The following is a 72,089-nucleotide window of genomic DNA, read 5'->3' as shown; positions in this document are numbered from 1 at the left end:
GTTAGCCAGCTGCCATTTTAAATTCAAATTCCATTCATAGGCTACACAAATAAAATGTCACTTGAAATTTGAAGAGCAGCAGGTATTTATGTAGACAATTGAAATACAATGAATTCTGTTATGTACTATGAAATTTTGAATGAATAAAATAATCTTCAAGAATTTGACAATTTACTATGTTATGTTTTTAATTTCCTTTCTTGTGTTGGTACATTATTAATTGCAGAAATACTCAGACAAAATCAAAATGAATATTTTGTAGTATATGTCATTCAGGACCATGGACCAATCTTTCAAATATTACTTGATTAGCATTGATATACTTTAAGATTAATCTTTACTGTATAATTTAATGGGTTCAGACTCTGTCTGGTCATTTTCAGAGAGATTTAACCAAAGAAGGAATACTCAAAATGAATGGGTTCAGCTCCATTTTCTGGCCTGTGGTTTTAAAAAGAAAAAAAAGGGCAAACCAGAAATCCAGATGCATACTAGCATTCATCTCTGCTTCTCGACAAGAGACACAATGTGATCAGTTGCCTCTTGCTTCTGTGGCCATGCCAGGAGGCCATTATATAATGTATCAAATCTGACATTATAAGACATTATAAAATACACCCTCCTTTAAGTTACTTCTGTCATTTATTTTGTTACAGCATTGAGAAAATTAATTAATAAAATTTACCTTGTTTAAAAGGTTTTAATGTTCTTCACTATACTTGCTTTTTAAAAAATGTCTGGGAATTTTATTATTCAATCTAATTTCTTATATTTTATTTCTACCCAAATGCTTTTTGATCTGCTGTTATTAACTTTATGATTACTTTTGATTTTATATAAAATACTTTTTTTGTATCTAGTTGGAAGCTTTTTGTGTGTCCTGCCTGGCCTGTGGTCAGGACAAATCTCTCTCACCTGCCAATCTCACAGCCGCTCAGACCCAATTGAACACATAGAGCCTTATATTATTTATGAACTGTTTGGCCATTAGCTCAAGCTTATTACTGACTAGCTCTTACACTTAAATTAACCCATAATTCTTATCTATGTTTAGCCATGTGGCTTGGTACCTTTTTTCAGTTCTGCCTTGTCATTTTGCTTCCCCTGAGCCTGGCTGGTGACTCCTGGCTCAGCCCTTCCTCATCCCAGAATTTTACTCATCTGCTTACCCCACTTATCCTTCCTGCCTGGCTACTGGCCAATCAGCATTTTATTTATCAACCAACAGAGCAACACATGTACAGCATACAGAAAGACATCCCACAGCATTTCCCTTTTTCTGCCTAATCAAAAAGGAAAGTTTTAACTTTTACATAGTAAAGTTTAACTTTAACATAGTAAAATTACGTGAAACAAAACAGTTATCAAGCAAGAATTACAGTTATAATATCTAGTCTATTTGTATTTGGCAAAATTAAAGAAAATATTCCATCTCTCCTATATTTGTGAGTCTAAAGTTTCATATCTAATTTATCTTTTATCATAACCAAGGAAAATTATAACTATCTAGTCTTCAAATACATCAAAGACCCCAGACATATATAATATTACCTAGTAAAACAGGAAGTGCAAACAAGCAACTTCCAAAAAATGTGAGTTATGACAGTGATAGCTGGCTGTGTGGACAGTCACCCAATGTTTTTCTGCAACACTGGGGCATCCATCTTCAGCCTATAGGCCTAGAGCCTCTCAGTTGCTTCTCTCTGTGTCCTGTAGAATGTCTGGGAGTTTCTTCTGTGAAGCAGGAACTTGAAGGACTATCTATCCTTGCAAGGTTTAATGGCACCTTCATATGGGTCCTCCATGTCCAGTTTATACAATATACTGTCATTCAGTTGTCACAGGGCACTGTTTTTACCCAGTGACTAACTTTAGCCCCAAAGAAAGTAAACTACAAATTGAGTTTCTTCAATGTCCATCATCCTCCTTGAAGTAATTGGTGCTTCCAAGAGCAGACATGTCTCATTGTCCAAAAATGTCTAAGTTTTTAAAACATTTCATATGCCATATTCTGTAGGTCTTTGACATGTTTGAAGTTTACAGATCTAATTGAAATATATCTATGTATAGCTAGAAAACCTGAATAATGTGACTATAAGTTTGATTATCATGGATGACTAATTATTAATCTGTACTTCTTAATTATATGTTACAATTTAAAAATAGCTGTACAAACATCATAAATTAAACAAGAGTAGAAATATACATACTGTATAACAAAATTAACTTTAAATTTGTATCTATAAACTAAAACCCATACTAATGTAAAATATTTTAAGCAAGTTGTTGCTATTTAAAGGTAGTTTCAATAATCTACCCTTTAATCCTATCATATCTATATCCTATATTTCTATACCATATTTCCCTTTCTTCTTTTAGAAAGAGATTGACTGTGACCAATAACAGTTTGTAACCAACAACCTAAACAAAGATAAATATCCATAATCCATGTTTTGGGAATGTGGGAATAGTTTTCTAGGCTACTTTCTGCTGATAAAGGGTGCTGTATTCTTAAGAGGATCCTGAAAAAAATTAAGAATTATGGTCAACTCCTGACTGGAATAGTCTGTGATACTGTATTTCTGAACCAGTTGCCTTGAAGCTGTTTGGATGTTGGATTATCTAGGCCTCTCAGGGAGTCTTCCTTGATAACCATATTAGCCTCGGTGCAATCCACAGGTTCTCATCTTCTGTGGAAACAAAAGCAGAACCCCTTTTCAAAAGCAACATTCTTGTAGACATAAATTTTGAAGTCAAGGTATCTTTAAAATATACATATTTGTTTAACTCAGCAGCCTATATGATTGAATGTCTTTCTGCAGTTAAAAATTCCAAAAACAACACAATCCTGATTCTCTGTGTAATATCCATTTTTATGTGGCTTAATTTTTATATTGCTTTTATTTTTTTCTTTGAAGACTTTATTTTTGTAACTTTCTATTTTATTTTTTGATATAACTGTCTATACTTTTTTTCCTCTCTCTTCCAAGCCTTGGTATATTTTTACACACATTGTAGACCATTTAGAGGTTTATTTATTTTTTTATTTTTATTTTTTTTTCGAGACAGGGTTTCTTTGTGTAGCTTTGCACCTTTCCTGGAGCTCACTTGGTAGCCCAGGCTGGACTCGAACTTACAGAGATCCGCCTGGCTCTGCCTTCTGAGTGCTGGGATTAAAGGTGTGTGCTACCACCACCCGGATAAGATAGAGGTTTATTTTATCTGACTCTGTTTTATTGTGAATCTGTTGCTTTAAACTGCACCATTAATAGGACTGAAATGACAGCTTTGGCTGCTGGCTCTGCCCGCCTTAGCTTTTTTACATGGCAGAACTATGTTTACCGCCTGCTCTGGCTTTGGGAATCATTTGTACCACCAATTCTCAGAAGCAGTGGGTCTATGCCTCCATTAAAAAAGCAGCATGTAGCCCAGAAACCTTTTTTTTTTTTTCGGTCTCTACTAGCAAAGGCTAAATCCAACATGCACCATACTGTGTGAATTGGAGAAGCCTCTGTGTACTGTGGCAGGAATCTACAGCCATGCCTCTTAGCTCATGGCTGCTGGCGGTCAGTTCCATCTCACAGGCAGCTCTCAGGAGAAAAGTTTGTGCTGTTGCTGGCATGAGACTGTGAGACTAGGAAGCACACTGTGGCTCCATTTCTGTACATTCAGAATCTTTAAACTTTCTTAGATCTACATGGCTCATTGCCCCACACTGGGCACCAGTTGTAGTCGGAAGTTTTTCTGTGTCCTGCCTTGGTCAGGACAAATCTCTCTCACCCACCAGTCCCACAGCTGCTCAGACCAAAGCAAACACACAGAAACTTATATTATTTGCGAACTGCATGACTATTAGCTCAAGCTTATTACTGACTAGCTCTTACACTTAAATTAATCCATAATTTCTTATGGATTTCATCTTCTTACCTCAGTTATAATTCCTGCCTGGCTACTGGGCAATCAGCGTGTTATTTATCAACCAATCAGAGCAACACACAATCACAGCATATAGAATGACATCCCATAGCATTTGTATTTTCATTCTATGACAATCAGCTCCATGTATGAGTTTAATAATTTTCAGATGATTCTATTTTTATTGGATTTTCTTTGCATGGAGTGACAGTATAACTACTTTTGAAATTATTTTGTAGAATTTTTTCATGTTCTAGTGTTTGCCTACATGTATACATATTATTATGTGGTATTTATAGTTTATTGTGAGCTTCCTTGTTGGTTCTGGGAACCAAGCCTGGGTCTTCTGTTAGAACAGTCAGTGCTTTTAACTGCTGAATCTTCTCTCTAATCCCTAGGTTAACTATTAATTTAAATAACTTATAATGTATTTTAAATAATTCTTAGATGATTATGAAATCATCAAGACATGAAAACAATTACTTGAAGATATGGAAATGCTTACTAGTATTATTTGATTACTGAAACATCATAATGATCATGTCCCAAAATTGCCCTCACTATAGTCATTAAAGCCATACACCAGCCCTGTGGTCCCTTATGACCTAACTTCTTTATTGGCTCTGCTAAACATAGTCCTGTCTGTTCTGGTGTTCTGAGACTCCAAGACTCATTGACCATATCCAGTCTTTCACTATTTTTACCACATTTTCTTCACCAAGCAGAAAACCAGCCTAAGTTACCATAACTCATTTATTTCTCTAAAAAATAAGTTCTACTTTCAGGAAATGTGATCTATTTTGTGCTTCTTCAGCTGTTTATGGGATATCCCTGTGTACCCTTGGAGGACTTAATTCATTAAGGAAGCACTCCAATCCATAATATGTAAGTTTCATATTCTATCCATCACTGGGGTCATGCAAATCTGTTTGACTTCTGCTTAACTCTAGTGTTTCCTTTGCAGGTTTCAGTTGTATTGCATGACTTTTCCGAGAAAGATGGACAAATATTTCTATACCCCAAACAAATCACTATGGACATACTAAAGAAATGAATCAATGTAAATCTACCTTCATAAATCCTTGAGTATACTGCCACTACTTAGAGAAGTAGCAATGATCCAGGCAGCTGCATTTTCCAAAGCCCTACCTGACAACTGATTACAATGAACAAAATCATCTCATTAGAAAACCTACAGATGAGCATATCGCCAAGGAATCTCTTCACTCCAGCAATTATTTACAGTTTATAGAACCGTGGAGATGGATCTCATACTCTTCTTTCTTATGATTTGTATAATATTCTTGTGAGCTCTGTAGTTGCAGTGAGTCTCTCTTTTCCCTTCAGGGAGAATATCTTATTCCAGAGGAAACAGCTTTGCATCATGTCAGCAAAATGTCTTAGAATCTCTAAGTATATAGATAATTTTCTCTGCAGATAGTGATACATTTTATTCATTATACTAGCATATGCTTCATGAAAAGAAACAAATCCGTGCCTTGGGTTGGCGGCGTTGTACTTGCCAGTGACTGACCTGATTAGCAGCTCCTTGCCAGTGGATGGTGGAGCAAGGAAGAAAGGAAGGTGAGAGAGCACAAAGGAGATCAGAGGGTATTGTTGAACATAATTCTAAATCCCTCTCTTTAGTACCTTTTCCATTCCAGATTTCCATAGCCCCATATCAGCACTCCACAACAGATCATTGCCCTATGTCTTCACTTAACTTCTCTTACTATAATGCTGCCATAAACCTCTCCCAAAGGCAAAGACATTTTCCAGCGACATGACAAAAATTGGCTGGAGCTAACCAAAAGGAAATGGTATTGGCTCAGGAGCCCCAGGAACAAGTTGTCAGCACAAAGGAGATTTATTTGCTTCAAAGAGACAAAGGGTAGGAAACAATAGACAAAGACAGGAGATAAAGAATGAGGGGGAAGGGGAAAGGGACAAAGAGGGGGACAAAGGAGTGCCACTGACAGAGAGGAGATAGATGTGGCTCATAGGAACATGGCAGTTTATAAAGGTAAAGGGGGAAACCTTAGGTAAGCAAAAGGGGGCTTTTGGATACTGGACTTCAATACTTTAATAACTAGACCTTGATAGTCAGCCTCAGGAGGAGGAAGTATCCAATAAGGGTAAACACTTTTGAGGCTACATTTAGGAATACAATCTAATGGTTTTCAGTAAGGCAGAGGGAATGGGGGAGAAGGAAAAGGCCTATGAGAGCCATGTTTGCCATGCTCAGGCTGTCTAATGTAATGTCCCATATTTTTCCCTTTATTTTTGTGTGGCTAGGTGTGGGGTAAGTAGGTGACATTATCTCTGGCTGCTTTCTGCTGGCATTGCAGTGTCATTCATAGTGGACACAAGATTGTTGATCAAGATCGGGAAGAGCAGGGTATTTTGTTTGTACCATATGGATGTGTAGTCTATGAGGCTTGACCACGATGCAGATTCTGAGAAAACAGGTGGGGCTGTGCTATGGGATGTCTTTCTGTATGCTGTGAATATATGTGTCTTCCATTAGTTAATAAATAAAGCTGCATTGCCCTATGGCAGGGCAGGATGAAGCCAGGTGGGAAAATCCAAGAGAGATAATGAGAGAAGAGGGAGGCTGAGAAGAGTCCAGCCTGATGGCCAAGGAGCAACAAGATACCAGCAGACCAGTGACGCCATGGCTATATGGCCGCATGTAGATTAATAGAAATGGGTTAAGTTATAAGAGCTAGCTAACAAGAAGCCTGACCCACAGGCCATATAGTTGGTAAAGAATATAAACCTCTGTGTTTACTTGGGACCAAGAGGCTACAGAATGCATGTGGGAGAGATTCGTCCTGACCATGGGGCTGGGCAGAACTGGAGAAACTTCCAGCTACAGGGCTGGGGATGGAGTTGTTGAAATAGTCTGTGGTTGGTTTGAAATCTATTGGGACACATAAGCTAGAGAGAGAGGTAAAGTTGCAGAGCTTAGAATACATTCCTTAATTCTCACCCTTAGCAAGAGGCAGTAGGCAGAAACACTTAGGCTGTTGGTTGACAGGAGTAACTTACCTGGAGTCTGTTTAAGCATTTGTACAGCAACTGTTATCTGAAAGCAGGGTCTAGTTAGTTGTGTTTAGGAGAATTAAATTTGAGAGGCTTTTCTTACATCAGAATAGTCTTTCCTGGGGTATTTAGGTGGGTTCTGAAATTGAAATATTTTAGGAAAGTGGATGATTAGGGAGGATGTTGGAAAAAAGTGATAGGGATGGTCTCTAACAGTTTTTGGAGTTGGTGTAGAAGAATAGAGAGAACATGGCTTTGGTTCTCATAGGAGGAATTGGACTGCTAAGGTGATAAGTGGTCTGTAGTGTGACAGGGCATTGGCAATTGGAGTATCAGCAGTGAGAGAGAGAGAGAGAGTAACTAACACAGGCCATTAAAGAGAAGTGCAAAGAAAGCAGGAGAAGGCATTGAAGGAAGTATCAGTAAAGTTGAGAACACAGTGTGTTGGATGACCTTGACATAAGCTAGGCTTTGGCCATGAGAGTGTACATGGCTTAGGTTTAGTTATGTCTTCTAATTGGGAGTATGGGATTCATTTAGAGTGTTTAATGTCTGAGGACGGTTAATAAATTTAGGGAGTCAATTGGCAGTAGATGTTTGGCAATTTTCTGGGCAGAGGAAAAGTAGACATATGAGAAGATAGATGGGACTTATGGGAGAGAGGGGATCTTGGGAGAACAGTCACCAGAGGGTCAGGAAAAATATGCAGTTTGGGGTTGGAGAGTATCCGGTGTTGAGGAAGGATTAGGTATATTATTATCTAGGTTATGTAGCAGCGGTAGCCTGGGGAGAAAAATCACCAAGGAGGTTAAAGGCCAGCTTGATGGTCTGTGATGTCAGCATGATTATTGCATTTACTGATAATAGAGAGGTCAATGTAATGTAGCCATTGGACAGACAGGAGCTGCCAGTCATATAAAAAGTACAGGCAAAAGTAGCTTGAGGATCCTGCTGTGTATGAGAAGGAATAAGAGACAAAGATGAGAGATAGAAGAAGAGGGAGAAGGGGCAGGGAACAAGTGAGAGGGGAAAGGAATATTTGTCCCAGAGGTGCATAAAGGATAGAGAGGAGACAGATGTAGCTCATGGGAAATTGGAAGTGTATAAAGGTACAAGGGAAAACTTCATGTTAGGAAGAGGTGTTTAGTTTTAATTTAGCATGTTAATTAGGTGAGCAAAGGAGGTTTTTGATTGCTGGGCTTCAATACTTTGATAGCTGGAACTTGATAGCCTCAGAAGAAGGAAGTGGCCAAGCCAGGGACTAGATCTTGGCTGCTGGCTTTAGGGATGTAATCTAACAATTTTTAGCAAGGTGTAGGGAATAGGGGATGAAGAAAAGTCCTGACCGAGCTATGTTTGCCATGCTTGAGCTGGCTAGAGTCCCTTCACTAATGAATTAAAGTCTAATTCTAATACAATTTTCAAAATACTCTAGAATATTCTAAGAAGGAAGATGTCATCACTTGATATTTACTGGATTATTTTCAGAACCATAAATTTAGTACAACTTTTGATTTCCTTGAATTTTCTTCCCAACATTCCTACAATTCATAATAATCAGTTCTGTTTTCTTCCTGTCTGTATCACATTTCAAAGAAGAAGTTGCTTCATATTTTGCCTGATACTTTCTTAAAATGCTCAATTAAATACATGTGCTCCCTGCACCAGTTAGTTACTTTACCCCTTTGTCCACATAGCTACTGTACAGCAACCAATGTTGCTTTTGTCCATTACTGTTATCTTTATCACAGACTCTCACAATATCAATAAAGTCTCCAATTTAGGCATAATGCAAACAGTGTGGGAGTAGGCAGTGACAACATTGACACAACATTGTGAAAGGGCTTAAAGTCTCTGTGTTGCATACTTAAAAAGGGTTTTTTTAAAAATGCGGGTTTTGTAAGGGGTTGACTGTTGTATTCAAACACATGATGCATTGTTGAAGTAACTGCTGAGCTAAAGCCAGTCAGGACTGAACTAGACCCTCTGTATATGGGAGAAAGATATATAGCTGGGTCTGTTTGAGGGGTCCCTGGCAGTATTATCAGTATCTATCCCTGGTGCATGAGCTAGCTTTCTGGATCCCACTACCTATGATCGTTCGCTTTACTCACTCTTGATACAGTGGGAAGGGGCTTGGTCCTACCTCAACTGAATGTACCAGGCTTAGCTGTCCACCCATGGGAGAACTTACCCTTCTGGAGGAGCAGGGGAAAAGGAGTGGAGGGGAGGGGAGGAGTGGGAGAAGGGATGAGAGGGCGATCAGTGGCTGGTATGTAAAATGAATGTGTAAAATGTAAAAAAAAAAAACACATTTTTTTAAAAAGTGACTATGCAAAAAATGAGGGTGTAAATTTTATATTTTATCACAATGAAGATGATTTAAAGTTTATATATGAATAAAAATATTATTAATGACATAATATTCCCCGCATATTAATTAGGAATAACAGAAGACTATGCCTGTCTTCAAGGAGTAACAATGCTACACTAGAGGACTAGGCAGGATAAGGAATTTTAAAAAAGTAAGTATCAAACAGGTAGTAGTAAAACCAATAGACAAGAGGAAAACAAAAGGCAAGACAAAAGAGAGGTTGAGAGAGGGCTGGGCTCTTAAGATGACTTACTGCTTCTGCTAAGGGTTAAGTTCCCAGCACTGATGTGATGGCTCACAATTGTGTAACTCTAGCTCCAGGGTATTTGGTGACTTTGAAGGTCTGACTTTCTCAGGCACACATGTGATACACATACAAACAAGCAGCCAAAATACACACACACACACACACACACACACACACACACACACACACACACGAGAGAGACCTAACATGTTACATATATATGTGTATCCCTTATATGTTATGTATGTGTGTGAGTGTGCCTGTGTGCATGTGTTTTTGTGTATTCCTAACTACAAAAATACAACCTGCTCTGTCCATATAACTGTAACCTTATGTACAGTCTTTCAGAATTGATCACTTAGAATTGGAATTTAAAGTATGAAAACACTTTAAGAAGCAATTATAAATTCTCTCAAAACATACACAAACCAATGGGAAATTTTAAAGAAAGAAATCATTATAAAAAAGCAGGAAAGTTGAAATTTTAGAATTAAAAACTAGAATTAATAAGTAAAACCTCACTGGATGCTAAGAATTATACAAGAGACTATTACAAACATGAGAAAAGATCAAGTTTATTTCACCTGAACAAGTTATACATAATTATTACCACTAATTACATATAATTTGTCATTAGCTTACCCCACCCTCAAAGAACTCTTAATGGTTTAACAATATTCATTGGAAAATTTAAGAAATTAACATGAATTTGTTGAGTCTTTTCCAGCACACATAAAATGATGGAAATGCTGATATCATGGAATATTATTTCGCTTGTGTTCTTTGATTCATGTTTTCATGTCTATAAATATAGCTGTCACCATGGTTTATTACACTTAAACAAATCCTAGGTTGTAGCCTTCAACTTCTCACTTGAAAGGGAAAGTGATTATAATTCAAATGACCTTTAATATTCACTACCTCACATTCACTGGAAGGTATAAGTAGTGAGAGCAGCTGGAGAAGATAGAGTGGAAGGCCGCACATTCAGGGGGAGAAATGAATAGTTTGAAGTACTTGATTTCTACAAAAGCAGCCTACATCATCAAAGGGTCCATTTTGAAAATGAACACATTACTCTTACCCTGAAACAGGAGTAGAAGAGCAATCTAAAAACAAAATAGTAAGTTTGCTCCAATCTGCTAGAGAACTCTGAGTGCCACAGAACCGAGGAAGCAGAACAGCTGGTGGTCAATGCCAGACTTGTCAGCAAACTGTCTCTCACTTGGTTGGCAAGTCTGAAACTGGAAATATTCTGAATGTCAGTGACTATTATTTTTATTTTTTGTTTTGTTTCTTATACTACAACTTTATAGCATTCCCAGAGAAAAGTACTTGGGATTTCTCTTTTTATTCTTAATACTGTTTTTATATAATATCATACTTCAAATGTGGTAATTACTATATGCAGTTTACATCTGTGAGATTTCTTTGTATAAGAGGGTCCATGTGTCACATTAGGTACTATCTAACACCTATTTGTCTACTTTAGGCTTAAAGTTGAGATAGAATATTACATTACAAACTCGGAAAATAGAATGATGTTCAAATGGTATTCCTATCTCTAGGCATATCCTCTATAGCAAAAAAAAAAAAGTTCCTATAATGTTCATGTATGATTTTAGATGAATGAAACATTCATTCTATCCACTAAGGTAAAGGGTTTAAGTATAAGGGCCAGTGTGTGAGAATCTCATTTTAAGTGATGTTAGATTTTTGTAAATAGTGGAGGGCTTAGCTTAACATATCACATGTAAAAGAGATAGTGACACCTTGAAATACATCTAGGAAAGCATCCCACAATCTAATGATGGTGGAAAACAGAGTTTCATAAAATAACAAAAACAAACTCAAATTTTCTGAAAGTAAAATAGTTTAAAGGTTTCTTAAGAAGAATAAGAAGACTAGTGCATAGCACTAATGACTAATTGATCAGTTATTACAAAAAAATTCACTTAAATGATAAACAATGACATTAGTTAGCTCCACGGAAGCCACAAAAAAAAAAAAAAAAGGAAGAAAAATAAGACTATTGAAGTCTATATTTCTATATCCTGGGAACAAGGTTTCCACTGTACAGACATTGATCCACATAAAATGAGAAACAAAAGAGCAAAAATATATCAAAATACTAATATAAACTCAGACTGTTTCAGACCATTCAATTGAGAAGAGAGTTGAAATAGCACATGCATTGAGAAGTCATATTGGAGAATATTCCTTTACACTGTATGAAGATGCGTCATTGTGGTTGGTAAAGAGCTGAATATCTCTAATAGCTAGGCAGGAAGAGGTTAAGTGGGACTTCTTGGGAAAGAGAGGACTCGGAAGAAGAAAGTTGGAGTCACCAGCCAAATGTGGAGGAAGCAGGATGGGCAATACAAAGTAAAGATAACTGAGATACATAAAGAACATAGATTAAAATATATGGATTAATTTGAGTTGTAAGAATGAGTTAGGAACAAGGGTAAGCTGAGGCTGAGCTTTCATAATTAATAATAAGTCTCCAAGTTGTTTTTTGTGAGCTGGAGACCCAAAGAAAATTATATTTACAAAGTCAGATGCGAGGAATAGATCCATGGCCTGTGTCATTGTCCTGAGCTTCGAAATATTTCCTCTGCTGAAGCCCTTGATGATGGTGGTTGATAAATTTGCTATCAAGTGGCTATCAAGTGGTCTTTTATTAGGGAATAAGAGAAGAAGGCATCTTTGTCTGGGGACTGTAGCTCTCTTTAAAAGGTTTTGTGATTACATGCAGTGTAGTAGACATTGTTAAAGTTGAAGTTTTAAAGGTCCTACACTGATAAGTAATTACACTATAAACAAGGACTGCCTACCATTCACAGCTTTGTGCTAAAATTCTCCAACTACTGTATATTTAAAACATGAAAATAAATGTAAAATGGAGGTTCAACTTTCTTAGTAACTAACTGGGTGTTGGTAGTGACACTAATAAAAACCTATCATGGCACCCTGTGATTTTTGTTTTCTTTGCAGTGTTAGAAAAATCTGCAGCCAGGCAAGTTTTACAATTCATGTATCTGAAAAGGGATTCAAATGTATAAATATCTGAAAACTCTAACTTAATTGTAAGAGACAAATAACCCAGTTGAAAAACAATACCTAAAGAGGTATTTCTCTAAGGAAACTATGCCAATTTACAGTTTTCGATTAGCATATAGGAAGATGCTCAACAATGTTACTCAGAAAAATATATATTGAAGCTCACTGAGATTTTATTTTAGTTTCACTATAGTAATTAAAATCCAAAAACTAGAGTAAGAATTGTTAACAAATTGGAGAAATCAGAATCCATGTCCACTGTTTATGGGACAGTAAAACGCTGTGGAAGACAATATTTCCTCAAAACAGTAATTAATATCTGACCCAGGAATTTTACTCCTAGATACATATCCCCAAGAAAAAACTACCAATGTACTGGCTCATTTTATGTCAACTTGAAACAAGACAGAGTCATCAGAGAGGAGGGAGCCTCAACTGAGAAACTGTTTTCATAAGATCAGGCTGCAGGCAAGCCTGGATTGCATTTTCTTAATCAGTGATTTATGTGATAGGGCCCAGTCCATTGTTTGTGGGACCATCCCTGGGTTGGCATTGTGTTCCTCCAAAATATTGTGCACCCTAATAAACTTATTTGGGGTCAGAGAGAGAACAGCCACAATATTAAACACAGAGGTTATGCAGTGGTAGCACATGCCTTTAATCCTAGGATTCTAAAGGCAGAAATCCCTCTGGATCTCTGTGAGTTCAAGGCCATATTGGAAACAGCCAGGCTTGGTGACACACTCCTTTAATCCCAAGAAGTGAGCCTTTAATCTCAGGGAGTGATGGCAGAAAGCAGAAAGATATATAAGGAGTGAAGGCCAGAAACTAGAGGCATTTGGCTGGTTAAGCATTCAGGCTTTTGAGCAGCAGTTTAGCTGCTTCCAGTCTGAGGAAACAAGATCAGCTGAGGAACTGGCGAGGTGAGGTAGCTGTGGCTTTTTCTGCTTCTCTGATCTTCCAGCATTCAACCCAATACCTGGCTCTAGGTTTGTTTTATTAATAAGACCATTTAAGATTCGTGCTACACATCCCAGGGCTCGTGGTCCTGAGTTCTACATGAAAGCAGGCCAAGCAAGCCATGAGAAGAAAGCCAATAAGCAGCATTCCTCCATGATCTCTGCATCCTCTGTGTTAACTCCTGTCTCCAGGTTCTTCTCTGTTTCAGTTTTTGCCCTCACTGATTTTAATGTTGAACTATGAGTCAAATAAATCCTTTCCTCAACTTGCTTTTGGTCATGGTGCTTCATCATAACAATAATAAGTATAACCAAACCAATCCCTTTCTACAAAAACAAAATGTGCAGAGTTGTCTAGAAAGCAGCATTCATAATATTCAAATGTTAGAAATTAAGAAAATATGGGTAAGCTGACAAATAGATGATAAAATAATGCTGAATCCACACAGTGGAATCCTATTAAAAAAAAGTTCATAGATTGTATAGGGAAATATGGAAGAAGTTATTAAGGGAAAATGTGTTTCTATTTTAGGTGACAGATAAACTTAATGGTTATCTACAGTCCAGCATACCTGTGGACAGCCTAGAATCATTTGTTATGGTTAATATTGACTGACAATTCAAATGGGTAGAGAAGCCCTCACAGAGTTGTAAGCATACCTCTGTGTATTGTGAGGATAAGAGGCTCATTCTAAATGTGAGCAGCACTGTCTCATCTATTTAGAATTATGTAGAATACAAGGGGAAAAAAAGAAAAACCCTTAGCATAGACATTCTCAGTCTCTGATTCCAGCTGCCATGACAGGAGCTGTGTTGATTTTCCATATCTTCTGTTGTGGAAGATTTGAACAGGAAAGCCAGCAGACAACATAAAAACTTTTCTAATTTGTTTTATTGAGCATTAGCTACAGTGATTCAAATATCTGATTAAGAAACCACTGAATCATATACTTTAAAAGGGTGAATTATCAGGGGTGAGAGTTCTACCTCAAAAAGCTATATAAAACAAAAAGGAGAAAGAAAAAAAATGAAAGGAAGAAGGTAAGGTGAGATGACCTGAGTCTATAGTCTATAATCTATAGTCACTTAGTTAATTCTCAACATTGTGCATACTGGAAAATAGAGCAAGTAACCCTTAAGACACAAAAAGATGAGGAGATAAAAAATATACCATCCTTTAGAAATTAAAAATGACTCTCTGACAGGAGATAATGTGACAAGGCTTTATACCAGACAATAAAGGACAGAAGAGGGATAGAGTATAAGTATTTGATAAAGCATTGAAGTCTAGAATACAGAAAGACATTTAATATTAAGGGCATGCTATGAAGAAAACCGTTGGATGCCACCGAAACACGATTCTGTAAACAATTACAGTCAATTATAATTTACTTTCACTGCTACACTAATTTTTTTGTTTTGATTCATTAAAAGATATGTTCCCTACACTCTCAATTAGGTTTGCAATGGCTATGTAACACAGTAATAATTCCAAGACCAGAAATTGTTTTTAAAACATTAGATGAGTTAATTCCTAGTTAATTACAATAGAGTTACAGCAATTTATTGGGAGAGTAGATAATATAAATGTACTGAAACATAATGAATACTTCTCTGAACTTCATTAGGTTTTTGTACACTCATTTCTATTTAATTATAACTAAATCACCACTATTTATTGCCAAGCTGGAAACACTTTAAAATAATAGCCTGGTTAATACTGAATTAAAGTATAATCCTATGGAAGTCCCTACATAAAAATAAATGAATTAACTACAAATAAATTTGTCACTATAAGTACTAACAGGGTTATTATAATTATATCACTATTTCAGTATAAAATGCAGAAATATTTAGGAACTGTGCACTAAAAATGTGGGGAAAGCCAATTCATTTAAAAATTTAATCTTGCTGCCCCAGTAATTCTTCATATCAGTATTTTGCTCCATACCATTTTTCATTTAAGCCATTTTATGTTATATTCTACCAGCCCCTACCTGAAGGTTATTTTAAGTAAAAATGATGCATGACCAATTTAAAGTAGCTGGGTTAAAATATTCTTCACTATAAGGAAAAAAAAACATAGCATTTTGTACTAGGTAGAATAGAGTTTTTAATTCCATTTATAGGTTCTGCTTTAAGAAAAAGTAACTTTCTGAGAAGCATGTGACTAAGAATGTGATAAATTTATCAATTCTGAATTACTCTTTTGTAGACATGATGTTATTTCTCATCTGATAAATGAACCGTAGTATAAAAAGCTCACCACTTGAGCTCTAATACTTATATTTATATGATAGTTTCTATTCTTTGGTTCTTTTAAAGTTCACCTTAATTAACAACTAATCCATACACTTGAATTCAGCAAAATAGTGAGTTTTGAGTCTTTTAACTTTTTCCACAAATTCTTCATTTTTAGTTTTTCTCCTACGATGTACAGATGATTTACCTTCTTCCAACTGCTCCCAGGTCCTCTCCACCACCCTACCCTCTGAATTTTATGTTCTCTCTCTCTCTCTCTCTCTCTCTCTCTCTCTCTCTCTCTCTCTCTCTCTCTCTCTCTCTCTCACACACACACACACACACACACACACACACACACATACACACACACACTCTGTGTATGTATAGATATATAGACATATGTTATGTATCTTTCAAGGATATATATATATATGTGTATATATATACATATATGCATATCTTTCAAAACAAAATAAAAGTTCACATGAACAAAAGTCAAAACAAACTACCAACAAAACAAAAACATGCCAAAACAAAACAAAATGAAAAGAAAAAGAAAAAGCCTCCAAAAAACAAGACAAAACCAAAACCAAAACAAACAAACAAACAAAGAAAATACACTATGGAGTTAATTTGTTTAAATGAACATACATACTCAAGGGTTTGTGGTTAATATACCCAGTGACAATCCACTGGAGAAAATGTATCTTCCTTTTGTCAATGAGTAAAGTTGAAAATAGCTTCTTGATTGAGTCCTACCCCAAGAAGGACCCCACGTTTACTTTCCCTCTCTGTGCTGGGACTCCTTATAGGTTGAACTTGTGCAGGTTTTGTGAGTGCTGTCACAGTCTCTGTGAATTCTTACATGCAGCAGAGTTCATAATCCAGTTGTGTCTGGAGAACACTGTTTCCCTGGAGACATACGTCACCTCTGGCGATTACAATCTTTCCGCCTCCTCTTCTGTCTGGGTCCCTGAAAACATTCTCAATCTTGGGCATAGTCAACTTAAAAATTCAAGCCTATCACTTATTTTAAGTCTCAGTAATTAACAAGGAAAAAAATTGAAAATTGTCACAGAGTGTTTAGAAGTTCGCTGAAATGTCTAGAAGGTAGCAGATGTCTCATTACTTAAGGGCCTTCAGATAACTTTGTACAATCCTTCTACCTTATTTGAACTCTGATATCTGAAGACTTCTGTTCACTATCTCTATCCTTTCAAATTAAAAACATTACATGACCTCCCAGCTGGATTTCCTGTTTAGGTTACTTTCTTGGTTTGTATTTGTAAGCAAATGTGGGTGAGACCTGTGTGTCCTAAAACTATTTCTAACTTTCATGAACTAGAAACCTATTTTAAGATGAAAATAATCACTTCTCTAGGTATCTTCTCCAATTCTATGTCTTGACTAACCTTTCAGCATTCAGTCAGACTCTAACATAGCCACCAAAAGCAGAGTTTTGTTTTGCTATTCATGTTTGACAGACTCAGTGAAATAAAGCATAGAAGAGAAAAAGAAGCATGGTTTGAATTATACAAACATAGAATTAATGGGTTAATAGTGAATGAATGAAGCAACATATAATGCCTCCAAATTCAGAGTCAAAATAACCCCCAAATATAATATATAGCAAATATAACTTTAATAACAGGTACGATCAACCATCTTTCCATATCTAAAAATTTCTTTTTTATTTTTGGTCAATTTTGCATTTTTGTGTGCAATTTTTGTAAAGTATCTTTTCTCTCTAAATTTTCTCATTTTTGTTTGAATTGATCTTTTTTGTAAGTATATATACTTAGCTATAGCAATCATTTTTCTCCTAGGATTAATATTTTCCTGATGTGAAATTGTTTATTCATGTAGCATTAATTAAATATTATGGCACATGGAAAAAATTAAAAAAAGAACATTTCTACAAATCTAATTTCATCCTATTTTAAAGTATTCCATATATCTTGAGGTATTGGTAAATGAATTTACACAGATCTGCCCTGCAACCATATCTCATGGATATCTGATATACATGCTTTTTATTTTCCCCCTTTGTCCTTTGATGTGTGTTGTATATCCTGTGTGGGTTCACGTGGGTCTGTGGAAAAAAGACAGAGAGGCAGCTAATGGTGGTTTTAGCCTTTTCCTGCCTCAGAGGGATCTGTGTCTCTCTGGACTAGTCCACTGTAGCTTAGCAAAAAGCCATTTTATTGATACACAATTCACACCATTAGCAAGTTCAAAGTTCATCTCCATATCCCAAAACCTCTTATCTAAGCTCCCTAAAGGAAAAATGCCAAATGCAAATTCTAAAGAAATACCACAGTTTTCTGGGTTCTTACTAAACCAAGTTTGTATAGGCTTTGAACCCCTAGGAAACTCTCAGAGGAGACTTCAATCAGAAGAACTGGAGACAGGAGGTAGTAATCACAAAAGACAGATGAAAGCTACTAACACTCCAGAATCAAACCAGCTGTAGCTCTGTGGGAATTCTCCCAACAGGTGTGGTGTGTGTGTGTGTGTGTGTGTGTGTGTGTGTGTGTGTGTGTGTTTGTGTGTGTGTGTGTATACGCATGAACAAATGTGAATGGATGTACTTATCTTTGTATTTACATGTGGAGGCAAGCAATTCACATTATGTGTCTTCTACTGTCTCTCATTTCATATTTTGAGACAGTGTCTCTCACTGACTACCTTTAAAAAATAGAATGGCTGGCCAATGAGCCCCTAGTATTAACATGTCTCCTTCTCCCCAATGCTGGAATTAAAGAAACAGACAAACATGTCCAACTTTTACATGGATGCTAGAGATTTGAACTTAGGTCCTCACATTTGCACAGCAAAGCACTTCAACCACCAATTCTTCTCCCCAGCCTGACTTTTCTTCTTTTTTTAATTATTATATTTGTGTTTTAATTTTATACATCAGCCATGGGTTCCCCTGTCCTCCCCCCTCCCGCCCCCACCCTTAGCTTCCCCCAGCCCCTCCCCTCTATACCCATCTCCTCCAGGGCCAAGACTCCCCTGGGGATTCATTTAAACCTGGTGGATTCAGTACAGGCAGGTCCAGTCCCCTCATTCCAGGCTGAGTAAAATGTCCCTGTGTAAGCCCAAGGTTCCAAACAGCCAGCTCTTGCACTAAGGACAGGTCCTGGTCCCACAGCCTGGGTGCCTCCCAAACTGATCAAGCTATTCAATTGTCTCACTTATCCAGCTGGGGGCTCCACAGCCTTTGGTTCATAATTCATGTGCTAGTTGTAAAACGAAGATGACTAGACTGCTACCCAATTCCAGGGAGGCTACCTAGAAAATGGGACCCTAGGAAAGACACAGGTATCTCCCAAAGACAGAGAAATGGGTGAGATCTACATGAACAACTTGGACGACAGTGGGAGTAATGAAGAGCAAGGTTTGAGGGAAAGAAAGCTTAGGGGAGCAGGAGATCCCAGCTGGATCAAGAACAAAAAGGGAGAACAAGGAATAACAGAGCATGATAAATGAAGACCACATGAGAAGAGGAATAGGCAGAGTGCTCGAGAGGTCCCCAGATATCCACAATGATACATCCTCTGTAGACTGCTGGCAATGGTCAAGAGAAAGCCTGATCTGACCTAGTCTGGTGATTAGATGGCCAAACACCCTAACGGTTGTGCTGGAACTCTCATCCAATAACTGATGACTTTTTTTCTTGACAAAGGTTTTAAAATGTGGTATTTCCCACAAACATTGTTCCAGATAATATATTTATTTTCAAAGTCCATATGAAAATTCCAAAAACTACCTACTAAAACAATAATTTTCCTCTCACTATAACACCTTTCATCTATTTCATTTATAAATTATTTTTGCTGTCTTTAAAATATAAAATCAGCTTTTGCAATAGTAAGAGAAGTAAATCAATTGTGTAAGGAAACAGACAGAGCATTGTAATTATGAACTGGAGACTTCAAAATTAAATTTTTCGCAAAGCTACCCTGTCTCAAAAAACCAAAAAAAAAAAAAAAATTGAATTTTTTTGCTTTTATTCTGGCTCAGTGACTTCATTAAAAAAAATGGCCTCTTTTAATTTCTTTCTTTAGAGTGAAAGTAAAGTGCCCATTGAAAGACTGTTGTAGGGATAACACAACACACATCCAGAAGATATTATGAGCATGGTGTGGTGGCCCCCTAGTGAGGCTTTTATTTTGTCATTCTGAATGGCTTTCAGACAGAATAGCCACAGTATCACGTCATTTGCTGATGAAAAAAGAAAAAGTCATAAGTTAAGAATAATAAGGCCAGATAGCATAAACTACATTTGATTAATCAAAATATCATCTTGATGTTTCTTATCTTTATGTATTGTCAAAGGCATAAATAATTTGCCAGATGATCATACATATTTCATCTGGATTAATAAAATGTGTTTTCATTATTTCCTTTATGGTTCTTTCTGTCTTTATAAGTGTATTTTTAGAGAAATAATTGTTCATATTTATATTATATTTACATGTATTTTTATAATGATAACATTATACATAATATTTATGTAAAACAGTTTGGAAGTATTTATTTATTGTATTATGTGCATAATTCCTTTCTAAACATTGAAAATTTTCTTATTCCATTCTTTTTAGAATTTTTTCTTTATTTTTGAGTTTATAATGTAATTACATAATTTCTCCTTCAAAACTCTCCCATTTACCCCTCCTTGCTCTCTTTCAAATTTATGACCTCTTTTAAAAGAATTTTTGTCATACACAAATATGTATATACCCATATAATCCTAAATATAGCAGGCTCAACCTATATATTCTTACTTGTATTTGTGTTTTAGGACTGACCAATTGGTACTGGATAAAGAATTGGTCTTCTTTATAAGCAAAAGACTGTTTCTCACACTCTGGATATCTTAGTTGCCTATAGTTCTTTGTGTATGGTTGTACCACATGTTCTTTTCTCAGTCCACTTTGGCACATCTGTTGTTATTGTCCTGGTTCTGCTCATGATTAGGCAGTCATGAGACTACATGGTATAACATCTGACATTGCTAAGAAACACAGTCTCTTGGACAACTTCCTCATCCTCTGCTTCCTACAATCTTTCCAATTTTTTATGTACACTTTATGATATACTATCATAAGAAATTGTAATATAATACCCTTTGGTTCAGATTATTTATTAACTCACAGATGCAATGACTAAAACCACATTGTTTACCAAAAATATAACGCTGTTCTATGCCACATAATCTGCTTCCACTTTTTGTCCATTGTTACAAGGTGTATTATTCAATTGTTCTTTTTATCTGTTTTTCTTGTCTACTATAGCTTTTCTTTGTTTATGATTAGAGAGACATAGAAATTTGAAAAGTAATGACAAGCTATTTGCAAAATGCCATGTAATTTGTTTTCTGATGTTTCCCTGCGATCTGACTCATGTCATGATGTTTTGGAGTTTAGTTTTTCTTATCAAGAGATAACAGTGTCAGTTTGCCCTATTTTTTAGTATATTAACTTTGATCACTAGGGCAAGTTTGTCTGTTGTTTTTATTGATTCTGCAGTTAACAATTTTCATTCCTTTCATTTAACAAGTATTTCCCAGGGCACAATTTGATGTTTTTATTCCCCATCATACTTTACCTATTTTTTTTAGCATCCATTGATTCTTTTTTTTTTTTTTTTTGCATCCATTGATTCTTAACTAGAGAAATTATTCTAGTCGCCAAATTATTTTTTAATTAAGATTTTTTCATTTATTTTATATACCAACCACATTTATTTTTCATCCCTTCTTCCTCTCCCTCCATTTCTTCCCCCTGCCTCCCATCGACCCACCCCCATAGCCATCTACTCTTCCTCTGTCTCCAGTCACAAAGGGGCTGGCCTCCCCTGGGCTTGAACAAAGCATGAAACATCAAGTTGAGATAGAATCCTAGATCCTCTCCCTGCATCAAGGCTGGACAAGTTAATTCAGCATGGGAACAGGACCCCAAAGGCCAGCTAAGTTTCAGGGACAGATCCTTATCACACTGATAGAAGCCTTACAAAAAGACCAAGCTACTTAATGTCGTCACACACATGTAGAGGGCCTAGGTCAGTCCCATGCAGACTCCTAACTGTTGATCCAGATTATATATATTCCCATGAGCTCAGGTCAGCTGTCTCTGTGGGTTCTCCCATCATGATCTTGACCCCCTTGACTCATACAGTCCCTTCTCCCTTTCTTCAGCAGGACCCTCAGAGTTTGGTCCAGTGCTTGGCTGTGGGTCTCAGCATCTGATTCCATCAGTTATTGGATGAAGGCTCTCTGATGACATTTAGGGTAGTCACCAATCTGATCACAGTATATGGGCCAGTTCAGGCACCCTCTCCATTATTTCTAAGAGTCTTAGCTGGGGTCATTCTTGTGGATTTCTGGGGATTTCCCTGGCACTATGTTTCTCCCTATCCCCAAAATTGACACCCCCATCAAGATGTCTTTTTTGTTACTCTCTCCCCTTAGTCCTGCACCAAACCCACCTCCTGCACCCAGCTGCGCAACCCACTCCCTTAAGTTTCCATTCCATATCCCCCTACCCTGCCCCCTTTTTACCCAGGAGATATCTTCTATTTCCCCTTTCCAGGGAAATCTATGCATCCCTCCTTGGGCCCTCCTTGTTATTTAGCCTCTCTGGAGCTGTGGATTGTAAGTTGGTTACCTATACTTTACTCCTAATATCTTCTTATGAATGAATACATACCATGTTTGCCTTTCTGGGTCTGGGTCACCTCACTCAATGTAAAAAAACTTTACTAGCTTTCCACAGTACCCCTCAAATGTTCCTTAAATTAGGATATCTTTCCCTATATTTCTTTCCACTAACAACTCTCCCTTCCCATCCCCACTTACCTTTCCCATTCCAGACCACCTCATTCATCCATAAATATCTATGCTATTTCCCTTCTGTAACAAGATCCATCTATACCCTCTAGTTCCTTACTCTATACCTACCCTCAGTGGTTCTATGGATTGTACCTTGGTTATTATTGCCATAACAGCAAATATCCACATAGAAGTAAAAACATACCATATTTTTCTTTCTCAGTTTGGCATGCCTCGCTCAGGATGAATTTTTTAGTTCCATTTATTTGCCTGCGAATTTCAGAATGTCATTTTTTTCAAATGGCTGAGTAATACACCATTATGTAAATGTACCACATTTTCACTATACATTCTTATGTTGTTTGCAATCTAGGTTGTTTGCAATCTGCCTATTATGAATAGAACATCAATGAACATGGCAGAGAAAGTGTCATTGTGGTAGGATGAAACATTCTTTGGATATGCCCAAGAGTAGTATAGCTGGATTTTGGTTTGGTTTAGTTTGGGGCTTTTTTATTTTTATTTTTATTTTTATTTTTATTTTTATTTTTATTTTATTTATTTATTTATTTGTCCGTCTGTTTGTTTGTTTTTGAGACAGGGTTTCTCTGTGTAAAAGCCCAGGCTGTCCTGGAACTCATTCTGTAGACCAGGCTGGCCTGGAACTCTCACAGACTTCTGTTGCCTCTGCTTCCCAAGTGCTAGGATTAAAGGAATATGCTACCATCAGTAGGTGTATATCTGGATCTTAAAGTAGATTGATTCTCATCTTTCAGAGGAAGTGCCACACTGATTTCTACACAGGCTGTATAAGTTTGCACTCACCAGCAAAGTAGGAGTGTACATCTTAATCCACATCCTTCCAAGCATAAGCTGTCACTTGTCTTGTTGATTTTAGACATTCTGACAGTTCTGACAGGTATGAGATGAAATCTCGAAGCAGCTTTGATTTGCATTTCCTTGATGGCTAAGGATGTTGAACATTTAAGTGTTTCTCATTCCTTTGAGTTTTCTCTATTAAGAGTTTTTGTTTAGATTTGTACTCTCATTTCATGTGGGTTATTTGTTTTCTTGATATCTAGTTTCTTAAGTTCTTTAAATATTTTGAACATTAACCCTCCATCAGATTTATAGTTCATAAAAATCTTTTAGTATTCTCTAGGCTGCCACTTTGTCTGAATGTTGATGTCCTTTGCTGTGCAAAAGCTTTTCTGTTTCATGAGGTCCCATTTATTGTTGATTTTAGTGCCTTTGCTAAAGATGCTCTGATCAGAAGCTTTCTCCTGTGCCAATACGTTCAAGGTTATTCCCCCACTTACTTATATATCATGTTCACTGTGTCTGGTTTTATGTTGAGGACTTTAATCCCCTTAGAGGTGCATCTTGTGCAGAGTGATAAGTACAATCTATTTGGATCTTTCTTCATGCAGCGATCCATTATGAAAAGCACTTTTTCTTGTGTCTTTGTTCAGGTGGATTTCTGGCTTCTTTGTCAAATATCAAGTGTCAATAGGTGTTTGGGTTTATGTCTGAGCCTTTGATTTCATTCCGTGGATCAATGTGTCTGTTTTGTGTTATTTATAATACAGCTTTATATTGCAATTTGAAGTTGAAAATGGTGACACCTCCAGTAGTTCTTTTACTGCTCAGGGTTATTTTAGCCATCCTGTATTTTGTGATTCCATATTAAACTTTTATAGGCATACCCTTCTTTAGATTAGAGAAAATTTTTTATGATTTAAAAAAAAATGTTTTCAGTGCCTTTGATGTATGTTTATTTTCTTTTCTGTATTTCTATTATTCTTATAGTTGTTTTTTTCACAAATCTTAGATTTCTTGAGTGTACTTTACCAAGACTTTTTTAGATATAACATTTTCTCTGTCTGGTATATTTACTTCTCTCTTTTCTTCAGTGTCTGAGATTTTCTTTTCCATCTGTTTTATTCAGTTGTTGAAGCTTGCCTTTGTGGTTCCTAATTGATTTTGATTTTGTAATTTTTTTTTATTTCTTGATTCTCTCAGTTTGAGTTTCTTTATTGGTTCTTGAATTGTTTTATTCATTTATTTCAACTGTATGTGGTTCCATGGGTTTATTTATTCATTTCCTTTTTAAAGAGCTCTATGATCTTCATCAAGTCTATCTTAAGGTGTTTTTTTTTTCCTTATACTTCAGCTTTGTGGAAATATTCAGGGACTGAAACAGTAAGATAGTTGGGCTCTGGTAGAGTCACAGTGTTCTAGCAGTTATTGATATTTTTATGCTGGCATCTATGCATCTCTAATTGAGAAGCCAATTCTAAGTGCTGATAAATGGTCTTGTATTTGTGGGGTGGGTGTTTTGTTCATTGGTTTATGTTTTCTCTCTGGTACTTAGGACAGTGTATTAGCTGTGTATTTAGGAAGAGTGTGTTGCCTGGTAGAAAATTTTTCTGCGGTCTTGATAGGTATGGCTACTAAGGGTTCCAGGTAAAATGTATTTCTCTGTATTGGGCACTGACACTTAGCAATAGAGAAGTCATGGAGCAGGGGTTATGGTAGGGCTTCACAGAAAGGAGGAAAACTGGGTATTCCATTAAGACGTATTTAGTACCCCATGAATGGAGGCATAGAATGAGGCTATTCCACAGAGGAAGGTCTACTACAGGGGTGATACTGTAAACTTGGACTTTGAGAAATGTAGGGAGATGGGGATATCTATTGTTAGCAATAGGCTTAACTAAACAGAAAGAAATAAAATGGTTAATGACAGCTACCTTTTTCAATTTATGTACTTCAATGCCAAATGGCAATCCTAAAGTCATTGTTAATGTATTAACTGGGAAGAAAGACAGAAGGGGATGCCTAAACATTACTACTAGTGTTTGCTATTTGCCTGTTCCTAGAGAGTTCCTAAATTAGCTTTGAACAAAACATTAGTTTCCTCCCATGTTATTTTTATGATAACAGCATATACTGCAATAGCTGCAACAACCTTTTTTCCTTGAATCATGCCTTCCCTACTTCCATCCCATGCTATCACGTTGGAATTTCCTTTCCAGACTTCTATCTATGTACTCATTAAACACATACTCACATATGAATACTTAAATATTCTTTCCATATTCCAGGAGAATGAAAGAGAGATCAGACTGGGAAAATTTATAGTTTGCACTCAACTAACTGCTTATATTTCTTTTTCACTCAAGCTTATTAAGTAAAATACAAAGTTCAAGGCAGAACAAGAACAATAAGAATAAAGGCTACAGAGAGATGATTTTTTGTTTGTTGATAACCTAGTATTTGCTGTGTGAAAGTATGAAAATGTTAATGCTCTGTCTTCTCAAAGGTAGATTTTGTCCAAAATTATGCTCAAAATTGAGAATTATGGAGCACTTGGGAATGACTGAATTTCCCTGAAATATGCCCACACTTACAATAATTATACAGAAAGTATCAAGGATACTTGAGGTTAAGGTCGTGATACCTGACCTCACCTTGTGGACATTGCAGCCCCAGGAGCACATCTCTTGTTTTGTTTGAGCCTTCCTGCTGTCTGTCTGTCATGACAGTTTAAGTCCACCAGGTAAATGATATTTTAAGCACTGGCATTTTTGTTGCTGTTGTTTCCATTTCTATCACTGAATACATTGAGCCATTACTATTTCCTATATTATTCAGAGCATATACATGCAGAGAAAGGGAAGAGGGAGAAAGGGCTGGGACACATGAACAGATGGATTGAATGCAAGGTGATGAAATTCATGTGAAGGTGAAATGACTGCTGAGGAAATGATCTGGTAATAACAACTAAGACATTAAGTTGGCAAAAGAAGTGAAAATTAAAACTCCCAAACTAGACCTGAAGCCATTGTACACAGACAACTCCCAGTGCCCTACAATTTTAGATGATTTAAATGCTCTTAATAGTATTCAAAAATAAGCATATCTATAAATATACAGATTAGTACCTAGGTCAGTGTATTTTATTCTTTTCTGTTTATTTTAATGAAAACTTTCTCTGAATTTCCTCAGTTAATACAAAACAAACAAAAGGACTCAACATCAGCACAAAAAGGACAAAACAACTATGTGAGTCAACCTGTAATGCATCTTGAAATTACATTTTGTCTTAAGATCATTTTAATTTTAAATGCATTTTCTGGAATCTGAAAAACACCCTAGGTCTTCTTCTAGATCTCCTGACTTGTCAACATCCGGGAAACTATTCAAAGACACCAAGGCAGGCAATGAATCTTAATACCACTGATTAATATATCTACAAGTACTGGTTAAATGTATTAATGAAAAGCTTGATGTTAATTTTCTTAACAGTTATCTATAAGTATTGGAAATGGCTTGCTGTTTTCAAATAATTGATCATAATTGGGTGAAATGTACAAACATTTCTATTAACAATGTTTGGGGAAAAGGGTTTAGGGAATTAGTATGGATTCATTACACTTTAGGTATCAGCCATCCTTATGTTATAATTTAATCTTCACATCTTCTATTGAAAAGTTCAATGTTGACCTATGTTCAGAGTTGAGAGGAATGAATATTTTCAGTTTGTAATATGTGTTGCTCAAGTTTAAGTCTGTGTAAATAATATATGACAAATGGGACTTAGGACTGGAGATAACCAGTGGAGCTTCAATACTGGTACTCAGATTGTAGAATGTGGGTTCCAATCAAAGACATACTCAACTAAAGGTAAATGAAATATGAACAGTATTATTAGATGGCAGTGCCAGAGAAGACAGTGGCATATGTAGGGTAGATTATATACGTTAGAAGACAGGGGAGAAAAAGAAGTAATCTAACTGATCATATAGATTCCATATAAATAAGTTTGTGAATCCTTATGTTATCATTAAAGTATGTGATAAAATAATCCTTACTCATATTGGCAGATGATGTTTTTCTTCCTTTACATAAATCACTACATTTAAGTTTTATGAAAACCCTTTATTATAATCCCCCATTATCTTTACTGTCAACACACTGGTTTTTTGTTTGCTTGAAACTTACTCATTTTACATAAAATGCACAGAAGAGGAGGACGGGGGAGAGGATACAATCACTCTTATCTTACTCATTTCACATTGTACTTACAATATACCAATAATTAGAAGTCAAAATCAAGGTAGTTAAAATCAACAGTTAAGTCAAAATCAACAGTTAAGCTTTGGTATGGCCCACTCATAAATGATTATCTTTGTGTCTTCATAGACAGAAATAGAAAGCTCTTTGTAGTTTCCTTTTAAATAGCACTAATTCTTTCTAGAGAGCTCTATCCCATAACAAATTTCCTTCCAAAATCCCCTTTCCATGTACCAGAATGATTAGGGGAATATGGTTTCACCATAAAAGTTTTTTTAAGAACATAAATATTACATCTATAGTCACCATTTTTCAAGATCGGTGACTTACTGTTCTATTGCTATAATACACCATGACCAAGGTGAATTGTTAAGGAATTCATTTAATGTGTGTCTCACATTCCAGAGAGTTAAAGTTTATTCCCATCTTGATGAAGAACATGGCTGCTTGCAGAAACGGCCCTGGAGCATTTGCTGAGATCTCACGTCTCAATGTGCAAGCACAAGAAAGAGAGTGAAAACTCATGGCATAGGCTTCTGAAAATTTAAAGCCTATATCTTGTGACATACCTCCTAATTCTTCCCCCAAAGTTCCACCAATTGAGGATCGGGCATTCAAATATCTGAGCCTGTGAGACCCATCCTCATTCAAGCTACTGCTGGGTTCTATTTTTTTCTGACTCCAAATTTTACTAACTGCCTCCTCTCCATTTCACTTCTCATCTGCACTTCCAAAAGACAGGAGAGATTTAGATAGGCTCCAATACAAAATCATTATGTGAATAACCTGGCCATTGCTATAATAAATATGAAGACATTTTATTTGTTTGATCTACAGTAACAGTTTCTCACAAGCAATCAATGACTGCTTTAACAACACTGTGTTTTCTTTAAATACAGATATAATAATGAAATTTCATTCTGATAGAAACTTGTCAAAGGAAACAGCCTACACAACTCAGTTCCAGACTCTAACTGGCAGTAGACAACGTCAGGTTTTCATAGACAGAAAGATTTACCTAAATTTAATAAGGGCTTATTGTAGGGAAAATACCTACATTGTAGGACAATCTTAGGGTATATTCCTCAGAATTAGAGAAAGTCCCCCTGAGACCTCAATGGCTCCCTGACACACAGAATCTAGCAGCTCTGATAGAACCAAAAGGTGAATAATTCTTCCTCCACCTAGAGAGTCCTGCCAATAGGACCTAGGCCTGGAGGCATAATCCCTGCCCTCCACTCCCATCCATTGCTACCCCAGTTGCAGGCCAGCAGTGAAGACTCTTTCAGGCACAACTTCCCACCAACACCTCCCCATTGGACCCTGCAATCTACAATACCCACTCTCTAGCCTAAACCCACCCATCCCCCTGAGACCTCAGTGTCTCCCTGAGACACAGATTCTGCCAACTCTGATTGGACCAAGAATATTCCCCTGACACACAGACACAGCAAGCATAGATTGGACCAAGAGTGCACATTGGACAAAAAGTGGCTCCCTCAGACAGAGACACTTCTTGCACCTTTTGGAGGAAGATATGGGTAGATACCAGTGCAAAAATACATACAACAGCATAAAGAGCAATATGGCACCACCAGAACCTAATGGTTTTATAACAGCAACACTTGAGCATCCCAACATAAAAGAAGCAAAATAAAGTAATCTTCAAAATAACTTTATGAAGATGATAGAGGCCTTTAAAGGGGAAATGAAAAATTCCCTTAAAGAAATTGAGAAAAAGACAAACAATTGGAAGAAATTAATAAATCCCTTAAAGAAAGTCAAGAAAATCAAGAAACAGCAATTAAACATGTGAAGGAAACAGATCAAGACCTGAAAAATGAAATAGAAGCAAAGAAGAAGACACAAAATGAGGGAATGTTGGAAATAGAAAATCTGAGTAAACAAAAGGAACTACAGATGCAAGCATAAGCAACAGAATACAAGAGATGGAAGAGAGAATTTCTGGCATGGAAGATATAGTAGAGGAAATAGATTTGTCAGTTAAAAAAAAACAAAAAAGCAAAACACTAAAGCCAAAAAAGTCATAACACAAAATCCCTACACAAGTCTTCAGAGACCTTGAAAGAAAATACTCAACTTCCTATGAAAACAAAACAAAACAAAAAACAGAATAGCTAGAACAATCCTGTAGAATAAAGCTACTTCTGGGGGCATCACAATCCCTGACCTTAGGCTCTACTATAGAGCTATAGTAATAAAAACAGCTTGGTATTGGTATAAAAACTGAGATGTGGACCAATGGAGTAGAATTGAAGACACTGATACTAATCTGCACAGCTATGAACACCCGATTTTTGACAAAAAAAAAAAAAAAACAACCCAAAACTGTACAATGGAAAAAAAGAAAGCACCTTCAACAAATGGTTCTGGAATAACTGGATGTCAACATGTAGAAGACTGCAAACAGATCCATATCTAGTGTCATGCACAAAACTCAAGTCCAAATGGGTCAAAGATCAAAATAAATCCAGCTACACTGAGCCTGAATGAAGAGAAAGTAGAAAGTAGTCTTGAATGCATTGGCACTGGAGATCACTTACTAAATATAACACCAGTAGCATAGAACTGAGAGCAACAATTAATAAATAGGACCTCCTGAAACTGAGAAGCTTCTGTAAGGCAAAGGACATGGTAAACAAAATAGAATGACAGCCTACAGTACAGGAAAATTTCATCACCAAGTCTATATCTGACAGAGGTCTGATCTCCAAAACATATGAAGAACTTAAACTAGACATCAAAATACCAAACAATCCAACTAAAAACTGGGCTACAGAGATAAACAGGGAATTCTCAATGGAAGAATCTTAAATGGCCAAAAGATGTTTAAGGAATTCCTCAACATCCCTAGTCATCCAGGAAATGCAAATCAAAATGACTCTGAGATTCCATCTTAAACCTATCAGAATGACTAAAATCACAAACACTGAGATAGCTTATGTGTGAGAGGATGTGGAATAAAGGGAATACTCCCACTGTTAGTGGAAGTGCAAACTTGAACAGCCACTTCGGAAATCAGTATGGCAATTTCTCAGAAAATTGGGAATCAATCTACCTCAAGACCCAGTAATACCACTTTTAGGCATATATCCAAGGAATGCTCAAGCATACCATAAGGACATTTGCTCAGCTGTGATAATAGCAGCATTATTCATAATAGCCAGAACTGGGAAGCAACCTAGATGTCCCTCAACCAAAGAACGGATAAAGAAAAAGTGGTACGCATACACAATGGAGTACTAGTCAGCAGTTTAAAAAAAAAAAGATACCATGAAGTTTGCAGGCAAATGGATGGAACTAGAAAATATCCTAAGTCAGGTAACCCAGACTCAGAAAGACAAACATGGCATGTACTCACTCGTAATTGGATACTAGATGTAAAGCAAAGGATAACTAGACAACCCACACCCTAAGAAGGAAGCATGGATTACACTGGGAAGGGGAAATTGATGCAATTTCCATGAGTAAACTGGGCATGAGGGAGGCAATAGAGGGTAGGGAATGGGGGGTGTGGACATAAGGGAATGGGATAGTCAAGCTAGGGGAGGGTTGAAGTGGGAGAGAGATGAAAAAAGTACCTTGATAGAAGTAGACATTATTGGGACAGGGAGGAATCTAGTGCTTGGGAAGTTCCCAGGAATCCACCAGGAATCCTCAGCTTGGACTACTAGCAATAATGGAGAGGATGCCTGTGTAACTCAACTTTCTAAACTGTCTTATTAAAGAAAACCCAGATCCAGATATTTGGGTGAAAGCTAAAATATTAGATAAATAGAACAAGCCACATCCAACCTTTCCTTGCCAATTCCTCAGGTGATCCTATTTCCAGGAATGCTTAGACTGAAAGCCTCAGAGTCTTTAGTGTAGCATGAATCTTAAAAGATCTTCTTAATAAGAATAAACCTGGAGCCAGGTACTGGGGTCAAGGCTGGAAGATCAGAGAAGCAGAACAAGCCACAGCTTCCTCACCTTGCCAATTCCTCAGGTGATCCTGTTTCCTCAGACTGGATGCTTCTCATCTGAACTGCGCTGCTCAAAAGCCTAAAAGCTTAGCCAGGCTATTTCCTGGTTTTCACAGTTTATACCTTTCTGCTTTCTGCCATTACTTCCTGGGATTAAAGACGTGAGTCACCATGCCTGGCTGTTTCCAATGTGGCCTTGAACTCACAGAGATACAGATGGATTTCTGCCTCTGGAATGCTAAGATTAAAGGTGTGAGTGCCACCATTTTCTGGCCTCTATGTCTGTCTAGTGGCTCTTCTGTCCACTGACTCCAGATAAATTTATTAGGGTGCACGATATATTTTGGGGAACATAATATATCACCACACTTCACCCTTGAGGGTCTAAGTAGAACTGCTGTTAAAAGCCTCTAATTCATGATCCTCATGCCTTATTTACCTTTCTGCTCCCTCCCATCACTTCCTGGGATTACAGGCATGTGTCCTTCCCAAGAAAAGCCATGAGATCTCAGATCTCGAATGCTGGGATTAAAAGTGTATGCCACCATGCCTGGCTGTTTCCAGTGTAGTCTTGAACTCCCAAAGATCCAAGTAGATCTCTGACTCTCAAGTGATAGGATTAAGGGTGTGTGCCACCACTTTCTGGCCTCTATGTCTAATCTAGTAGATGGCTCTGTCCTCTGATCCCCAGATAAGTTTTATTTGTTAGAGCACAAATAAAATATCACCGTATTACCTGAGCTTGCCTCAGCAATCATTTTGGTTAATACCCTAACTGTCATCTTAGAGCCTTCCTCCAGTAACTGATGGCAACAGATGCAGAGATCCACAGCCAAGCACCAGGCTGAGATCCAGGAGTTCAGTTGAAGAGAGGGAGAGGCGTTCTATGAGTAAGGCTCATCAGCAATATGATGGGGAAACCTATAGAGACAACCAAACCAAGCTAGTGGGAACTCATGAAATTTAGACCAACAGCTGTGTAGCCTGCATGGGATTGGACGAGGTAGGCCCTCTGCATAAGCAATTCGGCTGTATAGCTTGATCTGCCTAATGGACTCCCTGGCAGTATGATCAGGATCCATCCCTGGTGCATGAACAGGCGTTTTGGAGCCCATTACCTATGATGGGACACCTCGCACAGCCTTGATGCAGGGGAGGAGCCTGAACCTGCCTCAACTAAATGTACCAGGCTCTGCTGACCCCCGCGCCCCCTTGGGAGACCTTACCTTTTGGGAGAAGGGAATGAAGAATGGGTTTGGGTAGAAAGGCTAGAGGATATGGAAGGAGGAAAGAGAGGAGGATCTGTCATTGGTATATAAAATGGATTAAAAAGTTTCTTAATAAAAAAAAAAGAATTAGGGAAAGTGAATAGTAATGGATAACAATTAACCCTTTATAGCTAGGAAACTTAACTAAATGTATTTTACAAAGCACCTCAGTCCTACATACAGTACTATTTCATGTTCATTTTGTCTCTCATCTAATTTTTAAAGTTCAGGAATGCATCCTCCCCCTTAAGCTATGGTAGTAATCTCAAAACAAATTTTTGTGAATACATGACCTTTCCTTTCACCTCCATCCCCCAGGCATTTCTTCCTATGTGCATAAATCAATTATAAAAAAAATCACATTCATGGACATCTCCTTAGGATACCATTTTAAGCTGGATTCTAAAAGTGTGATTCCCTGGACTGCTGCTTCTATTCTGGGGCATCTTTAAAGTAGCTCATCCATCCTAAACTTTGCTCTGTTCATGGAATATAGCCTCAGGCATAAGTTATGCTATTGCTCTGAGTCAAATTCTGCCCTTCAACAGCAATCAATAGTTCTAACTTATAGATACTCAGGACACATTTGAACAGGCTAAATTTGCTCTACCATATGGCAAGTAGCTATAATTCTAGTACATAAGCCACACTTTATATACAGATTTTCTTTCAAAGAAGAGTAACAGAAGTTTGAAACAAAAACAGTGAACAATCTTCTTCAAAATTCCAAGATAGAGGCATGGTTATATGCTCAGAATGTGGCTTAAAGAATTTTTCTAGATAGGAATTTGTGATTAAAGAATTGAAGCAATCATGACTTCGTTATTTTCCTGTGTTGACAGTAGATGATATAAAAGCCCCAATTAAATTTAAATTTAAGCAATAACCAGGTTTAGTATATGCGAATTGTTGCTATTTATCTGAATTTCAATTCAAAGAATTAATCTATTTGCCAGCTTTGACAGTTACATTTTTTCCAAAACCAATATAGAAAGCCACCAATTTTATTAAATAAATGGAAGTAAAAGTAACATGTCTATTCTAAAACAAAGCAGTAGAAACATTATACAAAATTTTGTATTCTCTTTTCTGCTTAAAAATATAAATATTTTATGATCTGTCTTATCTCAGACAATATAGGTAGCGTTAACTGTTAACTATTATCCTGTCTCAGGATGGTTTACAAAATGCATAGTCTTCAAAGGCTAGAAAATAATGTCTAATTTTTGTCTTTTACTTCTTTGACTCATAAGTAGTATCTTAAATTTTCTTCCTTACATCCGATTATTGTCTTAGAGTCATTGGCTTAGTGTTTTTTCCCACTTTAGACAGCAACAGATTTCCAGCTAAATCCCAGGAAAACTAGGATACAGTAAAAATATATCATGGATGTTTCTCATTCAAGTTGAAATAAATGAACTGTCTTGCCCATCTTACCAAGTATTATTAATATAAAAGTTCATATAAAATACATGTCTCTGGTATTTTTATCAAGTGTGTTAATACATGAACAAAAATCATACAAATGAAATTAATACTTTGGGAATAAGACCAGAAGAGTGCTAAATAATGAAGGAACATTAGCCATATTTGTCATTCAATACATAAATTGTATTTTTGTTGACTAAGAATCTGAATGATTAAATGAATTCAAAATAAAGAATGAATGGGATAAAAACAAACACCTAGGATCAGCCATTCTGGGACTGATTTCTTATGTCCATTACAAGAAGAAATTCTAGTTCACTGTTGTCAATGTTCTTTTTTCATCATGCCATAGAATAAAGACTAGGATTGCAGAATATTAATTTTAAAATTACAAACTTGAAATGACTATTTTCTAAGATCTGACACAGTGAAGACACACAAATTTTGTGAGCATTGCTGGTTATGGAGAAGTCCCTGTGTATGGCAGAGAAGCTGATGTTTGGTGTATTATTTGGAGGTAAACTGTATAGTTTTCCAGCAAGGGATTTATGATAATTAGACTTTGATTTCCAACCTAGAGATCAATCTCTGACTTGAAAATTGAAATCTGGAAAGAAGAAAAGCCAGCAAATTCATGTGAAGAAAAAACAAAGAGAGAAAGAAAAGAAAGATGGTATAAGACACTGAAACAATGTACAGCTGAGGGCTTGGAGAAAGACATAGATGGGTTGAGACTCAGCCCAGATAGAAGCATACCCGGGGAAAAACAAAGACCTTCTTTTCCCTTTGTTATTGTGTAATTTTCCCTGACTTCTATTTAAATCACTAGATTTATAGTTGGATAATTTCTTGGTTGATTTTAATATATGCAAGCTATAATTTAAAAAAAGATGTCACAGACAAACTGTACTACAATCCTGGCAATGCTCGAACTAAAACATGCTGTACTAAAGTGAGGTTCACTTTATGACTTTTATGGTCCTAGGATCAGTTTACATTGAATAAACTTCTCTCCCTATAAAAGCATAATTAAACATTTGGTATGAGGAATTTGTTAATCCTAATTATTAAAGCAGTATCATCAGCACTGAAGCTCACATTCCAGTCTTTATTAAAAGTAAAACAGTTTAGTAAGCTTCTAGCAACACTGAGTTCTCAGCACAGTACCTGCCACACCCAGAGAATGTCAGTTCTGCTTGGTATTAACTGGCTCTGTCCTCTTCCTTGGGATATTTTCAATAGATTAATATTTTTTCTTCAAGACAGCCTAACAAATTGTAATTTATCCCAATGCATTTAAACCTATAATAGATGATGTCAATGTGTTTGATGCTAGATAAGAAAAGTATATCTATGACCAGAAAATCAATGTACTTAGTGAGTTTGTCGACTAATTGGAGATCTGGACTTGCAATAATGGCACAATTAATTATCAAATTTACAGAAAAAAATATTAGGCGCTGATGTCCCCCAGCTGTAAGAGTTTAAACATCTTTCATATTGACCATAATTACATATTATTTTAGCACAGAAATGCACTTCATGAGTTATTAGAAGATCAAAATACTTTATAGAGACTTTTCTCCTCCAAATTTCTGTTGAGGTTATTATGTACACATTCTACCAAGAAAAGCTAACGTGTGATGTTGTTGCATTTAAAGTGTTTATAGATAACTTCTCCTCACAAAGGGCAAGAAGATACCAGTAACACAACTTATATTGTTCACCTAGTATTAAAGTAGAAGTCCCCTGCCTAGGATTGTAATTAGGATTAGCTTTGCTCTGAGTCCTTATCTTTTTTTTATTTTTTAATATAATTTTATTTAAAAGTTTTGCTTTCCTTTTACATACCAACCACTGTTCCCTCTCCCTCCTCTTCTCCTGCTTCCAACACCTACCTTTTCTTACATAGGAAACTCAGCTATCTAGAGGCCAACTGCAAATTAAGCCATTATTCAAAATTAGTTGCCCATTCCTGAAAAATTGCTTGATTAGATAATTGGTCAAATGCAAGCTAGTTTCAACTTCTGTTTGCACAAATTGTCTTTGTGTTTCAGAACATTATTTTGAATCATTTGGAGAGGTAGGATTTGCTAAAACTATAGGTATAGGTTTAAAAACTACAGGGAGGGGAGATTAGATTTAATTTTACATTTGGGAATTGGAGGGAGGTTAGATTTGCTCATGAGACAGGTTTAGATTTAGAAAGTGGAAATAATTCTAAAATTCCTTTAAATTATTTTTTATTATATTTTATCAATTTATTATTCATGTGTATGTATATAATACAGTGCATATATGGTGTTAGAGGATAACTAAAAGGACTCAGCCTCTTCTTATACTACAAGAATTTTACAGGCTAAACTGGACTTATTAGGCTTAGCAGCAGAAGCTTTTCCCCACTGAGCCATCTCACCAGCTCCAGATCTGTAGTATCATTTAGAGTTAATTTTTATTACAAAAATTACTACAGTATACTCAACAAATATATAGGTAGGTATAAGTAGCAAAAAGGTTCAAAATTTATTAATACACAATGTAACTAACAATAGTTCACTTTATTTGCACAATATTTTTGTGAGATAGTTACTTTAAATGATGAGGGAAGCAGAGTTGATTTTTATCCACTAATCTTGTTCAAAATCCAATGACTAGTATATATTACATGGGTAACATGTAGAATAGAGTGGTATGCTTGGAAGTTTATGTTCTCTTTTAACTTACTTTTTGTTCCTGTCCTCTGAAATGAGTTATCTGTACTTATCTATTCTGTGCATTTATAGCTTAGCATAAATACTAAATTCTTTCTTTGACAGCATTAATGCAACATGAATTTAAGGTCACTATTTATCTAGAATCTTCAAATACTTTGGAGAATGCATATTTTTTTCTTTTTTTTAATATAGCAATGAAAGGGAAAACAACAGGTGACTAAATATAAGTCAATCACTTAGTATTAGGAAATAATCGTGCTATGGAAAAAGTAGGACAGAGGAACAGGGAATTAAAGAGAGTCTAGCATTAAAAAGGAAATAACTATGAGAATTGTGGAACTCTCACATAGGCTGGGCATATGATGTGAAAGAAATACACCAGGAATGAAGACTTCAGCATTTGAAGCTAATGTACTGAAAAACATAGATTATTTCAATAACTTTTCTTGGTTCCTACAGTCTTTCATGTCTATAGAATATCCTCAGTCAGGATAAATAGCCCATGAGAATTTCTGAAGGGAATATTTAGACACCTCTGATGAAAGGTGTTGGTTTTAAGCTGCAGGTAATTGAAATTATTTCATTTGTGTTTAGTTTCTGCCCCACACAGAAACATTAAGATGAGTAATGAAAAATATTTTACTTCAGTCTACTCAGCATTCATGAAAGCTATCTACAAATCATCAGTTATATATTGTAGCCTGTAACGGGGAGGATAATGTGTATATTTAGTGTTAGTTTTCTCCTTCTGGCCGTACATGTCTTATTTCGTTGTGTCGGTAAATTTGTGTGTAGACAAGCATTAGGAAAAAACAAACTGAATATGGAAGTGACACTGCGACTATGTCTGGAGTCATACATTGGTAAGAATTAGAATACAGTCATCCTTGCTAAAATGCATTAATGTCATTCCAGCAATTTGTCCCCAAATGAATATAAAAACCTAACATGCATTATCTGCAACCACTTTGAATGTTTAATCCAATGTACTTACATTCCATTAAGTTCTGCTTGAAGGATTTCATCCCACTGCTATATAGCCAGGGACAGCATGAAAAGAATTAGAAAGCAGGAGAAAAATGTAAAAATTACTGAATTTAGTTAGCATAACTTTCATGTTTGCTCCTTGTAAATAGATTTCTTGTGGATAATTCTTCAATAGCTAGATCAGAATAGAAACAGTTATGCACTCTATTTTTGCGTTTAAGACACTAATAATTATACAATATTCTGAAACAGCATAATGAACATCTTTATAATGTCCTTCTATTATGTGTCAAAATTCATGATTTTTCCTATATCTGAGACCATTAAAAAAAAGCAGCCGGATGTGACCATTAAACATTTAGGATACTGTCTTCTTACTACCCTTTCCTCCTCACTTCGTCTCTCTTCTCTCTACTTGCCTTCTCTTAGCTTTAGCAACAACTCTGAAATTTATTATTACTGTAGACATTTTGTGTGACTAGTTACATCCAAATGTTTTTCAGTCATACTAATGGTAAATGAGCCCTTTGGAACATGGAAGACAGTGGTGCTGAGTGTGATTTCATGAACTGGGAGGGTCTGGCTAAAGAAATTTCAGGGTAAAAGAATGTTGGTATGTTGTCTAGAGACTGTTTTTGTGATATTTTGGTGAAAAATGTGGCTGCTATTTTGCCATTGTCTGAAATGTTTGCCTGAGGCTAAAGTGAAGAGTTTTAGAAGAATTTCTATGGCTGAGGAAATCACAAAATAGCCTAGTGTTGACTGTGTCATGAGACTCTTATTATCAACTCTAATGAGATTTATAATGAAAAGAAGCAAACTGAAAAAGTACAAAAGCAAAATGTACAATTTGAAGAGAAAAGGAGCACCAGGAAGTGGAATGGTGCTGAGTCCTGTGTTCAAGGTGTTAAACAGACTAAGAAATGTAATAAAGGGAGTGATGCCCTTTGGGAAAAATCCCACCCAGCTAAATTTCTAGCTTGTTAAAGGGAATTAAAGAAAAGCTTAGAGCTAGGTGTGATGGTGCATGCCTTTAATCCCAGCACTGTCTCTGAGTCTAAGGCCAGCCTGGTCTAAAGAAATTCTAGGACAGGCAAATAGTGAAGGAAACCATGGAAAACAGAAAGCTGGTGAAGATGTTATTGAACAAGTTTAGGCATGTTCAAGCCCCAGCAAATAGCAGAACTTTGCAGATTCAGCCACATGGTTCTGGCTTCAGAGTCAAGGAATGACTAAGGAAAGCCACTGAGGTCAGGCATATGTCATGGTTGTCCCTAGAGATGCCATTGTGTGAAGCTGTGAAGTTGAAGCCTGGAATGGCTGGGAGACTCCAAGATGTTGGAGATGCCAGAGTTGTGGGATACCTGTTAAGGAAAGCTGCTAACAGGGAGAAAAACCAGCCCTAGAGAGAGAAACATTTGCAGTTACAAACTGAAAGAAGTTGAAGAACATTTTTACATCAGACATAGAGATGCAAATTTGAAGTTTGCTCAGCTGGTTTTCACTCTTGCTTAGGTCCATTGTTTTCTTGCAATGGTTCCTTCCCTATGTTTTGGAATACTAATATATGTCCTGTGCCATTATATGTTGGCACTATGTGATCTGCTTTTTTATTTTGATTTTACAGGGGATTACAGTTAAGAGACTGCATGAATCTCAGAAGAGACTTTTAACTTTAGACTTTTAAATAAGTTTGTGACTGTTAATGACTAGGGGACCTTTGAAGTTGGACTAAGTGCATTTCACATTATGATATTGTTACAGGTTTATGGCGGCCAGGGAGTGAATGAGTTAGTTTGAATGCAATTGGCCCATAAGCTCATAGGAAGTGGCACTACTAGCAGATGTGGCTTTGTTGGAGTAGATCTGGTCTTGTTGGAGTCAATTTTTCACTGGGGAGTAGATTTTGAGATCTCCTCTTATCAAGCTTCACCCAGTGTCACAGTTCACTTCCTGTTGCCTTTAGATCAAGGTGTATATCTCTCAGTTCCTTCCCCAAGACCATGTCTAACTTCATGCTGCTTCTGCCATGATGATAATGGACTAAACCTCTGAAATTGTAAGCCACCTTAATTAAATGTTTTCCTTTGTAAGAACTGTGGTGGTCATGGTGTCTCTCACAACAGTAAAATCCTAAGATAATTTGTCATTGATTTTTAAGGTGACACTGAATTTGTCAGATGTTTTATTTTTAGTCACTCTAAAGGGCAGATGGCAATGGAATTATTTTCATCAAGTTAATCAGTTATTTAGATGAGTTTGTGAAGGATTTATCTAAAAGATGCTGCATGCAGTCTTCTTTACAAATCTTTACTCTGGATAGCAGTATGTTTATCATACTATAGGTATCAATATTTTCTTGTTCTTACTAATCAACAGAAACAGTTTAGGGAATTCATTTAATTACTGAGGTTGTTTCTTTATATGCAAAAGAAATGCCCTCCCTAATATTTAGTTTATACATCTAGTAAAGTACTACTGAAATTATTAGAGCTCCTTGGAGTTAAGAATGGATATCTCCTATTGACATCAAAATTGCCTTTTAAGTGTATATCTCATAGTAGGAATGTAAAAACAACCATGTTAAAATAATTTGCTACCCCTAAAAATGCTATCCAAATATTTCAGTAGTTTCCCATTGATTTCTATCTCTAAAAATATAAGATTACTGCAATGCTCAGTGGTACAAATCAAGATTGTGGTTAGAACAGACTAGCCCCCTGACATCTCTTTGACTGGGACCTCTGAGGCTGTCTTTTCTGACTCTGTTCTTTTTATTTTATAGAACACAGTGCTCCTTTTATTTCATAGAGCTCATTGTCCTTTATTTCAGACATAGCTATGTAATCAACTTGTATTTTACCGAGATGTGAGGAAGAAGATTAAAAGATAATCTTCAATCAATGTGTGATATTTAATGATAGCAGAAGATGGGTATAATGTAATGGTGTCAAATAATGAAAGACATAATCATGGATCTTAATATGCTCATGCCACATAAAAATTGTGGCCTTACACACTGTTTTTAAAAGCCTTCTCATATTCTCTGAGATCAGCTTTCTCTCTGTACCTATATCTGGAGGTACAAGTACTTAATTTTCAGTCTAAGCAGATTCTGACAGTATCCCCCGGGTAACTGGTAACACACACACCTAGAAAATAGGACAAGAAAGACTAGATATAATTGTTTGTTTAAATGCCATGCTATGATGTTTCACAAATAGACTTTCCTCATACTTTCAATTAAAAATCCTTTTACTATGTCTCTTATAATAAGATGTCAAACTAAACAAAAATTGATCAAAGGAAATTAGTCTAATTTTATTGAAGAAAATTATACAGCAGTGTCTTAGGAAAAAATACATGACAAAGGTTTAAATACAAATTATGAGAGATTTTATTTGTGGAGTTAAGGAAAACATATACATCTGTATAATTATTGAGAGATTTGTCTTCATTTCTTTCTTATTCTCCCCCTCTCTGGCTGCCCTGAAACCTAAGAAAGCATTCTTTTATCTACTTGCCATGCATAATAGATAAATGCACTTATGCCTATTTTAACATAGAGATCTAAATGCTAACTTAGTTTGTTGAGTGTCAGAAATAACAATATCGATTAGAGAACTGTAGTAGAATTTAATTGAAGACCGAGACATAAATCCACACACCTATGGCCACTTGAGTTTTGATAAAGAAATAGGAATATACACTGGAGAAAAACATAGCATCTCTAAGATAAATCTCATTTGAAAAGGGAAATAGAATAGATAGCTATGGATTAAAAGGGCCTAGAATGTGAAGATCTATTGGGGATGGGAAGGGGAGAATGGATACTGTGAGGGAATACAGGAAGAGACAGCTGAAATTAAGGGGCATCTAAGAGATAATATGTAAACCTAATTTCAGGAAACCATGGAGTTGGCTCGACCTATCTGCCTTGGGAGGCATGTGTCATAGGCTTTTTAGGTTAGAGTTCATGGCTCTTGGGCCACAATGTGTCTTTTAGTTCCTGAGAGTCTGGGAACTCTCTCAGGCATTCAGGCCACTTTCTATTTCTCTGTATGTCTCATTTGTAGTCAAAGAAGCATGGAAACTTGACAGGTCAGTTTGTCTTAGACATTAATCTTATGTATATCACACAATCTTGTAGCCATCACAGCATCCTGGCAACTACAACTGTATTGCTCCTGGCAATCACCATTATATTGTGTTTCTGAAAAAAAAAAAAGATATAAAAAAAATCTAATTGCTCTCAATAAAATTGGCACAGCCTCAGTTGTGATGTAGCCTTTCCAGCCTGGCCTGATTTCATTCTTCTCAGCCGTATCAGGAATCAGGACTTACTTGTTCTGGTTAGTAAGCATGGGTGCTTATACCTAATACAGTAGAAATTTCCTAAAAATAGATACATATATAAAGGCAACCTATATGCAGTTACCAAATAATGGGAATAGACAGAGTCCCTAATGTCCATCTCTTCTAACCAAACAATTCTTCCAGTACCAGAATTAGATTACATTAATTCTAAAGGAGCTGCACAGGAATCCATAAACAACCCAGACTGTTTCCAAGACTCAGGTTTCTCTCCAAAAACTGACAATAAGTCCCCATTACTGAATACAACATCTATACAAATTACTGAATATTGAGATCTCAACCTAGTATCTCCATAGAATCCTCACTCTGACCTTCCTGTAGAATCTTTGGTACAGATAAGTATTCCCTTTTCAATAATAAAAGAAATAGATGACAAGCTAGCCACAGACCCCTTGTCTACAATTGTGTACTATCTACAAGATATACTAAGACCATGGTAGCACCGAGTTGTGGGAGTAACTAACAAATAACTGATTTGACTTAAAGCCCATCCCATGAAATGGAACCCATACCCAACACTACAAAGGTAACCAAGATCCCAAGACTAGATATCCCAGGGACCTAGGGTAAAACCACATTATGCTGGTTTCCAAAAAGATTTTTTTAAAACGACATAAATGACTCCTAGTGATATTCTACTGTACTCATAGATTACTGCTATGTTCCACCTACATCAGAGAAGCTTCCTCCTGTAGTAAATGGAATCAAATACAGAGGCACACATCCAGCCATTACAAAGAGCCCTAAATATGATGTCTTCATAAATATCTACCCTCAGAGTTCAGGCAACCCCACAAAAGAGGGGGCAGAAAGAATGCAAGAGCCAGAGGGGATAGAGGGTACCAAGAGAACAGGACTATCTAAATCATTTTGAGCAATGCTCATATGAACTCACAGAGATTAAAGCAGCATCGACAGGGCCTGACAGATCTGCACCAGAGACTATGCTTAAGTTATGGCTTAATGTTTGGTGTTTTTACAGGGATTCTTGCATGTGCAAACAAAAGGGTCAGAGTCTTTTACCTTCCCACTGATTATTTTCCTTCTTTTGGATTTTCTTGTCCAAACTTTGATGTGATAATTTTGACTTCATCTTACTATAGTTCCTTATATGTTTTTAAAAATGAAAGAAATAATGAAACTTTAGTCACTAGTATAAGGGTTAACAACTGATCTGTAATTTATACCTGCCAAGAGAGAGAGAAAATCAGTTTTCTCCAATGGAGTGACACTCTATATGTTATCCACTCCAGGGCAGGCCTAATGCTGAGGAGTAACTGACGAGAATGTAATGTATTCAACATTGTTTTAAATTTGGTTACAGTTAGGTAGATTTTTCTTTGTTTGTTTTACTTTATTTATTTGTATGTGTGTATGTTTTGTTTTATTTATTTATCAATTTATTTATTTATTGGTTTGGGGCTGTTTTGGTGTTCTACTGTCTTTTTGGGTTTATTTTGAGAAAGGACTTAGCGTTTAGTGGGTAAATAGGGGAATAGAATCTGGCAGAACTTGAGGGGGGAGAAGAATATTATCAACTTATTTAAGTTTAAAGATTGTTTCAAATAATAAAAAAATAAATCTACACATTTACTACTCAAATTTTTGTGTAGAGAGACATCTGGATCCAAAACACAGCAGTTGGATGATAAAATAAATAAATAAACTGTTTTCTGACAAAAAAAAGTCATTGATAAGCAGGCTACAACCCATATAAGCACACAGGTTAGTAGTAGGTCACCCCAGGTAGGAAAAATTGAAGAATTCGTTATTGATAGATGTAAAGTAGGGATAGAATTGGAGAACCAAATGTGTAGGGGGAGAGAAGAAGGGCTGAGGAAGGGATTATGGAGAGGAGCAGTAGAACAAAGGAGCAATTGGGGAGTTGTATTGTACCAGATATAGTATAAGCTTTCTCAAATATACACAAAAATGCAGGTGACCTAAATAGTGTTCAAATAATGGGGGAGGTGCAACCCCAACGGGACATTTCTCATCACCAAATTAAGACTTCAGTTTCCGTCATGGGTTACATTTAATGGTGTTGTTGGCAAAATGCACCCCATGGAAACCTCCAAACAGGCTAGGCTATTGCCAAGGCTATTCATTGTTCCCCACAAATTAATGGTAAGGCTCTATTGCTGAAAAAAAAAAAACACCTACAAAACTCACTGAACATGGACAAGCAGTGCTCAACAAGCTGGTGCCTACATAGGGAGTACACTTCTAATTAATATTCAAGGTGTTAGAAGGTACTCTGCATACTAGCAAAGTATTGAGAGCAGATGTAGACACAAGCCCACATCCTAATTTAGATGCTATCTGCAACTGATAAACACTCACAATAAAAAATTAATTTTCTCCAATAGACTGTCCCTGGGGATACACATCATTCTTAAGGCTAGGCCACATGCTCAACAACAGATGGCTAAAACAAAACAAACTCAATGATATTTTTGGAAGTTTTTATTTTTTACTTTTTGTCTTATAATGCTTTGTATGTGCATATTTTTCTTTCCTCACCCTAAAAATCTTTTGCTTATAAATTATTCTTTTCAATTTTGAATTTTGTATGGAATTCCTGTGTTTGTCAATGTCTGTGTCTCTGTGTCTACATGTGTTCCTTATCCTTTTTCTTTGGCTCTTTGTTTTTCTCTTCATTTGTTTGATTTGTCCTATTCTGGCTTGTTTGCTTGTTTTTACCTTATTTTATTTTATTCTTTTAGATGCCAGTAAGGAGAGTGAACAACAACAAAAAAGGATGTGGGTTTGGGTAGGTGGCAGATCTGAAAGTAGTTGGTAGAAGAAAAACCACAATCAGAATAGTATGATAAAAACAGTGTGGGGAAAATATGTTAAAATCATACTGACATCTCATGAGATGTACTGGAAGTCTCAGGAGGTCCAGCCCTGTGCCTCTTGAGTCATTAGAGATTTGTTTTCTCTTCCCTTCTTTGTTATGTAAATTGTGTATGGTTTCTTTCTAATTTCATAGTAACTGTAGTGTTTCTTTCTTCATTTTTTTGTTAGTGTTTACTTAGTTGTGGTGATATATTGTATACGCTAATAAAATTTGCCTGACGATCAGAGGACAGAACAAGCCACTAGATTAGGCATAGATGCCAGGGAGTGGTGGCCCACATCTTTAATCATAGGACTAGGGAGGCAGACATCCATCTGGATCTCTGTGAGTTCAAAGCCACCTGTATTATATGAGATTGATTCAGTCTAGGACAGAAACAGAGATAGGCAGTGGTGACACACACCTTTAATCCCAGCAATTGAGATCTCACACTTTTAATCCCAGTATGTGGGAAGTCACACAGTTTCAATCCCAGCACTAAGAAGTAAGTAATAAGGTGGGTGAAGAAAGATATACAGGCATTAAGAGATGGGAACTAAGGCTTTTAGGCAGAAGTGTCCCTTTCAGCTGGAGGCTTTCTTGGCTGGAGCTTTTCAGGTGAGGACTCAGAAGATTTCAGTCAGAGGATGTGTGGAATTGGTAAGGTGAGATGTGGCAGTGACTTGTTCCTTTTTCTCTCTGATTTTTCAGCATTTACCCCAATATCTGCTTCTGGTTTTTGTTTGTTTGTTTGTTTTTATTAAAAGGCCTTTTAACATTCAAGTTACATCTAATCTACTTCTGATCTATATTTTTTTCAAAGTAGATTCAATATTCTACCTTTTTAATCTTAGCATATCTATATTCTCCTTTTTTTCTTTTCAGAACAGATTAAATAATCTACCCTTTTATCCTATCATTTCTACATCTGATTTTTTAGAATAGATTCAATAATCTATGTTTTTATTCTATCATTTCTATATAATACATTTCTATACCACTTAGCAATGTGTGTGTGTTCTTACTCTCATTTCTAAAAGTTTGTCAGGATGTATCACTACCTAACACAAATTGACATGTAATCTGAGTACAAATCCCTACTAAATATTAAATGCTGTATGAAATGGGGGTTTTGGCTCAGGTGTATAGTTTACATATATGACTCTTCAAAGTTTGGTTGAAGAGAAGGTGATTTTATTGTAGATATGAGAGATGAACAGCCAGAGGTATCTGGAAGTGTCCAGACTAGGGAGAGAAAATAGTACACTGAACATGGCCAGTAGAATGAAATGGATTGGAGATAGAGAAAAAGAAGAGAGGAAGGAAAAGAAAAGAACACCAAAGAACACATGGCAAAAACGACAGTGTTATATAGGAATGAGAAGCTGGGGGAAGAGAAGCCCATGAACTGTAAAGGTTTAAGGTAGGAGTCAGGGTGAGGAGACCTGAGTAAAGAACCAAGTACTGAGAGGGCCCAGTGGCCAACTTGTGGTTTATTACGCAAATAGGACTCGGAAACAGTCATTTGTCTCAAGTTTGTTTAGGACCTGAAATTAATGAATGCTACGCAAAGCCCGAACCACCACATTTTCTAAGTAAGCTACTGAAGCCAGACAATATTTTGTATTTCCTCAAAATTTTAAATTTATCCATGGATAAGAGATACAGTATATAAAAAGCTGAAGTTGACTTCTTTTGGACACATTCCACATGAAACAATACATTAATCACTGTAGTTTCTGCCTGGATGTCGAAATCTAATAAATGGTAAAAATGGTTAAGTAAGCTTCCCCCCTGCATTAGTTCACTCCGAGTTTCCTTTAATTGATTGTATATGTCTTAAAATTAATAAAATAAAAACTCAGGCCTGGCCCCAATGCATATTTAATAAAGACAGGACATGAAATGAAACCCTATGCTCTTCACTAGGTATTGTCAGCAATGGCCAAGGATCACAAAGAATATTTTCAGTTGCCAGTTCACACTGAACTTACATTCTGTGAAGTAACATTCCTAAGGTCCCTTGCTCTCTTTCTTTGTTAATAGGTTTTTCTTTTTAATTAGCTCACCCTGTGACAGTTTTTAGAGCCTATCATTGTAAGACTAAGAATCCACAATTATTTTGTCTTCTGTGTTTTCTATCTCAATATGCTCATATCATTAGCGTAACATTTCCCTGCTTCTCCTAATTCATTGACTTGCAAACACTTTCAGTTAGAATCAGAATGTGTGTGTGAGGGGAAGTTATTTCAGCGAAATTTCTTAGAAAAGGAAGGTAGAATTGATGATCTGCTCAATTGCAATCTTCTGCGATTTTGACCCATTTCAATTTCAAACTCTTCAAAGCATTGTTATTGACAGGATGGAAATAAACATCACATTAGACTTCGGTATGAGACATTCACAAGGATCGTTGTTTTGAAAGCTCTTAACTAGACCCGAATGAAAATATACCAAGGTAAATAGATCTATGAAATACCTTAGAACAGTCCAGCTCAAATAAACCACCTGACATTGTTTGATATTCAAGATATGTCCCTGTTAGGAAACTAAATTCATTGGAAATCACCAAAAAATATGTAAGTAGATGAAAATGATACTTATTTAAAAGAATATATTTCTAACTTATAGGAGATTATAAAATTCAAACAGATATTTCCCCCAGGATATAATTTGAACTTCTCAGAACAATTAAAGGAAAAGCTTTCTTTCACATACCAAAATTCCTTTGCTGCATGATCAGCAGCTTGTTCTGTATTATAGGAGTTTGAAATACATATTTGCCGGGCATTGGTGGTGCACGCCTTTAATCCCAGCACTCGGGAGGCAGAGCCAGGTGGATCTCTGTGAGTTTGAGGCCACCCTGGGCTACCAAGTGAGTTCCAGAAAACCCTGTCTTGAAAAAACAAAAAAAAAAGAAAGAAAGAAAGAAAGAAATATACTTTCTTCCATATAAATCTCTCATTCATAAAATCAAAATGGACCAACAGAAATTGGTGCTCTTATGCAAATGTGACTGTTTTATATGATGTTTGTAGCAAGAATTAATTTAAAAAAAACTATATCAGTTGCTTATTCAGGAAAAGTAGGCAAACATATGTTCAAGGAAATCTTTAGGAAATGAAATTTTTATGTTATTTATATCCTTAAACTTGGTACCAGGTACTGACTTAAAAATAGGTAATGGTTATCCCACAGTATTAGATCCATTTAGGACAGAGCAAAATATTAGTAATATTTGGAGCAACATTTTGTGAGGTGATTTTGTTTTTTGTTTTTTTTAACCGTAGTTTTATTTCATTTATTGGAAATAGATTTGGTTTACACAATATATTGTGATTATGGTTTTCCACTTATCCTACTACTCCCAGTTTCTCCTCACCTATCTGCCAATTAAAATCCACACTCTGTCTCTGCTTAGAAACAAACAGTCATCTAAGATATAATAATATAATAAAATAAATAAAAAACAAGTCTGTATAGGAAGAAAACAAACAAACAAACAATAGAAAAAGAGCCAAAGGAAAAGCACATCAAAACACAGACAGATTCACACACATATCTCTCTCTCTCTCTCTCTCTCTCTCTCTCTCTCTCTCACACACACACACACACACACACACACACACACACACACACACACACAGGAATCCCATAGAAACATAAAAGCAGATACCATAATACATACACAAAGATCTGTAAGATAAAAATAAATAAAGAAGTAAATAAATAAATAAATATTCCTGAAATAGTATCTTTGGAGGAATTCTATTGTTAATACCTAACTTTAATCTGTGGTAGTCAGACAGGAATCAGGGTATTATATCAATTCTCTTCTATCTGTTGAGATTTACTTTGTGTTCTAGTATGCTGTCAGTTTTGGAGAAAGATTCGTGAAATGAGAGAAGAAGGTATATTCTTTTGTGACTGGCTGAAATGTTCTGTAAATATCTGTTGGGTCCATTTGGTTTATGATGTCATTTAGCTCCAGTATTTCTGTGTAGTTTCTGGATGACCTGTATATTGGCAAAAGTGGGCTATCACTGTCTGACAGTCAATATATGATTTAAACTGTAGTTATGTTTCTTTTTATGAACTTGCGTGTTCTTGTATTTGTTACATAGGTGTTAAGAATTGTGATGTCCTCTTGGTGGATTTTTCCTTTGATGAGTATGTAGTGTCCTTTCCAATCTCTTTTGATTAGGTTTTGTTTGAAACTATTTTGTCAGATATTAAAATGAATATACTGGCTTGCTCTATATATCTATTGATTGGAAAATCTTTTTCTACTCTTTTTCACTGAGATGATGTCTATTGATGATGTTAATGTTTGTTTCTTATATTCAGCAGAATGAACAATCCTGTTTGTTAATCTATCTGTTAGTATCTTTTGGGGGGGGGATGAATTGAGACCATTGATGTTTAGAGTTATCAATGAGCATTGTTTGTTGATTCCCATTATTTTGTTGTCATGGTGTGGGTTTTTTCACCCTTCTTTGATTTAACAGTTTGATATGGTTTCCTAGAGTGGAGTTAAACACATCAGGTTGTAGTTTTCCTTCTGGCTCTTTTGATAGGACTAAATGTGGAAATAGTCATTATTTGAGTTTGGTTTTATCAAGTAATAATTTTCTTTTTCCATCTAATGTGATTGAAAGTTTTTGGTGTACAATAATCTAGGCTAGTATCTGCAGTCTTCTTGCTTTTAGCATCTCTATTGAAAAGCTATATGTTAGTCTAATAGTCATGCCTTTATATGTTATTTGCTCTTTTTTTCTTTGCAGCTTTTAATATATTTGTTCTTTCTTTTAAATGTTTAGTGTTTTAATTGTTATTTGTTGTGAGGAATTTCTTTTTTGGAAAGGTCTATTTGGCATTTTGTATGTTTCTTGTACATTGATTAGTGCCTACTTCTTCAAGTTAGGGGAACTTATTTCACTGATTTTATTGAATATAAATATGTGTATGCATATATATATGTATATATACATATATATATATATATATATATATATATATATATATATATATATATATAAAACATTTTCTTTCACAGAAGTTTTCATTTATCTTCAATGCAAGAGATCCTCTATTCTGTCTCTTGCACTTTATTGGTGAGACATACCTCTAAGGCTCCTGTTCAAGTTCCTAAACTTTCAATTTTTTTCCCTTCAGTTTGGGTTTTCTTTATTGATTCTATTTCTACTTTCCTGTTTTGAACTGTTTATTTTATTCCTCTGTTTGTTTGTGTTTTTGTAGATTTCATTAGTTTATTAATTCATGTCCTCCTTAAGGACCTTGAACAATTTTCATGTCCTTCTTTTGTGTTCCAGCTATGTTGAATTTCTTGGAGCCTACTGTGGTGGGGTGAAGCACAAACCTACTTAGTCTTATCAATAAAAATCCAGAGTCAGGTATTGAAAGGTGAAAGCTAAAAGATCAGAGAAGCAGAGCAGCAGCCACTAGAAACTTCCTTCCTCTATGTATCGTCAGACCAAAAGGGGGTCAAGATCCTGTCCCCACCCACCTTATATTCCTGTCTCCACATCCCTAGTGCTAGGATTAAAGGCATGAACCACCACTGCCAAGCTTTGTTTCTCTTTTAGAGTAATTGAATCTCATCAGACCTGGAGTGGCCTTGAACTCTTGATCTTCCTGCTTCCTTCTGCCAAGTGCTGGGATTAAAGGGTATGCCACCACTGCCTGGCCTCTATGCTTAACTAGTGACTAATTCCACCCTCTGATCTTCAGGTAAGCTTTATTTGTCAGAACATAAACAAAATATCACACAATAGTGGTATTGCTGAGCTCTAGTGGAGACACATTATCTTGGCTTTTTGATCATTTTTATTGTTATTTTTACACTGATGTCTGGGCTCTAGGGTTTAGTGTTTAAGATGACTATAATTCTAGGTGCTGATATCTAGTCTTGGCTTTCATAAGTGGATGCTCCATTCATTGGTTTCTGTTGCCTTCTCTGTTTCTTAGGAGAGTGTGATGGCTATGATTTGCATTTTAGGGAGTGCTTCTGTGATCTTTCCATGTGTGACCACTTGGTATTTGTTTGTAGGTATTGGGAATTCACACTTAGGACTTGGGATGAGCTGGAAAGGATGAGGGCAGGCTGAGGGGTTCCACAGCAGGGAAAAAAGCAAGTTTTGCTATCAGGATCTGTGTAATCCCCTGGAAATGGGTATAGAGAAGGATGAGATGCCAAAGCATGGTGGTTTGTTCCACAACTGGGAATGAGACTGGGGGACTGGATTTGAAGAAGAGAGAAAATGAAGATGGCTTACAATCTTCCCTGTCCAGTGTGGTAGGCACGTTCCTAAGGAATGCCTGGTGCAGCTGATAGTTAAGACAAATGGATGGGTTGGTGAAGAAGACTGTGGGAAAAGATTTGGCCAATTCAGTTTTGAAAACTAGCTAAGTATTAAGTGTCACAATGACATTTCCAAACAAATGGTGCTACAGCTAATCCACCACCTCACCTTCCACTCCCCTTCTTTCTCCTGATCCCCTTTCATCCTGCCTTCCAAGCCTTCTTTTGTATTCAATTTGTCCTTTGAACTAACTGTGCTCCTCATCAGCTCTTCATTATAACCTTTCCTGTTCTCCTTTCTAGTTTGTTATGCTTTAGTCATTTTAAAATACATATACAAGCTAGGCTCCACACATAAGAGAATAGGTTTACTTCTTTATGAGTTTAACCATCTCTCTTAATATAACGTAATGACCTGTGTAATCCAGTGAGATTTTTAAAACTCCATTGCATAGAAATAAATTTAATAAATCTCTAACATTTTGGGCCTCCAAATTATTATTGCTTTCTTTTTCTCACCTCCATCAACTCAGGCCACTGTCATCTCCTTTCACATACAGGACACAGTCTAGTACACTGTCTGAAACTACCCTCAGAGCAAGCACTGACCAAGTCATAATCTTAATACTTTAAAGACCACATTAAATTGTATGCATGACTTAATGGAGAAACAAGTAAGTTCATATTTAAAGCATTGATTTTTATTTTTATTTTTTTAGGAAATATTTGATCTTGGAAGTCAGTCTGCTTTATTTTATGTTTCCTTTAATTTTGGTTAAAAAAGAAGTTGTCAAACCTTTGCACACATTTTTAAAGGGCAAAGGGTGCTTAGCTACCATATTATAATTTATTTTACACAACTATTAACTATATGGTGCTCAGATATTTGATAAAGTGCTTTTCTTGGTATTTCTGTGAAGATGTTTCTAATTTGAACTGGGGCATGAGCAAAGCCAATGATCCTTTCCAATGTGATCAGTCAATTTCCAATCTTACAGAAGACTCAAATGCAACAAAATTCAGAAAACAGGATAATTTATCTACATTTGACTAAACTGTTTAAATTATGTATTTGTCTATCACTTCACTTACCTTGGTGCCATCACAAAACATTCCTATTACATTTTTATGGGCAGTTTGAGGTTTATATGTGTTATTTTTTTATCTCTCTCACTCCCTTGCTTCCGTGTGTGCACGCATGCATGCGTGTGTATGTGTGTGTGTGTGTGTGTGTGTGTGTGTGTGTGTGTGTGTGTGGAGATAACAACTGGAGTCAGAAAAGTGTGTCAGATCTCATGGAGCTGATGTTAGGGGAAGCTGGAGCTGCTATACGTCAGTGCTAGGAACTGAACTCATATTGTCTGTAAGAACAGAAAGTCATATTGCATACCTCATGTGCATGTGTATGTTTTTCTTAGAGACTCATTTCTTGATTCTAATGATTATATATGACCTAGAAACAATGATTGAGCATCTGCTTCCCAACACGTTTCCATACTGCTTCTTCCAGTAGAGTGATGATGGTGTTTTACAGTTTCTAAGGGAGCACTCAATTTAGTGAATAAAGAAAAAGAGGGATTAAATTTTAAATTTAATTTAACTTAATAGATTTCTATTAATCTTCAGTATCTAAGTGTGTAATCCTACTCTATACTGCCAATTTCCTACAATGGAGAAGGGCTAACAACTGTAGCATTGAGCTTAGATAGAAAGAGTAGGATTGCAATATAATTGTATAGTTGTATGTTAAGCTTTACTCTTTACAAACAAATGGAAAATTAGCTAGCAAATTCTCCTCCCTTAATCAGAAAGCCTAGCCACAGCTGTGGGCAAGATACACAGAGACAGTGAGAGAGAGAGAGAGAGAGAGAGAGAGAGAGAGAGAGAGAGAGAGAAACAGACACACAGAATCACACATCACACATCACACACACACACACACACACACACACACACACACACACACACAGTGCTCATTAGACAACCAATGAGACTCTAAAGATTGAAGAGCTTATTCTGAGTCAATTCTGGTTCACTTGCCCTCCTCCACATACTGTCTTAATGCTTAATATGGATTTCTCACTTAGTAGAAAGGAGATGATGGTAGCATATTTAAAGGCTCATAGCATGATCCCCTAACCAACCATCCTGTTCCTGTTAGCTTAAGTTATAACTTTTAGGCAAATGTGGAAACCTGAGGGGAAAAATGCCCATATAGAATTCTTTCTAACATTATTCTTCTCTTTCAAATAAATGTGAAATTTTCATCTTATTTTCACCTTTCATTTTTCTATATGAAGGGACAATTTTATAAAATGTCTTTACCTCTCACTGTTTTGCTCACCAGTACATTTTCTAAGCTTAAGTTATATACAGAGGGTCACTGAGGTGAGTAGCTAATTGCCTGTTCAGTTTCATATTGCCAAAGACAGGGCATATTCATTAAACATTACATATCATAGTGAGCTTTAGGTAAAGCATGAGCATGTTCAAATCCCACTCTTACTAACTTTGTGACCTTGGGAAGCCATTTGCCAATTTTGAGCCCCCATTGTCTTATGTTAAATTGGGAAAAGGAGTGGGAATTGCGGTCATTGAGTTCAACATGTATAAAATACTTTAACTGAGGCAAGCATGCAGAAAATAATTTCAAGGTGCTTCTATCAACCAGATAAATATTTTCTACTTAACGGTGCTTTTGAAGGCCTGCTAAAAAAATCACTTTATATATTCTCAATATTAGGTGTAATAGGTCTGCCATAGACATTGAGTTAATAAATAATTAATATAATATATATGCTTAAAATATTAAGTTACAGAATTGTATACTTTCATGTTGAAAACATTTTGTCACCTTTTAATGTGAGAGTTAATTAAAGCTTCAAAATGAAAATAATCTTGCTGACAACTAGGATTTACTCTTGGCAAACTTTAATTTGGATCTTAGATTCTTTATTAGGCTTATTTATGTGGAAATAGTCTAAAAATAGAAATAACAATAATCTGTCAAAAGTATTGAAATGAATATATTCTATGTATCTAAGTATATAGAAGGAAGATTAATATACTCAAGGCAAATTTTCAAATACTTTTTATTAAAGATTCACTTCTAATTGTTATATCTTCTAAGAACCTGCCTTTCTAGATAGAGTTGGCTCAGTGGTATCAATTCTGTAGTCAACAGAGAGAAAGAAAAAGATGGAATCAAACTTATCTGAAAAGAACCTAGATACAATACCCAACTTTGAACATATTTTATCATTTTTATCTCAAACCTGGATGGTTTAAATTTTGTCAAATGCCATTATGCACCCAGAAGTGAGGAATTCCCATAGTAAAAGACCAAAAGACAGCATGGAAACCAAGAGACAGTGGCATGTAATAACACTTTCTAGGGATAATGATTTTAATGTTGTGTGCTGTGCATGCAATCAGGGGGAAAAAAAGGTGAAGATAGGAAAGATGATAATCAACAGGGATTCTCAGTGTGTTTTCTATTGTTAGTGACAGCAGGGATAGAGCAACAGAGAAAGAAAAGTTTTTATTCAGCTCCTAGTTACTAATACTTAAACATTCATACTTGGCAGCAACAACAGGTTAGAAATGTAACAGACCAAAAGGAAAGGCTTTGGTCTTGTAGCAATCACTATACTCCTATGAGAACAAGTATTTTGCAAGAACTAATTTGGACCCACAAGAGACACATTGACCCACTAATTAGGTAATCACCTAATCACCTCATAGGATCCACTACTTCTTAACACTATTTTCTACTCCAGTGGCTTCAGAGGAAATGAACCATTTAAATAAAAACAGAAAAGTGATGGAGAAAAACAGACAAAAGGGAAAGGATACATACAGGAAAGAAGTGAGGAAGAAGGGAGAAGGAAGAAAAACAAGAGATGGGGGGAGAAAGACAGATCAGAAGGAAAGAGAGGGAAGAATTATAATAATAAAGAGAACCCAGCTCCCATAGGCCCCAGAACTCCCATCTGGACCAGAGGTGAGTGCCTGGGGTCACATCCAGAGAGGCCAACAACTAGGTCCCAGCCCTGGGCATCTGCCATTCCTGGGAAGACCTGCCCAACTGGACCCCAGGTTCTGCCCACAGGGGAGGACCCCTCATCCCCACAGGGAAGGTTCGCCCTCTCCAAGACCCTCTGGTGAACCCTACAACCTCCACGCCCTGCCCCCACACCCATCTGCCCTAGACCCCAGCCACTTCCTGAGACATAGAAACCAGCCCCCAGCTTCCATCCAGCCTCGGAACTCCCACCTGGATCAGAGGTGAGGCCTGGGGTTATAGTCAGGGAGGCACCCGCCTCTGGGTCTAACCCCTGGGCACCAGCCATCTCAGAAAGACCTGTCCAACTTGGCCCCAGGTTCCAGCCATTCTGCAAGCCCTGAGGGAAGGCTCCCCTTTTCCAAGACTGCAGGCAGACCCTGCAATCTCTACACCCTGCACCCACACCCATCTGCCTGAGACCCCAGTCACTTCCAGAGTCTTAGAAATCAGCCCCCAGCTTCCATCCTGCCCAAGAACTACCACCTGGACCAGAGCTCCCAGCTACCACCTGCCCCGGAACTCCCACCTGGACCAAACCTTCCATCCTGCCCTGGAATTCCCATCTGGACAAGAGGAACTTCCATCTGGATAAGATAAGGAGACTCCAGGGACTTCCTGAGACTCAGAGTCCAGCCCCCAGCTACCATCCGGCCAGCACTCTCATCTGGACCAGAGCTCCCATCTGGACCAGAGCTTCCGTCTGAACCAGAGAGAGGCTCCCTAAATCTGTCAACTCTCTCTGGACCAAGTGCACTGATAAGACCAAGAACAAATCGAAGAGGAGATGGGCAGACACCAAGGCAGAAGTACATACATCAAAATAAAGAGCAATACAGCATCACCAGAACCTAGCCCTTCTCCAACAGCTAGACCTGAACATTACAGAATGGAAGAAGCAGAAGAAAACAACCTTATAAGTAACATCATGAAGAGGCTAGAGCTTTATATAGAAGAAATCAAAAATAAAGTAGAGGAACAAACAAACAAAAAATGGGAAAAACGCTATAGAAATCTAGAGGAAAGGACAAATACAGCAGAAGAAAACATTAAGTCCCTGAAAGAAAAACGTTAAAAAGCAATGAAAGAGACGAGGGAAACAGTCCAAGAACTGAAGAGGGAAATAGAAAAAATGAAGAAGACACTAGCAGAAGGAATGCTGGAAATAGAAAATCCGAGTAAATGAAAAGGATTCAGATGCAAGTATAACCAAAAGAATGCCAGAGATGGAAGAGAGGATCTCTGGTGTTGAAGATACAGTAGAAGAAATAGATTCATTAGTCAAAGAAAACACTAAAACCAACAAAGTCATGACGTAAATGTCCAAGAAATTTGGGACACCATGAAAAGACCAAACCTACGAATAATAGGAATAGAGGAAGAAGAAGAATACCAACTCAAAGGCACAGAAAATATATTTAACAAGATCATAAAAGAAAACTTTCCCAACTTAAAGAAGGAAATGCCTGTGAAGATATATGAAGCCTATAGAACACCAAAAAGACTAGAACCCCACAAAAAAAAAGTCCCCTTGCCACAGAATAATTAAACAAATAAACATACAGAATAAATAAAGAATATTAAGGACAGCAAAGGAAAAAGGCCAAGTGACTTATAAAGGCAAATGCTTCAGAATAACACATGATTTCTCAATGTAAAATTTGAAAGCCAGAAGGACCTGGATAGATATAATGCAGACACTAAGAGACCATGGATGCCGGCCTAGACTAATATACCCAGCAAAACTTTCAATCATCATAGATGGAGTGAACAATACCTTCCAAAACAAAACCAGATTTAAACAATACTTATCCACAAACCCAGCCCTACAGAAAGCACTAGAAGGAAAATTCCAACCTAAGGAAGTCAGACACACCCTCGAAAACACAGGCAATAGATAACAGCACAGCAGTCAACCCCAAAGAAAAGAAGTACACACACAATACCACCAAAAAATAAAAATCATAACAGGAAGAAAAAAAATCACTGGTCATTAATATCCCTTAATATCAATGGACTTAATTCACCTATAAAAAGACACAGACTAACAGAAAATGGATACAACAGGTCCAAAGTTTCTACAGCATACAAGAAACACACTTCAAATTCAAAGATTGAAACCTGCTAAGATAAAAGAATGGGAAAACACCTTCCAATAAAATGGTCTTAAGAAGTAAGCTGGTGTAGCCATCCTAATAGCCAGCAAAATAGACTTCAAACTAAAATCAATCAAAAGAGATGATGAAGAACATTAAATACTCATCACAGGAAAGATCCACCAAGATGAAGTCTAAATTCTGAACATTTATGCCCCAAACACAAGGGCACCCACATATGTAAAAGAAACATTACTAAAGCTTAAATTACATATAAAACCCCACACATTAATAGTGGGAGACTTCAACACCCCACTTTCACCTCTGGACAGATCGACCAAATTGAAACTTAACAGAGACATAATGGACTTAACTGATGTTATGGCTCTAATGGACTTAATCGATATCTACAGAACATTCCACCCAAACTAAAAAGAATATACCTTCTTCTCAGCACCCCATGGAACCTTCTCTAATATCGACCACATACTTGGCCACAAAGCAAATCTCAACAGACACAAAACAATTGGAATGACCTCCTGTGTTCTATCAGACCACCATGGTTTAAAGTTAGATATCATCATCAACAACAACAACAACAACAACAAAAAAAAAAAACTACAGAAAACCTACAATCTCATGAAAACTGAATAATGCTCAATGGAATCACAAATGGGTTAAGAAAGAAATACATAAAGAAATTAAAGACTTCCTAGAGATCAATGAAAATGAATACTCCACAAACCCAAACTTATGGGATACTATGAAAGCAGTGCTAAGAGGGAAATTCATAGCACTAAATGCCCACATAAAGAAGTTGGAGAAATCTCACACTGGCGACTTGACAGCACACCTGAAAGCTCTTGAACAGGAAGAAGAAAAGTCTCCCAGGAGGAACAGACGCCAGAAAATTATCAAATTGAGAACTGAAATCAATAAAATAGAAATAAAGAGAACTATACAAAGGATTAATGAAACAAAGAGTAGATTCTTTGAGAAGATCAATAAGATAGACAAGCCCTTATCCAAACTAACCAAAAGACAGAGAGAAAGCATCCAAATTAAGAAAATGAGAAATGAAAAGGGGGACATAACAAAAGACAATGAGGAAATCCAGAGAATCATCAGGTCAGACTTCAAAAACCTCTACTCCACAAAACTGGAAAATCTAAAAGAAATGGATAATTTTCTGGATAGGTACCACATACCTAAGTTAAATCAAGACCAGATAAACCATTTAAATATCCAATAACCACTAAGGAAATAGAATCAGTCATTAAAAGTCTCCCAACCAAAAAAAGCCCAGGACCAGATGGTTCAGTGCAGAATTCTACCAGATTTTCAAAGAAGGCTTAATACCAATACTCCTTAAATTGTTCCCCACAATAAGAGCAGAAGAAATATTAGCAAACTCCTTCTATGAAGCTACAATTACCCTGATTCTTAAACCAAACAAAGATGCAGCAAAAAAAAAAAAAAAAAAAAAAAAAAAAAAAAAAAGATACAGACCTATCTCCCTCATGAATATTGATGCAAAAATACTCAATAAAATACTGGTAGAGTCCAAGAACACATCAAAACAATTATCCACCATGATAAAGTAGGCTTCATCCCAGGGATACAAGGGTGGTTCAATATATGAAAGTCTGTCAATGTAATACACCATATAAACAAAGTAAAAGAAAAAACAAATCAAAACAAAAATGATCATCTCACTAGATGCAAAAAAGGAATCCCTTCATGAATTCCCTTCAGGAATACAGGGAACATACCTAAACATAATAAAGGCAATTTACAGCAAGCCAACAGGCAACATCAAAATAAATGGAGAGAAACTCAAAGCAATACCACTAAAATCAGGAACAAGGCAAGACTGTCTGCTCTACCCATACTTATTCAATATAGTACTTGAAGTTCTAGCCAGAGCGATAAGAAAACATAAGGAGATTAAGTGCATACAAATTGGAAAGGAAGAAGCCAAGCTTTCCCTGTTTGCAGAAGACATGATCGTATACATGAGTGACCCCAAAAATTCAACCAAGGAACTCATACCACTTATAAACACCTTCAGCAGCATAGCAGGATACAACATCAACTCAACAAAAAAAAAAAAAAAAAAAAAAAAAAATCAGTAGCGCTCCCATATATAATAGACAAACAGCCTGAGAAGGAAATCAGAGATACATCACACTTTACAATAGCCACAAATGATATAAAATACTTGGGGTAACCCTAACTAAGCATGTGAAGGACCTATATGACAAGAACTTTAAGTCCCTGAAAAATGAAATTGAAGATGTCAGAAAATGGAAAGCTCTCTCATGCTCATGGATAGGCAGGATTAACATAGTAAAAAATGGCAATCTTACCAAAAGCAATCTACAGATTCAATGCAATCCCCATCAAAATACCAATACAATTCTTCACAGACCTAGAAAGAATAATACTCAACTTCACATGGAAAAACAAAAAACCCAGGATAGCCTAAAGAATCCTGTACAATAAAACAACCTCTGGAGGCATCATGTTCCCAATCTCAAGCTCTACTATAGAGCTGCCATAATAAAAAACGGCTTGGTACTGGCATAAAAACTGACATGTGGACCAATGGAATCAAATTGAAGACCCTGACATTAACCCGCACACCTACGAACATATAATTTTTGACAAAGAAGCCAAAAATGTACAATGGAAAAAAGAAAGCATCTTCAACAAATGGTGCTGGCATAACTGGCTGTCAATGTGTAGAAGGCTGCAAATAGATCCATATCTGTCACTGTGAACAAAACTTAAGTCCAAGTGGATCAAAGACCTCAACATGAATCCAGTTACTCTGAACCTGACAGAAAAGAAAGTAGGAAGTAGTCTTGAATGCATTGGCACCAGAGATCACTTTCTAAATATAACACCAGTAGCACGGACACTGAGAGAAACAATCAATCAATGGGACCTGTGGAAACTGAGAAGCTTTTGTAGAGCAAAGGACATGGTCAACAAGACAAAGCGACAGCCTACAAAATGGGAAAAGGTCTTCACTAACCCCATATCTGACAGAGGGCTATAGAACTAAACAGAGAATTCTCAACAGAGGAAGTTCAAATGGCTGAAAGACATTTAAGGAATTACTCAACATCCCTAATTATCCAGGAAATGCAAATCATAATGACTCTGAGATACCACCTTACACCTGTCAGAGTTGCTAAGATCAAAAACACAGATGACAGCTTATGCTGGAGAGGATGTGGAGCAAGGGGAACTCTCCTCCACTGCTGGTGGGAATGCAAGCTTGTACAGACCTCTGGAAATCAATATGGTGCTTCCTTAGAAAATTGGGAATTCATCTCCCTCAAGTCCCAGCTGTAGCACTCTTGGGCATATACCCAAGGAATGCTCAATCATACCACAAGGGCATTTGCTCAGCAATGTTCATATCAGCATTGTTTGTCAAGCCAGAACCTGGAAACAACCTAGATGCTCTTCAACTGAAGAATGGATAAAGAAAATATGGTACATATACACAATGGAGTAGTACTCAGCAGAGAAAAACAGTGACATCATGAGGTTTGCAGGCAAATGGATGGATCTAGAAAAAATCATCCTGAGTGAGGTAACCCAGACTCAGAAGGACAAACACGGTATGTACTCACTAATAGGAGGATACTAGATGTAAAACAAAGATGACTAGACTGCTACACAACTCCAGGGAGGCTATCTAGAGAACGGGACCCTAGGAAATACACAGGAGTAATGAAGGGCAAGGTTTGAGTGAAAGAAAGCTTAGGTGAACAGGAGATCTCAGCTGGATCAAGAACAGAAACGGAGAACAAGGAATAACAAACCATGATAAATGATGACCACATGAGAACAGGAATAGGCAGAGACCTGGAGAGGTCCCCAGAAATCCACAATGATACATCCTTTGTAGACTGCTGGCAGTGGTTGAGAGAAAGCCTGATCTGACCTAGTCTGGTGATCAGATAGCCAAAAACCCTAATGGTTGTGCTGGAACTCTCATCCAATAACTTATGGAAGTGGATGCAGATATCCTCAGCCAGGCTCCAAGTGGAGCTCCAGGAGTCCAATTGTTGAGAAAGAGGAGGGACTGTAATAGTGTAAATTGTTGAGACCAAGATTGGAAAAGCACAGGGACAAATAGCCAAACTAATGGAAGCACATGAATTATGGACCAAAGGCTGTGAAGCCCCCAGCTGAATCAGACCCTCTGGATAAGTGAGACAATTGAATAGCCTGAACTGTTTGGGAGGCATCCAGGCTGTGGGACCTGGACCTGTCCTTAGTGCAAGAGCTGGCTGTTTGGAGCCTTGGGCTTACACAGGGACATATTGCTCAGGCTAGAAGGAGGGGACTGGAGCTGCCTGTACTGAATCCACCAGGTTTAAATGAATCCCCAGGGGAGTCTTGGCCCTGGAGGAGATGGGAATGGAGGGGAGGGACTGGGGGGGAAGGTGGGGGTGGGAGGGGGAGGATAGGGGAACCCATGGCTGATATGTAAAATTAAAACACCAATATAATAAGTTTTTAAAAAGGTAAAAAAAGATAGAACCCTTGTCAGAGTTTAGCTGAAATTTGTTAATAATATTTCAAAATCAGTTATAGGATAAATTGCAAACAAAATACAAACAATACTAACATTAAACAACATTAAAAAAGAAGAAATTGTTATGAGAATCAATGCTTGGTTAAGATTTGGATATTTTACAAGAAATGTGAATGAGAGCAAACAATATTGAAGCTAATAATAAGGGGAGAGTGAAGTGATACCATTCTTTTTTAATTAAAATATATATTTAAAAGAAATAAAGAACAAATAATAAATACACGTAGGGTCTCTATATAGCTCTAGTATATATGAACATATTTCAAGTGGTCAGATGAGTTTAGACAGCACAGGGTGAATTAATAGGAGAATACGAAATTACTATGTTCTTACAACAGAGAGTAATTCAATAAGAATGTTCATTAGGAAGGTTCTAAAACAAATACAGGTGAGGTTGATTAGGAAAGGATACCAGTAGGGTCCTAAAGGAAGACATGGAAATGAAGGATATAGAAAGGTTAATATAGGAAGGTCTTCCAAGTAGGTAATGGAATTGTCTGCTGGTCTGCAGGGCACAGGCACCAACTCCTTTGTAATCTGAGACCTCTCAGATCCATAAATCACCTATTTCTAGGGAGACATGGACTGAGGCCCACAATCCTGTGAGTACTACAAATGTTTCTTTTACTGAATTTTTGCTAAGAGGGTTTGCAATCAATATGGACTACTTCAGTGGCAATTTCTTGTAACTGAGGAATACTATCTTAGAGTCTAATAAAAAGGCTGAGTACAAGAAGCACTAAAGTTTTACTTAATAAAAATAGCTTCTTCATTGAAATGCAGAATTTCATGAGCTCAAAAGAGTGAGAAGGGAACTTGCTCTTCCTTATTTGAAAGAGACAATCCAAGATTTCAAATTCTAAAAAAGTTCAATTTTAAATCTCACCCCCTTAAGTCACTTAGTGAAAAAAAATATTATTTCAACATTATGAACTGAGTTAGAGATTAAATTTAGAATAAAACAGCTGGCATTAATGTATATGCAACAAAGTATTATTTCCATTGTTTAATAAGAAAGGATCCTAAATATTCTGATTATTGCACAGATATTTCATAGATATTTCTTCCCCTTCCCCTGAAGGTCTTAAGTTTATGTTCCTTTATTCATCAAGTTTATTTAACAAGTATTTATTGGATAGGTGAGATTCAGAGTATACAAAGATTTTTAAAAAGTCATCGTTCCGGTCTTGGAAAATACTCAAGTGTAGTCTGGTTAATACAACAAGAATAGACTTTTAAAAAACAGTCACCTTAGTTACCCAGTCTTCAGGGTGGGGCTCTATCCTCAGCTAGAATTTTACCTCTTAAAGATGAGACCTAACTGCTCCCTCAAGCACTAAGGCCACATAGGCAAAGCTGAGAAATGACCCAGGGTCTCTGATGTCACTATGTCGGAAATGGACATGCTGCACAAGGAAAGCAAAGGTCTTAGTGAGTTGCAGCTGTTCTCCAATTCCGAGCTTCAGGCTTTCCGTGTTTTAAATGGGACTAATAATTAGGAAGATAACAAATACAAAAGGGCTCTTTAAATGGGGTAGTGTTATGCAAATGTTAATAGCTACTCACAATATTGCTGTGTGGATTAAATGAAAGTGTCCTTTGCAAACCACTTTGCAGACTTAGGGTATCATTACTGTTGCTCTTCCGGACTCTTCCCTCCTCTCACTTCCTACAGCAGCTGCCTTAATTGCTGGCACTCATAACTCATCCTCATCTTGTTGCAGAGACATCTCTAAGGCAGCATCAGCATTCTTCTTTTTTTTTCATATTTCTTTATTAAGAAATTTTCTACTCACTCCACATACTATCCACAGACCCCCCTCTCCCTCCTCCCCCCAGCTCTCTTTCCCAAGCCACCTTGCATCCCCACATCCCCCAAATCAAGGGCTCCCATGGGGAGTCAGCAGAGCCCACCACACTGAGCCTAGGCAGGTCCAAGCCCCTTCCCACTGCACCAAGGCTGTGCAAGGTGTCACACCACAGGCACTTGATTCCAGAAGCCTGCCCATAGACCAGGGACAGATCCCAATCCAACTGCCTGGGTGCCCCCCAAACAACTGTTCTTCCGTATCCAGAGGGCCCAGTCCAGTCCCATGGAGGCTCCACAGTCTCCAGTCCACAGTTCATGGGCTTCCACTAGTGTGGCCAGTCATCTCTGCACATCCTCCCATCATGATCTCCATGACCCTCACCTGCAGTATCTCTCCTCTTTCTTATCAGTTGGATTCTCAGAGCTCAGCCTGGTGCCTGGCTGTGGATCTCTATATCTGCCTTCATCAGTCACTGGACAAAGGCTCTATGATGACAGCTAGGTTATTTGCTAGGCTGGTCACCAGAGTAGACTGGTCCAGGCACCCTCTGGACCACTGCCAGCAGACCAAGGTGGTGTGAACCTTGTGGATTTCTGAGATCCTCCCCAGCACCCTGCCTCTTCCTATTCCCAAGATGTCCTATCATCTATCATGGTATAAAAATTTGTTTCTTTTCTTTTCTTTTCTTTTTTTTTTTTTTTTTGGTTTTTCTAGACTAGGTTTCTCTGTGTAGTTTTGGTTCCTGTCCTGGATCTCACTCTGTAGACCAGGCTAGCCTCAATCTCACAGAGATCCATCTGGCTCTGCCTCCCAAGTGCTGGGATTAAAGGTGTGTGCTACTGCCACCTGGCCATAGGTATTTCTTAATGAATTCAAGGTTAATTATTGTACATATTTTAAATGTATACAATTATAGACTTCTTAGACTTTGAAACTAAAGCATTTCATTCCCTTTCAATTAAGAATTAATTTGAGGCCCAAAATTGAAACTGCTTCATTAAAGAAAGTTTCTCATTACTTTTCAATGGAGGAATCCTTGCATTGATAATATTGCTTTGGAAAAACATACCAGAATAAGTCACTTTTCTTTACTGAGATAGTTTCAAATCAGCAAATGACCTTAATTTTCTTTGACATTCTTAATACAGAATAACAAAATAAAACTATTTAGAAGTTATGAAAGGAAACTAGCATAGAAACTAAGGAATAAAAAAGAAAAGAAGGGCAAAATTAAAAATTACTTGGGTACTTTTAAATCAATGAAAAGAAACAAAGTCAAATAAGCAACTGGCTAGTAAGAGACATGCCACAATCCTCAGACACAGGCAAAGCAAGATGATAGGGGCCACATCCTTTACTGGAAGTAGTGGCTTTATGAGAAACTACAAATGATACATTACTAGTGATGCTTCTAAGCATCGCCATTTCATTTCACTTAGGATGCTGGACGCCAGAAATCTACAGAGATTAAAACTTGGAGGTCAGCTAAAAATAAGCTGATTCTCTATCTGATAGTGTACTGTTAAACTTAAAATTCTAGTTGCCAAATCCCTCTTCATGCAGAACCCCTAGTTGTATTTTTATACTATATTCGCAAGGGTGAGATGACACTGCAAAATCACTGTTCTCAAGAAAAACTAGAGATTACAACAAGACACATATAGACTTAATAATACTTATAAAAAAATAAGGAAGATAGAGGTGGTCAAGAAAATGTACAAGGTGCTGTCAATTCCATATTGGAGGAAGCTGAGCAAATCTGTTTTCCCTGTAGTATAAGAAAATATGGGTCTACAATGACTGTCTCCTGAAAGATAATGAGATTTTGGTTTGTCTATATTGACAGGGCATTCAATATTCTGCCACAGAGTTCAGAGAAGAAATGTTTGAATGAAACCTAAGTAAATTCTAACCTAAGCAAGTGAAAGTGAAGCAGCTTTCTAACTCTAGACAAGACTGTAAAGATGAAAGTAAATATAAGTGCTGTTCACTAGGTGGCCCTGTTCTATGTTCCAAATAGAGCTATATAATTTTATAGGTTAAAGACAATTTAACTACATTTAATTGTATAAGTGTATTGGCTTCTGAAATGTAAGGAACAAAAGCTTAAAATAGGGCAGTTGAAAAACTGGAGAGGTGAAAGGTAAATCAATATTTTTTATTCACAGCCAGTATTGAGTATCTTAAATTCCCCAAATTTAATACATGAAATCTTATTGAAAAACAAAAGTTATCCTAAGCAAACAAATCAAAAGAATGGAGCTAGATTTGAAAAGAACCATGGGTAAGGAACAGGAAAAAAAAAACAAAAACCTTTATTAGGGGATCGAGAAGTGAAAGAGTGGTAGAGGATTGGATTCTTCCTATTAACAAGTATGTGCACTTTTTGACTAAAAGAAAGTAAGCCAGGCAAATCTCCCATTTCTGATTGAGCATATACATTTCTTGAAAGTCATCATTTTGTCCTAAAAACAAATAAAAACAATAACAAAGCTGAAAAGTCAGCCCTTTTCTCTTCAATCAATAATAGAACTAATGAGGTGGTGTAAACTTCTATTCTCTCACCTGGGACAGGTGAATACAGAGAAATGTGTCTTCCTGGAGCAGAAGTGTCCATAAAACCAATTCTAGATAGGAAAATTAATGTAACTGACAAAATAGAAATTGAGTGTAGGCAGATGGAAGATTGCCAATATATCCAGGAGAACCACATTGTTGAACTTTACCTCCTGTATCTCCCCAGGTTCTCACTTATAAGATCAGAAACAAATCTGCTCCTACACAGAGAAGCACTTGTATGTACAGACATGTGTTCTTCTTAAAAGACCTTACAGCAAGAGAAACCTGGTGTGTGTGTGTGTGTGTGTGTGTGTGTGTGTAAGCATGCGCGCGCGTGCTTAACCTACCAGAATTAATGAGTCTCCCTCACCCAGCGGACAAGAAGAGCCCAGTTCCAGTCTGCACCACCAAAGAGAAAACCTCTAAAGCACCTGTGACTTCCACAGTCTGGAGATACAGAGACACCTAATTTCTATCCAACTTGAGATCTGAAATGTCACTAGAGTGTGCTTGTTCTATCTAATGTATATGAGATCAAGTCCTGAGAGGGTGGACAGTGTAAGAGAAACTGTAGTCATGAGACAGCCAAGAGATGAAAAGAAAAAATGGAAAATTCACAAGTCATATTCTCATAAAGTAAGGCTTAGAGATATCCATGGGTTAAAGTGGCTGCATGGTTTATAACGTGGGGAATTTGATGGGATATGAAATGATCAGTGACCTGCCCCTCCAAATATGAGACTGTTCATTTAAGTGGATTTGAGACAAACAGAAATCCAAGTCATTAAATCAGTTTAGACAACCATTATCATCATGACCTACATATCAAAAAAAGTGTCATGTTCAACAAAGCAAACAATGTTTTGCATAGCCACATAACCACCCCCAAACTGAAGTTCTTCTAAAAAGCTGAACTAAAATATACTGAATTAAATGGAAAAGGCTCATTAGCCTTCATCTTAGCATTAGTAGGTTAGGGAAGCACTTCCCTTCCCTCACACCTTCCCAGGAACCAGTAAATACTTATTTACTACAGTTTCTTTTACTTACAATATTATACATTGATTTCTATTAGGATTAACGCACAGGTTCATTTGGTAAAATTCTTGCTAAGCAAGCATAGAGACCTATGTTTGTAATGCTATCATTTATGTAAAAGTACGCTGAATGGCTAAGCACTGTGGGTGTGGAGATAGGTAGGTTCTTGGGCTCATGCCCTTCCTGTCTAGCAAAATTGGTGAGCTCCAGATTTAGTGAGAGATCATCTCTCAAAAACTAAGGTGGAGAATGACAGAAGAAGATATTAGATGTGGACTTACGGTGCCCATTCATACACATTCACCTGGATAAATATGCATGCTAGTTATATACACATACACAGAGAGAGAGAGAGAGAGAGAGAGAGAGAGAGAGAGAGAGAGAGAAGCAATACATAGAAAAACACCATGGAAAGATACAATTCCTTTTCATATTAAAATAGAATATTCACAAGTAGATTAATTTTATCAATATAACTAAATACAGTCTTTTTGTACTGTTTTATAATATTCCATATAATCCAACAGTGAAAGGATAAGTATAAAAAAGCATATCTCATTAATTTATTGTTGGGTCATAAACATGCTAGTTGCTTGACAAGAATTGTAGCACAACACTGATTTTGAGAGTGAATTGATAACTCTTTCATTTGTGGTATTTGACCCAATACAAGATAATTATTTGTCTAGTCAGTGTTATGTAATAGCAACATATGATGGCAGAAATGAAATCAACAGCAGTATCGTTCCTGTTAAAACCTGTAATTAGAGATATTCAGAGGCATTAATCATCTCAGAATCATACAAAGGATCTATCACATTAGAGAAAATTATTTTCACAGAAGAAATTGAGATTTAGAAACTACTTATAAGAAAAGCTATGTTGCTAGAATCCTACTAATTATTTGCAGTTGAAAGGAAAATATTGGCAAAAATAGATATTCTGGAATATGGACAACCAATAAGAAATAATGAATACTTCTCCCCTGACATTTCAGGCTCATGTTCTAAGTCATTCAGGATACAGTTTGTTTTCACATCTAAGCATAAAACTGTGACAATTTCACAATTACAAAAATTGAGGTATTTTCAACTTTTCTTTTTTTTCCTTTTTGTTAGGACATTCTGTCTCACAAGTCTAAAATTTATTATGTAACAGATTACCAAGCTCCTTGAAGTTCTTTCTGAAATGTAACAACTATCTCATTTTTTTCTTTAGTAACAAGTGAGGTTGTGAACTCTATCTTCCCAGGATACTGTACCCTGAAAATATAGATCACACTCAGAATTTTTTAACAGATGTTAGATAAATATTATTTCTATCACTAGCTCCAGCCAAAGCTCCAACTATATTTAACATCCTATACAAGTGTAGAAATTTTCCTTTGACTTCAACTTGTAGCAGAGTCCTTAAGAGTCTAATTTCAAATTAACAGAGACCTAAAGTACTTATATTTATCAATAAATAAAAATATCATTTGAAAATAAGCAATTAGAAATCTTATTTCTGAGTGAAGTAAACCAGACCCCAAAAGACAAATACTGTCTCTTTTCTCTTATATGTGGATGTTAGCTTTTTATTTTGAAGGAAAGAGTAGAAAATGAAAAGCCAATTTGGTACCCTACAAGAAGCTTTACCCTTAACGACTAGCGCTAAAATTACTTTGCATGCTACCAGATGAGAAAAATCATAATCACCATTATCCAGCTACAAAAATTGTGACATTAAAGAGAGACATGACAGCAAGATCTACTGTTTGAATATTTTTGTTCATGTAGACTCTATTACATGGAGACTGAGAGTGTGTTGCTTACAGAACAATTTTTGTCCTAGAATAATGTTGTTCTCTATGTAATATTTCATTTGGTGTTTATTCATTTCCTGCTCAACCTTACCTCCCTCCCTGGGGCTACTGAGATCTCTATGATAATGACAGAAAACACAATCAAAATCAAGTATTTATTTTGCTTTTCTATTTCTTTTTTCTTTTACTTTGCAGAAAATGCTATGCCTTCTATGGATTTAAGTAAAAATAATCTATTAACGTATCACTGGAAGAAACAACTATAAATTACACTTCCTGTGTATACAATGGCAGTTGGTTAAGAACATCCATGGGGCATTCCAAAAATGTGCATGAAACAGGCAGAAGATGGGAAGTTTGAAGGATGAAACAGCAAGACAGAGAAAAAGCAAACTTCTAAATGTTCAAAAGTACACAAATGAAGAAACTTAATGCTATATATAGATTCAGGTGAAAGCCACAGTAGACTTTTGTGTGCTGTGCAATATAACCCAGCTCAGCAAAAGTAATACATCTTCTCCAAATGTGGCATGTTCCTAAACACAATGAAATAAATAAAGTGGAAAAGAAAGGTGCTTGCTTTGAAGTCTTATAAATTATGTGAGTGTCTGTTTATCTGAAAACACACACACACACACACACACACACACACACACACACACATACAAAATGACTGAACATTGTTTTTTTCCTTTTCTTTCTATTACCAAATATTTCAAAGAAGCCACCATCTGTTTACTGTAAACACACACACACACACACACACACACACACACACACACACACACACATACACAGACACACACACACTGACTGATCATTACTTTTCTCCTTTTCTTTCTATTACCAAATATTTCAAAGATGCCACCATTACCTTATAAAGACTGACCTCCCTGTCTGTGACCTTCAGACTGAATCAAGGGTAGAAACTTGACAACAGTCATTTCATTATAGAAACTCCCCAGTGTCCACAATGATTACTGTGATCAGGTATTTCCTGGATATTTTCTAATTTGAGCTGAAAGAAAACAAAATTTCTTTTAAGAAAACCATTTCTAACTTCATTTCCAGGTGTTCCAAATGGCCATAAGAAATTAGATGAATATGTCAAGAATTAGAGGTCAAAATAGAAGGATTTGAAATTAATAAGAACTTTTAAAAGCTAATTAATATATTTTCAGTCATTTGAAAAGATATTCATGCATTTTGTGATGAAGCAAAACACCACAAGACAAATAGAATCTAAATTCAGAGCAAACCTCTCCTTGATGACATGTCCTTGAGTAGAACTGAAGAGAAAATTAAAGTCTAATTAGTCTGTATTTTCTAATTTTGCTTTCCATGTAACAACTTGTACAAAATTTTATGGTAGAGATTTTCAATATATATAACATATTAGAAATTTCATTGCTTATTTGAAAAAATGGCTTTAGCATAGCATGTAGGCAAATACAAAGTGCTTTATAGAAATGTTCTATAAATATGTGAAAATCCAAATATAGGACAATTATTAAAATCTCAGTCTAAGAGTTAACTCTGTCATTCCCACTTTCTAAGAATGTTAGTGTTGTTCATGTGTAGACAAATAGAGGCCACATTGTTTAGTTATGCCCAAATTTTCTAGAATTCATTTATGTAACTAAAAATTGATGATCAACTTCAGATACTATTATGGTTATTTAGAATATTATAGTTAGTAATTGACATAGTCTGTGGGAAGCCAGCTCCCAAGAGCTGTTCCAGGCTTGTGACTAGAAGACCTCAAAGTAGAGAGGGCTTTAGGAAACTTTTTATCTGATGGTCTTTGGAAATAAGTTTCTATCTATATGACAGGTAAATAAGGAAACGTGTCACGACCGCCTCGACCAGCAAGGGAGATGCAACACCGAGCTCTTCTTTCAGCAGTTTACTCAGGAACCTTGAACAATCTTCTGACCCCAGGGAAGGGCCACCCACGACCTAAATAGTCCGTAGGTGGCCAACCTGAGCCTGCCACGTAGGCACTACAGATAGGTCCAGGTTCACGGAAGCAAGCCAGATCCTAGGACCAAGCCAAATATGGAGTTGTTTACTCCTGAGAGCACTCACCATCGGGAAGGTGGGGGCGGAAGCGAGCGCCATCTTATGGGTGTGGCTGTGCTCAGCTCTCTACAAACATGCATACTTTCTGATGGTAACCTTCTATTTTGCTTTATCTTGAAAAAAATCCTTTATGAAAATTACACTTGCTTGCTCTCCTGCCTAGCTACTCATGTTATTTTTCCTCAGCTCCCTCTAAACACCCACACATATACTCTAACACACACTGACAGCTAGCTCTTTACACAGCTCCACTACAGAACAGCAGCTCTTTTTCACAGCTTTTTATATAGCTCTACACAGCCCCCTCACATCTCTTTACAACCAGTTACA

The sequence above is a fragment of the Onychomys torridus genome, chromosome 21 (assembly GCF_903995425.1).
Source record: "Onychomys torridus chromosome 21, mOncTor1.1, whole genome shotgun sequence".
Classification (NCBI taxonomy): domain Eukaryota; kingdom Metazoa; phylum Chordata; class Mammalia; order Rodentia; family Cricetidae; genus Onychomys; species Onychomys torridus.
The sequence above is the reverse complement of the archived record's forward strand: the minus strand, read 5'-3'. Positions refer to the sequence as shown.